This window comes from Monodelphis domestica, chromosome 7 (genome assembly GCF_027887165.1).
Source record: "Monodelphis domestica isolate mMonDom1 chromosome 7, mMonDom1.pri, whole genome shotgun sequence".
NCBI lineage: Eukaryota > Metazoa > Chordata > Mammalia > Didelphimorphia > Didelphidae > Monodelphis > Monodelphis domestica.
In genome coordinates this window covers 65,345,739-65,417,827 of record NC_077233.1, presented here as the reverse complement: position 1 = coordinate 65,417,827, position 72,089 = coordinate 65,345,739, and the positions used below count along the sequence as shown (strand labels likewise).

The 72,089-nt window shown below is 39.0% G+C and overlaps 1 protein-coding gene across 13 annotated transcripts; it reads right to left on the bottom strand.

The window, feature by feature from the left end:
• Positions 1-20,043: 20,043 nt before the first annotated feature.
• Positions 20,044-65,746, bottom strand: HDAC11 (histone deacetylase 11). 13 transcript variants are annotated; one of them, XM_056804780.1, is made up of 11 exons: positions 64,584-64,676; positions 62,436-64,149; positions 61,330-61,478; positions 59,585-59,685; positions 41,816-41,932; positions 40,160-40,202; positions 34,396-34,472; positions 33,536-33,598; positions 32,826-32,922; positions 30,379-30,557; positions 25,669-28,486 (listed from the first exon to the last, which is right to left on the bottom strand). In XM_056804780.1, the coding sequence occupies exons 4-11, from the start codon at positions 59,660-59,662 to the stop codon at positions 28,325-28,327; spliced, it is 816 nt and encodes a 271-aa protein (XP_056660758.1). In that variant the 5' UTR covers positions 59,663-59,685; positions 61,330-61,478; positions 62,436-64,149; positions 64,584-64,676; the 3' UTR covers positions 25,669-28,324. The 13 variants fall into 13 exon arrangements, with proteins under 13 accessions (XP_016280031.2, XP_056660758.1, XP_056660761.1 ...); XM_056804783.1 differs by having other exon boundaries at positions 62,436-62,655; positions 64,584-64,654; XM_056804785.1 differs by lacking the exon at positions 64,584-64,676 and adding an exon at positions 59,955-60,014 and having other exon boundaries at positions 62,436-64,573.
• Between the last annotated feature and the right edge of the window lie 6,343 nt (positions 65,747-72,089).

Sequence of the window (72,089 nt, the reverse complement as noted above, 5' to 3'; positions counted from 1 at the left end):
CAATCCATTCTCCACAAAGCTACCAAAGGGATTTTCCTAAAGCATTAGTCTGACCATCACTGTCTTATTCAGGAAATTCCCATGACTCCTTATAGACTCTAGAACAATTTCATCTTTATATCACTTTTTTAAATGTGATTTTTGCATGTTTTATAATCTACATAAATAGTAATATATTATATAGTTTATAAATAAATACATACTGGGAGGAATGCTCAAAAACTAGTCTCACAAAGGGAGTGTGGGATAAGAAAAGTTTGGAATAACTGCCCTATTCATTTTTATAAGTTTCACATTCATTACCCACAAGTTTAGCTTCCAAGCCACCCAAACCCTCATGACCTGACAAATGGACTGTTGAAATTGTCTCTTAATTGGCCTCTCTGCCTCTAGCTTTTTTTCTCCACAATCCATCCTGCATATACTACCAGATTAATCTTCAAGAAACATTGCTTTCACTTAACTACTCTGGTCAATACAATGATCCAAGACAGTTCCAAAGGACTAATGATGAAAAATGTTATCTATTTGCAGAGAGAAAAAACTGATGAACTCTGGGGGTAGCTCAAAGCATATTGTTTTTCATTTTATTTTTCTTAGTCTTTATTGCAACATAGCTAATATAAAAATATGTTTCGTGTGACTTCAAATATATAATGAATATCATATTGCTTGCCTTCTTAATGGGTGTGCAAGCAAGAGAATTTGGAATTCAAAAAATGAACATAAAAATGTAAACTGAAACAAAAATATATTACAGTAAGCCAAAAAGAAACACTATTTTTATCATATCATCCTAGAATTAAAAACCTTCAATGATTGTTCATTGCCTACAGAATAAGTCTGATCTCTTTGGTGAGGTTTGCAAGACCCTCTTCAATATGACTCAAGCCTAACTTTCTTGATCTGATTGTAGCCCTCCCTCCCCAACTTTGTCCTGGGATCACCATAGTGAATGAATGTGATGCTCTGGGACTGGTGAGTAAATGCTAACCCCTTGCTTTTTTAATTTTTGTGTGTGTGGAAAAGAACAAGTATCAACAATTATTAACAAGCATACATTATTTTCTTCTATTTTTCCAGGATTTTGACTTTGTCATAGTATTTCTTAATGCCTCATAGAGTCATTACCTTCCATTTAGTCAGCTCTGATTTTCAGGGAGTTATTTTCTTGGGCAAGGTTTTATACTTCCTGTTCCAATATGCTATTTCTCTTTTCATATTTCTTCCATAGCTCTCATTTGGTCTTTAAAATCATTTTAATCTCTTTTTAAATTCTTCATTTAACTATTTTAGGAATTCTTCTTAAGATAGTTTGCTTTTAGATGTTTTCAAGTTATTCTTGTCTTCTGTGTTTGTCTTGACTTTTCTGTTACTATAATAGTTTTCAATTGGTAGTATTTTTTGTTTGCTCATTCTTTCAGACTACTTCTTGGCATTGGAGTTCACCTTAGTGCTGAGCTCGCTGAACTTCTACAGGGAATGTCTATCAGGAATTTCTATTCTCTTTGGACATGATGCAATTTCACCTGTCAGACCTTTGGAATCATGTTCCTTTCACTCTGGGATCAGCTAATCAAGAAATGTTTGTTTTTTGGGTTTTTTTTTTAATTCACTAATCAAGTGACAAGAGCAACAGCAACCAGATATCAAGGTGCATCTTCTGATATGAAACTTCCCATTCCCCTAGTTTTGATTCTGGGCTTATAAAAGTTATGATGGACTAGGACTGGGCTGGATTCAAAAATCTTCCCTTATCCCTAGCAATTGGGAGTTGGCTTGGTCAGGACAACAGATGGTGAGACCATCTCATTGGTTTATGTGGAGAATTTCCTTTACCAGTCAGATAAGCAAAATACAGGTATTCTTTTTTTGAGGATCATTATTAATTTTTTTAAAATAACAAATTTCTACATAAGTTTTCCAAAGTTATATGATCCAAATTGTCTCCCTCCTTTCTTCCCTCCCCCCTCCTGGAACTGGCAAGTAATTCAATCTGGGCTATATATGTATTATCACCCAAAACATATTTCCATATCATTTCATTTGGATTTTTTATTTTAATAACAAATTTCCACATACGTTTTCCAAAATCATATGATCCATATTGTCTCCCTCCCCCATCCTACAGCTGACAAGCAATTCAATCTGGGTTATACATGTATTACCACACAAAACATTTCATATTATTCACTTCTGTAAGTGAATAATCTTATAAAATAAAACCCCCCAATATATAACCAAATAAACAAGTGATAAATCATGTTTTCATCTGCATTCCTACTCAAATAGTTCTTTCTCTGGACATAGGTAGCATTCTTTTTCATAAGTTCCTAGAATTGTTCTGGATCATTGTATTGATGTTAGTAGCCAAGTCTATCACATTTGGTCATTCCACAATATTGCTGTTAATGTGTATGGTTTTCCTGGTTCTGTTTATTTCACTCTACATCAGTTCATGAAAGACTTTCTAGTTCTTTCTGAAATCATCCTTTTCACCATTCCTTCTAGCCCAATAGTATTCCATCACCATCATGGACCAAAATTTGTTCAGTCACTTGAAGATCATTTTGTTCTCCAATTGAAGAACAGCTCTTTAGTTTCCAATTCTTTGTACAAGCAGATCCTTTACCATTTTTTAAAATCTTTTTTGGGATACAGACCAGGAGTGGTATTACTGGATCAAAGGGTATGCACAGTTTTATAGTTCTTTGGGCATAATTCCAAATTGCCCTCCAGAATGACTGAATCAATTCACAACTCTACAAACAATGCATTTGGTGTCCCAATTTAACATTTATCATTTTCTTTTACTGTCATATCGACCAATCTGATAGGTGTGAGGTGATACCTCGGATTTCTTTTATTTTTAATTTCTCTAATCAAAAGGGATTTAGGACATCTTTTCATGTGATTATTGATAGCTTTGATTTCCTCACCTCAAAACTGTCTATTCATATCATTTGACCATTTATCAATTGGGGAATGTCATGGATTTTTATAAATTTGACTTAATTCTTTATATATCTGAGAATTGAGATCTTTATCAGAGAAATGTTATGAAAAAATTTTCACACTTTGTGGTTTCCCTTCTAACCTTGCTTGGTTGCATTGGTTTTGTTTGTACAAAATCTTTTTAATATAATCAAAATCATTCATTTTATATCTTGTAATGTTCTCTATCTCTTGTTTAGTCATAAAAGCTTCTCTTCTCCATAAATCTGACTGGTAAACTATTCTATCTATGTTCCTCTAATTTACTTACAATATCACTCTTTATTTTTAAATCAAATACCCATTTTGATTTTATCTTGGTATAGGGCGTGAGATATTGAGCTAAACCTTATTTGTACCATACTCTTTTCCAAATTTCCCAGAAGTTTTTGTCAAATGAGTGCTTATCCCAAAAGTTGGGATCTTTGGGTTTATCAAACACTAAATTGTTGAGGCCATTTGCCCCAATCTATTCTATTGATCCACCCTTCTATTTCTTTGCCATTACCAGATTGTTTTGAAGACTACTACTTTATAGTGCAGTTTTCAGATCTGGTACCACTAGGCCACCATCCTTTACATATATTTCATTAGTTCCCTTTATATTCTTGACCTTTTGTTGTTCCAGATGGATTTTGTTATTATTTTTTCTAGTTTGATAAAATGGTTTTTGGTAGTTTGGTTGGTATGGCACTGAATAATTAATTTAGGTAGCATTGTCATTTTTATTTTATCAGCTCAGCCTACCAATAATCAATTAATGTTTTTCCAGTTGTTTAGTTCTAGTTTTATTTGTGTGAAGTGTTTTGTAATTGTATTGATATAATACCAGTGTTTGTCTTGGCACCTAGATTTCTAAGTATTTCATATTATCTACAGTGATTTTAAATGAAGTTTCTCTTTCTAACTCTTGCTGCTGGGCTGTGTCAGAAATATACAAAAATGCTGATGATTTACGTGGGTTTATTTTGTATCCTGTAACTTTGCTAAAATTATTATTTCAACTAGCTTTTTAGTTGATTTTCTAGGATTCTCTAAGTATACCATTATATCATCCACAAGAGTGATAGTTTAGTTACCTCATTCCTTCAATTTCTTTTTCTTCTCGAATAGCTAAAGCTAGCATTTTTAGTACAATATTAAATAGTGGTGATGGTTTTAAATAAATACTACTTAATATTTTAAGGAAAGGTCCTTTCATTCCTGGGCTTTCTGGTATTGTTGTTTTTTAATAGGAATAGGTGTTGTATTTTGTCAGACTTTTTCTATATCTATTGAGATAATCGTGTGATTTCTGTTAGTTTGATTATTGATGTGATCAATTATGTTGGTATAAATCTCACCTGATTATACTGAATAAGTCTTGGGATATATTGCCGTAGTCTCTTTGCTAGTATTTTATTTAAGATGTTTGCATAAATGTTCATTAAGGAAATTGAATTGTAATTTTCTTTGTTTTTTGTTTTCCTGGCTTAAGTATCAGGAACAGATTTGTATTATAAAAAGAATTTGGTAGGACTCTTTCTTTTCTTATTCTGCCAAATAGTTTGTATAGAATTGGGATTAATTGTTCTTTAAATGTCTGATAGAATTCACTTGTGAATCCATCTGGCCCTGTGGATTTTTAATTGAGGAGTTCATTGACGGCTTATTCAATTTCTTTATCTGAGATTGGATTATTTAAGCAATCAATTTCCTCTTTTGTTAATCTAGGCAATGTATATTTTTGTAAATATTCATCCATTTCACATAGATTATCAGAGTTATTGTTTTATAATTGGGCAAAATAGCTCCTAATGATTGCTTTAATTTCCTCTTCATTGGAAGTGAAATCCTTTTTATTTTTTATACCGGTAATTTGATTCTCTTCTTTCCTTTTTTAAATCAGATTAAATAATGCTCTATTTTATTTGGGTTTTTTTATAGAACCAAATCTTAATCTTACTTATTAGTTCAATAGTTCTTTTACTTTCAATTTTATTCATTTCTCCTTTGATTTTTAGGATTTCCAATTTAGTCTTTAATTAGGGGTTTTTACTTTGTTCTTTTTCTAGTTTTTTTTTTAGTTCTTTGCAATTCACTTACCTGTTATTTCTCTATTTTATTGATATAAGCATTCAAAGATATAAATTTCCCTCCAAGTGCTGCTTTGGCTGAATCTCATCAATTTTGATATGCTGTCTCCTTTTTGTCATTCTCTTTAATTAAATCAGTGATTATGTCTATGATTTGTTCTTTGACCTACCTGTTTTGAATTAGTTTTAGTTTTCAATTAATTTGCCTTATATGTTAAGTACTGATATTACATCATTGTCTATACTACCTTTTAACAAGATGTAATACCCTCATTATCTCTTAATCAGAACTATTTTTGCTTTAGATTTGTCTGAGATCATGATTGCTCCACCTGCTTTATTTTATCTCAGTTGAAACCCAATAGATTAGGCTCCAGCCCCTTATCTTTACTCTTTGTGTGTCCGCCAGCCTCAAATATGTTTCTTTTAAACAAGATGTAGCAAGATTCTGGTTTTTAATCTTTTTAATACACTCTGCTATCCATTTCCCTTTTATGGGTGGGTCCATCCCATTTACATTCACAGTTATGATTATCTTCTGTGTATTCCCCTCCATCTTTTTTACCTCCTTTAATACTGTCCTTTCTCCTTTCATTCTGTCCCTCCAAATCAGTATTTTTCTTTTAATCATTCTTCCTCTACCCCCTCCCTTACATTACTACTCTCCTCACCACCTCCTTTCTTATTCTCCTTCTACTTCTCACTACAGTAAGATAGGGTTATATATCTCAATGAATCTGGCTGTCCTTCCCTCTCTGAGCTAATTCCAATGTGTGAATTTCAATTCACCTATTCAGACCATTCTTTAGAAGATATGATTTAGCTATTTCCTGATCAATAACAATAGAGATACATGGAATAACAGAATCAGGTCTTGGAAACTACATTCTCCACCCTACTCAGTGTAACAAGATTAGGAAGGGCTGCAGCAAACTCAAGATTTAATTATTTGAGAATATGGCCTTCAACAGACGTGCAAAAAAAGGACAGACCTCTGGGAAGTCCTAGGTCAAGCTAGAGTTACTCTTGGCACATGTGAGATGCAGGAAGTGGGGTAGAAAAGAGCCTCTGGAGTTCTCAGGACTTCCTGTGAGGAGGGCTAGAGTGCAGTTCGAGGCTGGTTCTTGGAGTTGGAGGAGCCCTGTGGACTATTTTCCTTCAGATTGGTCACATGAGTGATAAGGACTGATCCCTTTCTCTGCCTTGGCTATCCAAGGCCTTAAAGCCCACTTTGGCTCAGCCTGAGCCAGAGTAGATCTGAGTTAAACCTCTTTCCTTCTCTCCCTTTTCCTTCTCTTTCTCACTCTCCCTCTAATACTTTTCTTCCTCCTGTTGTAATTAAAACACCATAAAAAATTTGGCAGCTGACTTGAGTGTGTCATTTAGGAATTATATAAGTGAATTCCTTGGCGACCTTAAATTAATATATATATATATATATATATATATATATATATATATATATATATATATATATATATATCAGTTTTTTAAAGTGATTTCAATATCACAAATGAGAGTAAGGTTTAACTATTACCTACCACCATCTTCATCCTCATTCTCCCCTCCATTGTAATAGTTTACCCCCATGCCTCTTTATGTGATATAATTTATCCCATTTTACTTCTCTTACCATTTTTCTCAATACAAACCTCTTTTTCACCCCTTGATTTTTTTTCATATCATCCTAAATCACTTACTCTAATACCCTCTGTCGATGTATACTTCTTCTAACTACTATGATAATAATAAAAAAATTTTAAGAGTTACAAATTTCATCTTTCCCATATAGGAATATAAGTAATTCAATCTTATTGAGGTCTCCTACATTTTTTCTTTTTCTTATTTATCTTTATATACTTCTCTTGAATTTTATATTTGGACATCATATTTTTCTGTTTTAAGTCTGGTCTTTTCTTTAGGAATACATGGGAAACTGCTATTTATTAAATGACCATACTTTCCCCTGAAAGAATATAGTCAGTTTTGATAAGTAGGTGATTCTTGGTTGTAAACTCAGTTTCTTGCCTTCTAGAATAGCATATTTCAAGCCTTCTTATCCTTCAGTGTGGAAACTGCCAGATCCTGTATAATCCTGACTGGGGCTCCATGACATTTGAATTCTTTCTGGCTGCTTGCAGTATTTTCTCCTTGGCCTGGGAGCTCCTGAGAGTTGTCATTTGGGAATTTATTGTAGGAGGTGATCTGTGGATTGTTTCCATTTGTATTTTATCCTCTTGTTCAAGAATATAAGGGAAGATTTCTTTGATAATTTATTATAATATGATGTCCAAGTGATTTGTTTTAATCAAGGCTCTCAGGTTGTCCAATAATTTTTAAATTTTCTCTTCTCGATCTATTTTCCAGATCAGTTGTTTTTTCAATGAGATACTTCATATTTTTTCATTCTTTTGATTTTGTTTTATTGTTTCTTGATGTCTCATGAAATTAGTAGCTTCTGTTTGCCCAATTCTAATTTTTTAAAGAATGAATTTCTTTCATGATCTTTTGAGCTTCCTTTGCCAGTTGGTCCATTCACCTTTTCATGGAATTCTTTTCTTCATGCATTCCCCCCTTTTTCCAATTGACCAATTTGCTTAAAAAAAAAAGCTTTAAAAAGCTGTTTTCTTTTTGCATTACTTTCATTTATTTTTCCCATTTTTCTTTCGCCTAATTTGATTTTTTGAGGTTTTTTTTCTTAGTTCTTCCAGCACCTGAGACTAATTGCCATTTTTCTTTGAAGGTTTACATATGGTTGCTTGGATCTCACTGTCCCCTATTGACTAAGTTTTCTATGGTTGTTTCTTTTGCAATTTGCTCATTTTTCCAGTCTCCCCCCCCTCCCTGTGCACTGGGAGTTCTGAAAGCTGTCTGTCTCCTCTGTTGATGGCTTGCAGGGCTCAGCACTCTGGGCTATTTTGCTCTGGGGCTAAAGCTTCACTACAGCACAGGCTTGAAAGGGCCAAACACTATAGATGTGGGGACCTCACTACAGGCTGGTGCCAGGGCTTAGGATTTCAAGGAGTGAGTACTGAGTGATCTGTTGTTCATGGAGGCAGGGTACCAGGATACAGATGTTGGTCTATGCTGAGACTCAGATCCTGGCACAGTAGGGGGACAGGAGGGGGAGATTGGCCAACACACCTCTGTGTGCAGTTTTACTTCTGGTTCCTCCTGATCCCATGAATCTCTCTGCCTACTTTTCAAGTTGTTTCCCACAGGAGAGCCCCATCTCTGTCTTGCTGTTGGTTTTAAACTCCTGTTGTTTTGAGGTACTTTTGAAAAATTGGTTTAGAAGGATTCTCAGAGCAGTTTCAGCTTTTGCTGCTACTAAGTTGCTATCTTGGCTCTTACCCTCAATGTGTAAATATTCTAAAGAGAGTTGCCTAGAGCACTAAGGAGATAGGTGACTTGGCCAGGGTCACAGAGGCAGAGGTCTGTACATCCAAGGTTGTTCTTGAACCTTTTGGATCAAAGGTCAGCTCTTTCTCTATCCACCTCGACAAAATAATCATCATTATCTCTGCCACTTGATACTTATCAGAAAGTTTATTTAATGGTTAGAGTACTGACTCTGGAGTTAAAAGACTCAGGTCCAAATATTAGCTCTACAACTTATGTGTATCACTCTTAGTAGTCAGACCTCTTTAGGATCTTCTTCCCTCTCTAACTAGAGGGCAGAGAAAAGAAGCTCCTGCCCAAGCTTCCATTTAAGAAGGTAACCCTGATCATAAATCTCTTCATTTCCTTGCTTTTCTGAAGACTATACCACTTTGGACTTCATCACACCCCCAATAGGTACCCTCTCCCTTTTTCAACTTTTGTGTGTGTGTGTTGTCTTCCCTATGAAATTACAAACTTCTTGAAAGCCGGGACTATCTTTCTTGCATTTGTATCCCCAGCACTTATCAAGTACCTGGACACATAATAGGCCCTTAATGTTAACTGACTGATTAGATGGTTCCTGGGTCCCTTCTAGAAATTCTAAATTTATGGTCCTCTGTTCCTATATAATTTGCTAAAAGATAATTACACAAGTCATGCAAGGGAACAAAATTAAACCATCCCTCATTAAGAGACTACAGAAATGTCTAACCTGAAACCCAATTACTAATAATCTCTATTTTATAACTCAGAACACCTACCCAAGCCAAGCTGAACAAATTTCTCCCACTTACCTTAAGGTACAGATTTCCAAACAAGTATAGCCATTAGAAGCAAGATAAGTATTCTCTGTTATTTCCTTCTCCAGATTCATACTACTAGGCCTCACCTCCAAAAGCTCTGGGTTTCTCTCCCCTTCCCCAGCAGCCAAATCCCAAGAGGAAGGTACATGGTAAAGACCACTGTTAAGGCAAGTTTCATCAGTGCCAATGGCTGTCTCCAATAACAGGTTCCCACAGCAATCAAGAGGCTCTACAGAGTTGAGCCAGGTTTCTTTTGTATCAAAATATTTGAAGCTGAAAACAATCCATGAATTCCTAAGGATAAGTCACAGCTGAACGTGTGCCAAGAGTGCTAATGGTGGCTTTGAATTCAGAGAAAACATTTTTTTCAAACTATTCTTGGCTTCCTCTGTGTATCCCCTCCACCTCTAGATTCAGATGTGAGTCTATGTCTGAGAGAATTTTTTAGAGGGCATAGTTCATTTATTCATTTCCCACCAAATAATTTACCCCTAGCTTCCTGCCCATTGTGTGTTCACAGGATCATAGCTTTAGAACCAAGCTGGAACCTCAAGATTCATCTTATCCAAGTCCTTCATTTTTCAGATGAAGAACCTGAAGCCTAGAGAATTCAACTGGTCTGCTAATATCATATAGCTAGGAAGTGGTACAGCCAGAATTTGAATAGAGAGATTGCTCTAGGCATGGGGGACAGCTTATGCAAATAAAGAGCAGAAGATTGGACCATAAAGAAATAATAGTAGAATGCAAGGATTGAGAAGGGAGTAGTTGGAAATCAGGCTGGAAATTATGTGTTTTTTATGCCAATTATGAATCAATAGTCAATAAACATTTATTAAGTGCTTACCCTATGTCAGACATTGTTTAGTTCCAGAGATAAAAATTAAAAACAAAAGATAGCCCTGCCTCTCAAGGAGCTTATAATCTAACAGGGGAACATAACACACAAAAAGAAGTTGAAAAATGATGAGGTAGGAAATGGTGGAAAAGTCAGTCAGAGAAATCCCAAAGTAGTTAGTAGAGCCAGGTGAGAAATGAGATTTCTGAGCTGAGCTCTTTCCTTAATTGGAGGTTTGAAGTTTATAGATCCATGCTCCAAACAGAGAGGCAGAATGGAGCGATAAAGTGGAGAATGAAGATTCCTGAGATTATCCCTATAATGCCAGACTGAACAGTTTGAATTCCATGCAATAGCCAAAGAGGAGTCAGTAAAGATTTTGGATTACAGGAAAAACATAACCAGATCTGAATCTTAGGAAGTTATCTCCCTTTGACAGCTATGTGGAGAGTTAATTGGGGAAAAGAGAAACTGAATACAAAAGGACCAGTTAGGCAGCTGTTCAAATGGTCTAAGCAAGAAGCAATAGTGCCCTCGAATAGTGTGATGGGAAGGGGAAGAGAGAGAAAAGGAATAAGTATCTATAGAAAATCTACCACATGCCAATCACTATGCTAAGTGATTTACAAAATATGATTTCCATTAATCTATGCAATACCCCTATGAGGTAGGGGCTGTTATCTCCATTTTAGAGTTGAAGAAATTGGGGTTAAGTGACTTTCTAGTCACATAGCTAGTGTCTGAGGTGCTATTTCAACCCAGGACTAACTCCATACCCTTGCTCTAGTCACTGTGCCCCCTTATTGATGGCTTTGTGACTAGAAAAACAGGGATGAAGTGATGCTGGAGTAGTTGTGGAAGTAGAATCAATAACATTTTATAATTGTTTGGATATTGTCTAAGGATAAAAGAGAGGGGGGCAGGTCAAAAATGGCTCAGGGGTCAATAAATATTTAATAAAAATCTACTATCTTATGCTGTAGTGGATAGAGCATTGGACCTAAAATCATGAAGACCTGAGTCCAAATCTGATCTCAGACCTTGAGCAAGTCACTTAACTTCTGTTTGCCTTCATCTAAAAATGCAGATAATAAACAGCACCTTGAAGGGTTGTTGTGAGGATCAAATGCAGTAATAATTGTAAAGCAGTTAGCACATTGCCTAGCACATATATATTAGTGATGATGGTGGTGGTGTGTAAGGGGAAATTTTAGGGTTGTGACTTAATCTAAATTTAATTGGTCACCAAAGAATATACCAAATAAAATACCCAAGTCAGTTTTAAAATTTTATGGTGGTTTAATTAATATAGAAGGAAGGAATTAAGAAGAAGAGAGAGGGAAAGGATATAGGATTTCTCCTGCCTAGCCTATGCCAGGGGGAGTTCAAAGACTTCCGCCACAAGGTCTTCTCAGAAGATTAGGGGCTTCCTAAGAAGATGGTGTTTTGGAAGGTAAAGGATAAAGGAATCAGCCTAAACTCCAAGAGAGCTCAGAGAGGAAGCCTGACATGATCTAGGTTACTAAGCTTCTCCCAGTATTGTATCAAGGAAGCTCACCGCCAAACCCGGACAATTAGCTGCAACCATGCCAAGATGCCAAGACACCAAGACGCTCAGCATACTGCCACCAGTCACCTCTCCACACAAAGAGACCGGAGAGAGGAAGTCACGCCAAATATATAACTGTTTTTGCATCACTTACTGCATCTCACATGTACCAATGGTAGCTTAAGCTTGACTTAGGACAGCCCAGGAGTCTGTCAGTTGTTTCTGATTTGTCATTTGCTAGCCCATGTCTGTCATAGGCCTTCCTCCTAAATACTTAATCCTTAAGTAAGGGTGTAGATATTCCCGTTTTGTTAGACTAAGTAGGGTGGAGTAAATTCACAGTGATAGTAACAGGCACTACGCTAAACTCTAGAAATACAAAGAAAGGCAAGTCGCAGATTGCACTCACAGTCTAGTGAGGGAAGCAACACATAGACAACTGTGTACAAACAAGATATATACAGGGTAAATTAGAGATAATCAGCAGAAGAAAAGCTCTAGAATTTGGGAAGAGTGGATAAGGTTTATTGTAGAAGATGAAATTTTAGCTGGGACTTAAAGGAAGCCAAGGAGATAGAGATGATGAGGGAAAGAATTCTAGGCATGAGGGACAGTCAAATAAAATGCTCAAAATTGGGAGATGCAGTGTCTTGTATGAGGAATAGCAAAGAGGCCACTTGTGTCCCTTAATTTCAGAGTAGTGAAGATAAGATGTAAGGAGGGGCAGGTTAAAAAGGGACAGAACTGTGGACAGAACTGAGGATTTTCTCTTTGATAAAGAGCCATTAAAGTTTATTGAATAAAGGAATGACATAGCCAGATCTGAACTTTAAGAAGATCACTTTGGCAAAAGAATAAAAGATGGTGGTCCCTCAAAGAAACAGGGAAATTTACAGAAATGAAAGGTTTGTGGTGAATGATAATAACTTTGTTTTGAACATTCTGAGCTTGAAATTCCAATGGGACAGGAAGTTCACGATGCATAACTAGACTTTTGCAAAAAGATTGGGGCTGAAGATACAGATGAGGAAGTCAGGTTCATAGATATAATAATTGAACTCAAGGGAATTGATATGATCCCTTAGAAAGAATGGAGAGGGAAAAGAAGAGGACCTAGGACAAATCTCTCAAAAATGCCTTCATTAAGGGGATAAGAGATGCATAATAATAGAAGAGAAAAAGAGAAATAATTCAGGACAAGATAAAAGGAGAGTCTATCCGGGAAGAGGTGACAAACAGAATCAGAATTTTAAGAGAAGTCAAGTAGGATGAGAAAAGTCCAAGATGTTTAGCAGTTAAGAGATTGTTGGGAGGGCAGTTAGATGACTCAATGAATTGAGGCCGGGAGATAAGAGGTCCTGGGTTCAAATCTGGCCTCAGATACTTCCTGGTTCTTAGACCTTGAGCAAGTCACTAAACCCCCTTTGCTTAGCCCTTACCACTCTTTGACCTTGGAACCAATAAACAGTATTAATTCTAAGATGAAAGGTAAAAGTTTTTTTTTAATTTTTTAAAAAGAGATGGTTGGTAACTTTATGACATCTAAAGCTGGAAGAGATCTCAAAGGTCATCTAGACTAATTCTTTCATTTTTAGAGAAAGAAACTTAGGTCACAGAGCAAAGTCAGGGTTCAAACTTGTGAGAAAGTTCAGAACTCTTTTCACTTGTAGCATGGCAGTTTCCAGTGATTAGGGGTTCAGAAGCCAGATTGCAAGAAACTGGGAAATGAGTTGGTGCTGAAGAAGTAAAAAGGGGAAGGGGAGGGTTTAGACTTCTTGAGACTCTCTTCCCCTGACTAGGGCTTAGAAATTCTAACTGATATCAGCAGAAGTCAGAGTTTTCTCTCTCTTGTTCTCTCTCTCTCTTGTTCTCTCTCTCTCTCTCTCTCTCTCTCTCTCTCTCTCTCTCTCTCTCTCTCGTAAAAATATAAAGTACCATAAATTCCATTTATTTTAGTAATTCATTTTGGAATTTAGAAACTAAATCCCTGGTGACTACGTATGTAAATATTCAGATTCCCATACAACAATTAATTTTAATATATCATTTGGCTGACCACATTGGTTGTGATGAAATATTCTCAATCTTCTTAACTTTCCTAAACTTTTTATTTACTGTGACTATACCTAAGTCAGCTTTTAATATCTTATTTTGATCAGCTGTACAGGTAAGTTCAAATTTGTTTTTTTTCTTCTCCCTCCTTAAATTAGAACACAGCTGTTTTAATCTTAGCAACAGAGCCCTAAGGTCCTAGCTGGGTGAATTGTTTCTAAATCTCCCTTGCCTTAGAGAACAAACAACCCAATTAGCCAACCCACACTGGTGATACTAACTGATTGCGGTCTTAAGTAGCTGTGAGAAAAACCTGGAGAACGAAGCCCTACTAGAGAGAGTGATTGTATTAAGTTTTAGCCTGGTCTTGTTCTGATCTTTTCACACAAAAGAATTAATTGAATTGAAACTTTACAAAGGACCACACCCACACACCTAAAAAATGTGGCTACAGCCAGCACACAACTTAATTAACAACTGGCTTTTCAGTAAAATGACCAAAATTGGACAAATTGTTCTTTGTCTATTTCATAAACCCAGAGAATGCATGGAAGTGGTTATACTCCACCATACTCCTGGTTGGGATTTTAATTTTTGAAGCTGTATTATTGTATCTATTTTCCTTTACGAGAAAACTGGAAAATAACATACATAAGCTAGAGAATCAGATAGGAGACTCATGTCAGTCTCCCCTTGAAAAACCCATTTCCAGGTCAAACCAACCGACTGTTATTTTTACTACTCAACAAAAGACGGAACTAAATACTCAGCTTGAGTTTTAGAGGAAAGTTTGGGGAAGATCATAGCTTTTATAAAAAACAATGAAATCATCCCCTCCCACACCCAACTTACTACTACCCAACTCATCCCCCTCATACTGACCACCTCACCCCCTCCACCCTAACTTCACACCCTGCCCATGCCTCCTACCCCACCCCCTCCACCTTAAGTTCACACCCTGCCCATGCCTCCTGCCCCAACCCCTCTGCATCCTTTCCCCCAGCTACTGTTTCCTTTGCCCCTCCTTCCTACCCTGCCCAATTCATTTCCCATACTGCTCCTACCTTTCATCCTTCTGGCACTATGGGACAACAACCCCAACCCCTCAGTTTACCAACCCCTTCCCTTTCTCATACCAACCCACTGAAAATGGAGCAAGGAGCCTAGAGACAGAAACATGGGAAAATTCAGATAGAAGTTTATTCCCTTTAAGGGAAATTCCAACTTCCAATAAAAATGGGAACTTGGTATCTATAAGACAACATACACCTTTCGGTCCTGAGGATTTAAATAAATTCAAGGAAGACCTTCCCTCATTTGAAGAAGAGCCAATATTAATTATGAAAAGATTGGAGAACATATTCAAAACTTTTGACCCCACTTGGATAGATGTCAAAAATTTATTAGAAAAATTTCTGACACAGAGAAAAATAAAGTCATCTCTTTGGCTAATCAAAAGTGAGTTAAGGGAGCAAATTATTGGCCAACTGAAGATCCACATTGGAACCCCAATTAAATGTTGAACCAAATTATACAAAACTAAACCAGGCCAGAGAAGCATTATTGACAGCCATGAGAGCATGCTCTGATAGACCAGATTCGTGGTCTAAATTTGAAAGCACCAAACAAGAAATAGATGAGACTCCATCTCAGTTTATGGACAGACTTATTGATGTGGGGAACATAGACTTTGATCTATCCAGAGAAAGAGACATTAGACAAATACATAGACAATTCATTAAGAAGTTCAGTGGTAAAAGAATATTTTAAAACTAGCTGCCCGAACTGAGACTCTATGGACCTCGAAGAACTGAGGAGAGTAGCAGTCTACATTTATAAGGGCCATACAAAAAGATGTGAGGAAAACAATAAATCAGTGGAGGACTTACAGAAAGAAATTAAAATGTTAAAAAGAAAACTGGAAAATCATGGAGAAATCATAATCCCTTTACAGGAATCCACAGATAAATCAATAACATACCTTTACTATGGAAAAAGAGGTCATGTAATTATGGTCTGTAGGAACTGGCTATGGGGAAAAAGAAATAATAACAACTTTAGAAATAATAACTATACGAATGACTATGATAATGATCATAGAAATCACAACTTTAGAACTGATAGAAGTAACTATAATGACTTTAGGAATCAAAATTTTAGAAATCAAAATTATAGAAATAGAAATTGCGAAAATGACAATGCTCAAACTGAGACAAAAGAACATACACAACAAAATACCAAACAATATATAAAAAAATGGAACTCATCCATATTATACCCATGGTGAAAATTCCCATCAGCATGGAGAATCCCAGAAAACTACCCGAGTAACTTTTTGACAGTGTGATGGGGGGGGGGGGGGGGGAAGGGCCTTGGAATCAAAGAACGAAACCTTTGATTTTCCAGACCCTGATATATTAATGCCAATTATCCCTATACATTCCCTTCCACATAGTAAGGAACCTTATGTCACCTTAAAGGTGGGGAATTCATAGTAAGATTGTCTTGTGGACACTGGAGCCTGTAGGTCAGTCTTGGTAACCAAACTAGATGCAAAATGTGAATCTATTGGCTCTATAAATGCAATAGGTGTATCAGGAACACCTCAAAAAGTTGCAAAACTTTCTCCTCGCATGGTATGCATGGGACCCCTAACCGTTGGACACTCTTTTCTTTTAATGCCTGGATGTCCCACAAACTTGCTGGTAAGGGATTTACTATGCAAACTACAGGCCACAATAATTTGTGCTCCAGACAACTCTTTATCATTGGAAGTACCTGAGGAATCTTTAAATTTACTCCCTCAAAGAGCCAGGAGGTAAAAGAGCCTCCAAACTTTACAATACTTTCTAGGAATCTGCCAGTGAGAGAAGATATATAGGATAATGGCTTGAAAGGGTAGAAAGATCAATCTAACTCTGTACAGTAGCTGGATCCCTTGATAACCAGGGATTTTCTCTCCCAGCACTGCCCCATTCTTACCAGAGGGTTCTAAGAATGCCCAATGAACACCCAGAATCACTCTCCAGTGAGAACCTCACCCAATCCTGCCTTCTTTCCCAATCAAATCTCCCCTGTCCTATAAACTATGCAAATGACACAAAACCATGAGGTAACAAAGTGAATGTGGAGGCAAGATTCAGTAAGATTTCAATAGCTGAGTAAAATAAGATGAATGTAAAAAGATTAATGAGAATAAAAGGAAACTCCTATTCCGGGTTTCAAAAGCAACTATTGCACAAGTATAGGATGATGGATTTGATCACATTTCATATGAGAAAAAGATCTGTGGGTTTTAGTGGGTTGAGAGCTCAATATGAGTCAACACTTTGACATGGAATGCAACAAAGCTAATGACCTAGTTTCCACTGGGATCCATAGTGTCCAGAATAAGGCAGTCCCACTATATCCTTCTCTAAAGAAAACTTTCAAATTATTGTGTTCAATTATGGATACCACATTTTAGAAAGGTTTTGTTATTTTATAGATAGCTAAAGAGAGAGAGAGAGAGAGAGATTAGAGAGTATACAAAGAACAGCATCCATGGTAATGAGAACCCTAGAAATGTCTTTTTTTTTTTAAACTCTCACCTTCTTAGAATTAATACTAAGTATCAATTCTAAGTACTAAGAATCAATCTTCCAATACTAAGTATCAGTCTTCCAAGACAGAAAAGTAGTAAGGTCTAAGCAATTGGGATTAAGTGACTTGTCCAGGGTCACACAGCAAGGAAGTATCTGAGGCTAGATTTAAACCCAGGTCCTCCCAACTTCGGATCTGGTGCTCTATCCACTGTGCTATCTGGCTGCCTCCCTAGAAAAACATACATGGATTTGGAGGAAGCAACCAATATTTAATTTGGAGAACAGAAGCCTGGGGGATGTGACAGGTGTCTCCAAGTATTTCCATGGTTACTGTGTGGGAGAGAATGGGACTTGATCTGTCTGACCCCAGAGTACAGATGAGTAGAAATTGGAAAAAAAAAAAAAACTATATCTTTGATGCATGTCAGGAAAAAACAAACAACTTCCCAAACACTTTCCCCAAGAGAAAGAGACTTCCTCAAAGAGTAGTCGGCTCTTTTTCCTTGCAGATTTTGGAGAGGAGACTGGATTGTTATTAGTCAAAGAGGAATAGAACGCTTGTTCAAGTAAAGGTTGGATGAGATGAGCTTTAAGGTTCTTTTCAATCCTGAAATTCTGTGTTTATTTTCTTCTGGAGCTGCTTCTCAGTTAATTTCTTCTTTAAAAAGCCATCTTATAAACTAATTCACACTGAAATATTAACAGCTAACAGTTATTCATTGGTCTAGATTTTTTACTGTAGTCCCAAACAAACACAACGTTTTATTCCAAAGGAAGGAATCTTGAACTGTGAAAACATTACACCCTTTTGATGATTTTATAAGACAGAAATCTTTGTGTTCCTGCTGGTAACTGTTTGTTCACTTACATATAAGACTGGCTTTGATCATAGTTAATACATCATTAGCAAAATGTCTTTGGCTATTGTGAACTTTAGATTACTCCACCCTACTTAGTCTAACAAAATCAGGAATGTCTACACCCATACTTAAGGATTAAGTATTTAGGAGGATGGCCTATGACAGACATGTGCTAGCAAATGACAAATCAGAAACAACTTACAGACACCCGGGCTATCCTAAGTTAAGCTGAAGATATCATTGGTACATGTGATATGCAGGAAAGTGATGTAAAACCATCTATATATTTCACGTCACTTCCTCTCTCCGGCCTCTTTCATGATGAAGAGGTGGCTAGTGGCAGCTTGCTGAGCAGGTTGGCATCTTGGCATGGCAGCTTCTATTGTCCAGGTTTAGCGATGAGTTTTCCTTGATACCATACTGGAGGAAGTCTAGTAACCTAGTTCGGTTAGGCTCTTCTCTAAGATCTCTTGGAGTTTAGGCTGATTTTTCTCTCCTTTACCTTCCAAACACTATCCTCTTAGAGAAAGCCTCTAATCTTCAAGGACCTCAAGGTGGAGGACTTTGAACTCACCTGGCACAGGCTGGGCGGGAGAAATCCTATACCTTTTCCCTCTCTCTTCTCCTAGATTTCTTCCCTATATATTGATTAAACCACCATATATTTCCAAACTGACTTGGGTATTTTATTTGGGATATCCCCTGGCTACCAAAAATCAAATTTAGATTAGGTCATGAACCTAATTATCCTTACACTATGGCTGCCCTCAATACCACCACCAATTTCATCATTATCTTCATCATCATACTCCACCATCATTACTGTCAATGACCATGCCAAAATCACCATGGTAACTATCATTGCTTCCACTGCCACTATCACTAACATAGCTGTTACCATCATAATTGTCACTAAGACCATGATCTCACTAAGACCATAACCAACAATGGTTCCATGGAGCCAAGAATAGGAGTTTTGAACTAGGACCAAACACCTAGGAGTTTTGTTATAGTTAAATCTTGAAAGAGAAGTATGAAATCTTTAAAAGGACCTCTTTTATAGTCTACAAAACATTGGCCTCAGAATACCACCAACTACTAAGCTTTAAACCAAGAAAAAATTTTACCCTATTAACCCAGTTACTATTTGCACTGAAATCTCAAAGTTGCAGAAATGCAGATATATCTTTATTAATCAGCCATTATAAGTCAGCAGTTGAAAAAAGTACATCTTTGATCATCCACTCTGGCAAGATGTCAGGGATCATTCACTGTATTACACATTCATTTTTCCAAACAAGGTCTTATTTCTTTCTAACGTTATTTCCAACCTCAAAAGTTTTACATATGGGGGTCTTGAGAGAAGGAAGGAAGGAAGGAAGGAAGGAAGGATGGAAGGAAGGAAGGAAGGAAGGAAGGAAGGAAGGAAGGAATGAAGCAAGCAAGCAAGCAAGCAAGCAAGGAAGGAAGGAAGGAAGCAAGCAAGCAAGCAAGCAAGCAAGCAAGCAAGGAAGCAAGCAAGCAAGGAAGGAAGCAAGGAAGGAAGCAAGGAAGCAAGCAAGGAAGGAAGCAAGGAAGCAAGCAAAGAAGGAAGCAAGGAAGGAAGGAAGCAAGGAAGGAAGCAAGGAAGGAAGCAAGAAGAAAAAAGAAAGAGAAAGAAAGAAAAAAAGTTTTCCATTTGAATGACTTTCGGTACAGTCCAAAGCCTCTTCAACCCAACACCAAATGACTAAACATCAGTAGCCAAATGCCAGCTGTGGTTAGGGTTCTCTTATGCTGAAACTGAAATAAACGAAGGTATCAAATCAATAGGTATCTATGATTAAGCTGGCCTTGACTGTTGAGTCAGTACTAAGATAAGGAACTTTAGATTAAAAAATCTATCTCATAAGACATTTCTTTAAAAAAAAAAAAGAGATAAATTGTTTTTAAATCCTTAAAGAAGGATTGCCTTGAATCATATGTCCATGAAGATTTCACACCTGAAGCAAATTAATTCATGCAATACCATATATATTGGGAGATACTGTACCCATCTCACAATTCATTTTTGTTTTGCAGTACCTTCCTTAAGCCTCCTGATTCTTGGAGTCTCTCTCTAAGCTCTCATTAGACTAAGAATTCTTAAGGCTCTCCAACTCTTTAGCCACAGCTCCAAGAGCTTTACTTCCATTCATCTCCTTCCTGGCTATTTATAACATCTAATAAAACTATGTTTAAATGTCACAAAGTGTCACCAACTGCTACCAACTATCCCATGATCTATTCTACTCTGAACATTCTTGAATTTGGGAATTCCTGTTTGTGTTGAATAAATGAGTTGCCCATACCTGTAAATTCATAATTCCCCTCATGAAGTTTACTTTAAGAAATTTTACTGATGCCTTATTTGTTGGATCAAATTCATTTTAAAACATATTCCTTCCCTATTCCTTATCAACTTTCATTGTAATGAGTATACTTATATAATTCAACTTTAGATATTCCTCCAGGAGAAAATGATGAAAAAGAACTCCACAAATCAGACTAATGGAAATACTGCCCACAAATTATATGCATTATAATCATATGAATAATCATTTGATTAGTGGACTACTCAAACTTTTTCAAATCCACATATAACCTTATAGTTTAAAAAGCACTTTCTCATACATAAGCATCCTTAATGCCCATAAAAGCATTGGAAGGGGAGTCAGAACAGCAGCTATGATCCAGTCTTACAGAGGGGAAAAAAATAAATGAAAACCCAAAGAAGTTCAATGAATAGCTAAAGGTTATAGAGCCAGTAAAGAGCAGAAGCAGCATTTAAAACTGGGTCTTCTTATGTCAAGTCCTATCCCCTTTTCACTACAATGTCACTTCTCATGCTGAAGCAACAAAGAAAAATGCCCGCCCAAATGAGAAAGCTCATGCAGAAGAGCAAGCCCCAAAAGGTATGGTTTCCAGTCATCCAGGCTAGTATTCTACAGTCAGTCAGAAAACATTTATTAAGCACCTGCTAAGTGCCTGGGCAAAAAAAAAAAAGGCCAAAGACAGTGCCTACTCTCAGGAGGAGAGGAGCTCATACTAACCTCTGTCTCCTTGTTTGCTGGCTGTTTTATTGCCTTTTGTCCTTACCTCCACATCAAAGAAATTGGAGCTCTGTTTGGAATCAAGCACACCAAAACCAGAAATAAACTAATGAATGCAAAGGAAGAGAACCTTGTCTCTGTCCCAAGAAGCCTTCAGTTCTCAGAAGCTCAAGAAGGTGATAAAAATGTGACACTAGGAGAAGCAGGAACTGCTGATAGTGAGAGCTCTGATTAGATAAAGACCCCATGGGGCAAAAGCTATGATCCTTGAGGGCTGGATTCCAGCCCTCTCCTTTTTCTCCAGATCCTTTTCTGAAAACAAGTTATTTCTATATCAGCCTGACATTGTGGGGACCCCCCAGACTCAAAGAATACAATAACTTCCCTCATAGGACTTTAATATTGATAGCTTCTTGGCCTCAAGTTTTTGCCCCACCACAGCAACTGCCAAACGCTTGGAATCTTGATCTTTTGTGGGTAAGAGCACTGAGCTCCATTTGCAACAAATTAAAAACATTCACAAACTCATTTAATGAGTAAAACTGTAACTACAGTTTCAATGCTATAGTCAACACAATCATATCTGAACAAACCAAAGTACAACTAATTCATTTTTATGTTCCCAAAGTGACTTTACATCACTAAATAAAACTAAAAGTATACTGCCCATTTCAAGCAGTTCTCAAAAGCTATGATGCTATATTTCCTTTGCCACCCCCTCTGCAACTCATATTAGGGGCAGCCCTCTTCCCTAAGGAAGTCCTGCACTTGGAGTCAGGAGGCATGTGGGGTCAAATCCTATCTCAGACAGTTATTAGTTGTGTGACTCTGCTCATGACCAAACTTTTCTGAACTTCAGTTTCCTCATCTATAAAATGGGAATAATATTAATAGCATGTGGGAGACAGTGTGTTGTAGTAGTTGGAGGTGTTATGGTGTGTTAGTGCCATCTGAACTTACTCATAGTTGCCCAGCCTTGGAGTCAGAAAGACATAGGTTCAAATTGAGTCTCTGACACATACTAGGGTAACCATGGGTAAGGAGAGCTGATGGTTAAATTTTCAGGGTAAGCCTCTACATCGAAATCAGTAGATGCTCTATCAAGCTTGATTTATTGTGGTTTTTAATTGTCTAGACTTAAGAAAGTGATGGATAAAATGTTTATAATTAAGATTAAACTTAAAGTATGCTGTGGGTATTTGTCAGTTCCAGCCCCTCTCCAAGAACCAGTTGTTAAATATTTACCAGTGCACCCCAGATGGAAGGCTAGCCTTGATGTCAAGAAGATTTGGGTTCAAATTCAGTCTCTAATACATACTTGCTATGCCAAGGTGAGTACTGAAAAGTTAACAAAGATGAGTAAGTCACTTAACTTTTCAGTACTCCCAATCAGGTCTCTTAAGTTACAGACAACTTGTAAATTATCATGGAGAGAGAAAATTTCCCCATAGGGAGTTCTCTCCCTGTGATAGAAGTATTAGCTCAAATTTTAAAAAACCACACATTGCATCAGAGTTATATAGATCAAATGAGATAACATATGTAAAGAGTTTTTTAGACTTTCAAACACAAACATCAATTATTATATTTGAAGCTCAAAAAAAATATTGGTTTGAAAGATCCATTGTCCCAAATGAACTTATAGTACTATCTCAGCTCAAACAATGCCTTCTCCTAACTTCCCATTTTTGTTAATGACTCAGTCACTCAGGTTTCAAATGCCAAAACCATATTTTGGCTCTCCTCTTTCCTTCATATCCCACAGACAATCTAGATGATTCCACCACTCCAATATCTCTAAACACCCATTCCAGATTTTCCATTTCCATTGCCAGCATCCTAATTTCCTTACTTCTTATGTTGTCTTTCCTTTGCAAAATTAATATAATGACAATAGCAATGCCAAGAGCTAGCATTTATATATCGCTTTAAGGTTTGCAAAGTTCTGTACAAATATTATTTATTTCATTCTATCCTCACACAATGACCCTAAAAGGTAGCTGCTACTATGATTCCCATTTTTCAGATGAGGAAACTGAGGCAAAGACGAAGTAACACTTGCCTAGGGTCACATAACTAAGAATAAGTATTGGAGACTAGGTCTGAATTCTGGGTCCAGTGCTTAATCCATTAAACCACCTTGCTCGCTGGTAGAATGGTATCGTAGAAATATCACCAGACTTGTAGTCAGAAGATTTGGGCTCAAATCTTATCCCCACTACTTACTACCTGTGTGATTTTGGGAAAGTTGTTTTCCCTCTCTAAGGACTTGAAGGGTTTTCTCCTCTATAACACAGGGGTAGGGAGTATGCAGCTGGACAGAGGACTTAAATCCTACTATCTCTTTTCTTCTAATTCATCCTACAACATAGCCCCTTCCAGATCTCTTTAGAAAATCAAACTTGTCATGTTATTCCCCTACTCAAAAATATTCATGTGCTCCCCACTGCTCACAGGATAATATCTCACAGTCCTTAATGTAGCATTAAAGGTTCTTCATTATTTGGCTTCAGTCTACCTTTTAAGTTGTATTTTCCTCTCCTTTCACATGTCCTTGTACTCACCCATGGGCAGCACCAAACAAACTCTGGGAAACTGTTCTGTCAGCATTTGAGTGTTTCATCCTTCCCTTTGAAGCAGGGGCCAGCTGGACAAATTGTGTATGCCACGAACTCCCAGGTTATGTGAATTCATCTTCCTGCCATGATGACTCATGGCTGACAATAGTGAATTACAAAGGATAGAGTTTGCAGAAAATTTATCATTGGAAACAAATCAAGAATGCCTCTCCCCTCCATGGAACCCCCATCCTAAATTAAGCCATTATTCTCACAGTCAGCCTTTGGCCAGGGCTCGGTTTCTTACCATGAATGGCTCAGATCTTTCAGCTGAGAGTCCCCAGCACCAACGTTGGAGGAGCAGAGAACACACCAGGTCCCATACTGTCTGAACTCTGAGACCTAGACTTCATCTCTCCAAGCAGTTCCCAACCAAAGGCCAGAAAGTCCAAAAGAGCATGCCAAGGAGACATCCTTGAATTGGTTTTACAGCTAGAGTTGGAGGCAGAAGGGATGAAAGGTTATTCTACCATTTGGATTAGTGATGGTAAAGGGAGTGTGGAGAACTTAAATTTATTTAATCCTGTCCAAACCTCTCATTTGAGAGAGGATCTTTAAATGCCCATACAGGAGTAACAGTGGAGACTTTTGAATCGAAAGACCTGGATATGAATTTTGTTTCTACTGCTTCTTAACTATGACTTTGAGCAAGCTACAGAAAAGCATAATATAGTAAAGAGTGAGCCAGAGCTAGAGTGGGGAAATTGGAGGTTCAAATCCTACCCCTTGGCACATTACTTAACCTCGGACTCTCAGTTTAGTTTTCTCATTGGAAAAATGGGAGACAATCATCAATATGGAAAAGATACAGCAAAGGTGTCAAACTTATGGCAAACTGCCCAAGCTGACCAAGAGCAGCCTACACAAGATTAAAATATAATTGGGAAATAGTTAGCAAAATACAAAATAGATAATGTTGATTTGTGGTATTCTAAGTCAACAATTCTAAGTCTCTATTTGAGTCTGACATGACTGAAATATAGGCTCTCCATGGATCATGGAACTGATACAATTTAGACATGGATCTTCTTCTACAAAATGAAAGGCCTGTACCAGACAGTAATCACTCACATTGCTATAGGTTTTTAACATTTACAAGGCCTTCTCCCTACAACCACACAGTAAAGGAGGAAGAGCATTAGCGTCAATGCTCCTGAACTATTTCTAAGGTTTCTTTCATTTTGTAGGATCCAATCCAATGATTTCATGATGCAACTTCAACATGGAACTATCAAACAGCAAACATTCATTCAAACCTATCGCAGTGCTTGGAATTGGTAGGTACTGTGGATACAAAATCAAAAGTGAGACAGTTCCTGTTCTCAAAGAACTTACCTTTATTAGACATAGGATGACATGGCTCAAAGATGGGACCAGGTAGATTAAAAACAAGGTAAATTCCCCTGTTATGGTTATGACAAAGGTGTGCTTCACTGCCATCCTACTCCTGCTATTTTCATGACACCCAGGCAACTTTAAGTGACAGGCATCAATGAAGTGACCCAGCAATCATGTCTAGCATTGACTATAGTGGGTTTTGGAACTACAAAGAGCACTGCTAACTAGGTAGTTTCCCCAGGTGTAGGGCCAAGGGCCAAAAAATGGGCCCAACTGCTACCTCCTTCCTATTCCCTACAGAATTACTCCTCAACCACACAAAGAAGAGGTGGGGGAAGAAGAGATTCTCAAGTTATTTTTCCTCTTTTAGAGAATAGAATGCCCAGGTACCTCAGACATTTCTAGAATAGCAAGATCTAGCTAAAAACTACATGTCCTAAGGGTTAGGAGTCAGGAGGAAAAATCAACACTATTCCCTCCCAAAATAATAAAGCAGCCAAGATTGGTTGAAATTTTTTTTATTGATTTCAAGAAGAACAGAAACAAGTTAATTACAAAGTCAGTTCCCTCCGCCACTCCATCCCCCATCTATGAAAGATAAAATGGCACTAACTTTGCATTTTAGTCTTATATAAATTATCTTATAAAAACAACAAAAATTCTTCAAGTGCTATAGACCTAACAAATCTAGAAAACAAGTTAACAGGTCTCAAAGTGAACTATAAGTGGCCAAAGTAGGGAGTGAGGGGGTAAAGGAGTAAAGGAGGGGGGAATACTAATTGGTCCTCAAGGTTCCTCCTACATTATGAGAAACAGGAGTCTTTCAGCCAAGAGCACCTCTGGCCAGCTGTCCACAAGGGCACCTGCCTATCATCTAGAGCAGAAAGAACTTGAAAGTACATGAAAGTAGCCACATTCTTGTTGTTAAGAATACTACCTTATATTTAAATAGTGCTTTATATTTTCAAAGTGCTTTTTAATATTATTACTATTTCATTTGCTTCTTGAGACACTCCTGCAAGGTAAACAGGGAAGATATTATTATCCTCAGTTGAGAGATGAGGAAACTGAGGCTCAAAGACAAGTAAGTAAGTCACCCAAGATTACATAGTAAGTTAGTGGTAGAGATTTTGAAATTTCTAACTGCGACAGTGACAACAAAATCTTATTTAAGGGCTAGTCCAACTCTCCTTTTACAGAAAAAACTGAAGTCAAGAGAGTAGAAGTGACTTCCAAGATCACATAGTCATTGAAGTGACCTAGCTAGGGCTAGAGCTCAGATCTCTAGATTCACAGGCCAAAGACTTGTGCTCTTTGCTCCCACATAGGCAGCCTCTCAGATCACAGGCACTCTCCTTCATTAAACAATGGGAATTCATTGGGCAAAATCATGCTCAAAAGCTGCCAAAATCAAGCTCTGCAAAAGAGCCTGAAACATGAGTAACTTCCCCAGTGAATGGTTTGAGGAGATAGCTGTGAGTGTCCCCTCAGGGCCATCCTGGCTTCACAGGCTTTGGTCTGAATTGAAGGAAAGTCCCAGGATGATACAACTAAAGCTGGCAAGGGTCTCAGAGGCCAACTAATCCAATTCTTCATTTTGCAATTGAGAAAACAGAGACACTAGTAAGTGATGTGACTTGCCCATCTTTTCTAGAGGCTTCAATGCAATGGCTTCTGAATTATCCTCAAGAACATCTAATTCTAGGAATGTGGGTAAGTCACTTACTTTCTTTGGAACTTGGTTTTTCCATCTGTAAAATGATTGTTAAATTAGATGCTTTCCAAGGGTCCCTTCGAGTTCTGATATTCTTAGTTTTAAGTTTTCTTCTAGTTCTAGTATTTTGTTCTAAGGTTCCTTACATCTCTGTCATTCTGTTCTAAGGTTTGTTCTGCCTCTACTATTCTGTTTTAAGATCTATTCTACCTCTGATGTTCTATGATCTAAGTTCTCTTTTATCCTGAACTTTCTGAGTTTTTGTGATGAAGGGCCAGGCTGGGGAAGTAAACATAGGAAAGGATGCATTTACCAAGATCATTCTGGAGAAAACAGTCTCCTCCATCAGTGAGCTTTTCTCTTCGATAAATGGCCAGTAAATATGTCCAAACCCACTTTATTCACATTTTTCATCAAAAGAGGTGCTAGGACAGAAATTGGAGTAGAAAGAGGAATAAGGAGAGAGGAAATAAGGAGAACCAAAGAAGGAAAGGGAGGAGAAAAGAGGCAAGTAGGTAAAATAGAAAGGGGTTTGGCAAAAGAGGGAAAGAATAGAGAAGAGTTGGTCACTGGTAGGAGAGGGTCTTTTTCCTCTACCAGGGATCTCCTAATTCTCATTTACCCATCACAGAAAACCAGAGCCCTATTTCCCTCTTTATTCTGCCACTGCCTTTCATAACTTCCAAATCATTCCTTACTACTTACTCATGACTCTCTGCCATCTTTACCTTTACTTCAGACATTTGTCCAATTTTCCTATTTCCTCTTATGTATATTTCCAAAGTCTAGGACAGAAGCTTACCCCCAAAGTCACTGCCCATATGAGAACTTGTCAAAGGCTCTACTCTACTCTCTCTCTCTCTCTTGCTCTCTCTCTCTCTCTCTCTCTCTCTCTCTCTCTCTCTTGCTCTCTCTCTCTCTCTCTCTCTCTCTCTCTCTCTCTCTCTCTCTCTCGCTCTCTCTCTCTCTCTCTCTCTCTCTCTCTCTCTCTCTCTCTCTCTCTCTCCCCCTTCTCCATTCCTCCCTCCCCCTCTCCCACCACAGGACAAAAGAGGAGTCAGCTCACACAGAAATAACTTTGGAGGACAAATATTGCTTTCCAGGCAGGGGTTACCCCAGGTTCTTAAGGTTAAGAGATGGAGAAGGAGAAAATGTAAGGTTGGAGTCCCCCTACCCTCCACCAGGGACCCAGATAAGACCAGAGCCAGCCCCAGAATCAATACAAAGATCTGGAGTCAGAGATCTTGGAGAAGTCCTTCCCCCTCTTATTGTCCTTGAAAAAGGTAAAAATAAATTATTTTTACAGAGGCCCAGCTCCAAATTCGTTGTATAGCAGCTAATCCTGATACCAGTCTGAGGTTACTGTTGCCTGATGCTTCTGTTTTTAGAAAATAATTTTCTGGGAGAGGGGTGCCAAAGGCTGCCTTTTAAGTGGTCAGAGTCTTCACAAAATCATGCGAATGAGTCCCATGCTGTACAGGTTGAGGATGGAGTCAGCTATGACCCGTGCTGTCTGTTTCTGGTAACCTCCTGAGGTCACCATGAGGATTGGTACCCCGTATTTTCGGACAGTCCGGAACACCAGTTCATCCCTCATCACAATGCCCTGTAGAAGTATGGGCAGGAGAGGATCTGATATTATTTGGGTAGGGGACTCTTGACTAAAGAGAAGACCCAGAAAGTTTAGACAGATGGGGGAATGCTGGTTTTGGCAATATTTGAGTTATAACTAGGGAGAGGAAGGCCAGATTTCATGAATAGAACCCTAGACCATCAAGGAGATGTCTTTGAAGTCACATTGGCTTAACGCTGAGCCTATTTTCCTCATGTGTAAAAAGAAATTAGCTGACATGGTCTTGATGTTTCCCTGAAATTCTATGTTTTATGATCATATGAGCAAAGGCTCAAATTCCACAGGCTCCAAAAAAATACACCCTCTATTCCAAATTCCCTAGGGACCCAAGGAACTCTTCCCCTTCCAGCATAACATATCCCTTTACTCCCTGGTGATCTCTGTCACTCAGGCCAGAATTCAATTAACCCTCTCACCGAGGAATTCCTACCCCAGGGTCCTCTGTCCTGACTGAGAGTTACCTGTGTCACCCACTACAACATCTAAGTCTGGATCTAGCCACATTTCACTTGATGGCCATCTCCTTAGCAGTCACTATGTTCTCTCCACCCTCACCCTCTTTCAGTTTTGGACCCACCAACAAATCAACTCTGTCATTTCTCCTGGAGAGTGTAAATTTACTCCCCTCTAGCTTCATTCACCATCCCAGTGTTGTTGTTCAATCATTGAAAGTTGTGCCCAACTCTTCATGACACTGGAGAGGTTAACCATTTCCTTCTCCAGCTCATTTTACAGATGAGGAAATTGAGGCAAACAGGGTGACATGACTTTCCTAGGGCCACACAGCTGGTAAGTATGTGAGGTCAGATTCGAGTTCAGAAAGATGAATGTTCCTGAATCCAAACCCAGCACTCCATCCACCATACCCCTACCTGCCTCACCATCCCAGTAACTTGCCAAATCAAAATATCCCTCCCTGGCCCCCTCTCCCCTATATGTGTTGTCTCCCCCATAAGAATATCAGTCAGTCAATAACCAATCAATCGATTAATAGATCAACATTTATTAAGCACTTAATATGTGCTTGTTCTAAGTGTTAGTGATACAAAAAAAAAAGGCAAATAGTCCCTGCCCTCAAGGAACTCATATTTAAGTGGGGGAAACTGCAAATAGCTAAATATAAACAAAATGTTTATAGAGAGAAAGAAAGGTATTCTTAGAGGGAAGGAATGGGAGAGGGAGTCATTTCAGAGGGGAAAGGCTTCTCAGAGAAGGTAGGATCTGAGTTGATTCCTGATGGAGGGTCAGAGAAGCCAAAAGTCAGAGGTGAGGAGAAAGAACATGGATGGAACACAAAATGGGAGAACACATGGGGTGCCATTTGCAAGGAAGAGTCAGTAGGCCAAGACAATGAGGCTGTCAAGTTGCCATGACAGAGAGAAATGGTGTATCAGAAGTCTAGAAAGGTCAGAAAGAGCCAAGTTGTAAATGGCTTTCAATGTCAAACAGAAGATTTAAAATTTGACCCTGCAGGTAGTTGGGAGCCACTGGAGTTTATTGAATGAGGATATTTATTGAATAGACACAGCCATACACACATTCTAGGAAAATCACTCTGGCCACTGAGTAGAGTAGAGATGGACTAGAGCAAGAGGAGATAAGATCCTTAAGTAAGTGATTTTGTATCCTTACCACTTAGTAGAGCACTCAGCTGTTAAGTACTTAATAATTAAGTACTTAATAAAATTTTTTCACCTCTTCATTCATTCATTCCACCCTCCCTAACTTAACCCTCAAACTCCCTGCTATACTTTCCCTTAATCCTCAGGGAAATATTACTGATATGCAGAGACAACCGAGAGTCCTGGAGTTTTCAAATGGCTTTTAAACAGGCCAGAATACTCATCCTAAGATCTAGAACTCACCTCGGGGGAAACAGAGAGTCCTCCCAGAGGGTCACCCACCATAATGTCTGTGCCAGCATTGTATATGACCAAATGAGGCAGCCACTCATCCAGGGCCATCTCCAAGTGCTCTTTCACCTTCTCCAGATATTCTTCATCTTCCGTATTCCAGTCCAACTCAACCATCTGCCTTATGGCACCTGAAAGTCAGGGACAGTTAAAGGGAGTCTTTGGCAGAAGCCAGGAAGATGTGGGTCCAGGACAGTCATTTCCATAGACTGCCTGATGTATTCTGGGAGGAGACTAAAACGAACTAGGGATACATTCCTTTCATCCCATAGGCATCAAAATGCCCAGGTAGGAAAAACTGGTCTCAGGCACCCTTATCCCATCTCAAGTCAAGCCTCTTGGTATCTACAATATGTTCCTTTTCTGGTATATCACCCAATGCCACTGAATCCCAGGTGCCCATGTCACCTTTGCTCTTCTCAGCAAAACTTACCTGCTCCTGTGTCCCATACCTTTGGGGACCTGCTCTCTGCTAGAGGAAAGTATAGAAAAAGATGCCCTAAAGAGACACTATAAAGACAGGTCTGGCTTAAAGGCGGAAAAGAGAGTGCAAAGAGAGATGGCTGGAGCCTAAGGGTTGGAATCCCATTCTGCTATTCAGTAACTGGAAAACTTGGATATCCCCTTACTCTTTAGGGTCTCAAAATCCTCCTCTATAAAATGAGGGGTTGGGATAAAAGATGACTTCTAGGGTTCCCTCCAGCTCTGATATACTCTGGGTGTAAGTAGGAGCATGGGGGAAGCAGTGGGAAGGGAATAAGCATTTATACAGTGCCTACTATATGCCAGATTCTGGGCAAAGAACTTTTTACAACTATTATTTCATTTGATCCTCACAACAACCCTAGCAGGTAGGTGCTATTATTATCCCCATTTTACAGTAAAAAAAAAAACAACACAAAAAGAGATTAAGTGATTTGCAGGGTCATATGGTTATGAAGTATCTGAAGCTGGAATTGAACTCAGGTTTTCCTCACTCTCAACCTAGCATTCTATTTATTGTGCAACCAGCTACTACTTAGCAGGGTGAGAGTCAGTTTAGTATCACAGACAGAATGAACTTGGGGGTTGGAAGACTCCAGTTCAAATCCTTCCTGAGATACTACCTGTGTGACCTAGGACAAGTCACTGGATGTCTGCCTCTGTTTGCCTCAGTTTCCTCATCTGTAAAATGGAGTTAATAGTAACACCTACTTCATAGAGCTGTTGGGAAGATCAAAAGCAATGATACATGTAAAACACTCTGTAACTCTTATAACACAATATCAATGTCCATTGTTATCATTATTGTTGCTGTTATAATATTTGTGTGGCTGGCAGCAGTTTTACCCATTTCATCTTGGTGACAGTGTGAAGTTCAGGTTGGATCATGAACTGAGTGAATGTGAGTGTGTGTGTGTGTGTGTGTGTGTGTGTGTGTGTGTGAGTGTGTGTGTGTGTGTGTGAGTATAAATACAGAGAGAGGCAGCTAGGTAGCACAGTGGGTGGACACTTGAGCCTAGAGTCAGGAAGACCTAAAATCAAGTCCAGCCTCAGACATTTATTGGCTATGTAACCCTGAGCAAGTCCCTTCTCCCTTTGGACCTTCATTTCTATATCAATAAAATAAGAGGATCAAACTAAAGGATCTCTCTTGTCCCTTCAAGTCCCAAATCCTATAGTTTCATAGACGATAAAGCTAATAAGACAGGACCCATCAGCACTATGAATCTGAGCTGTATCAGATGAAATTGCTCCCAGCTTCCTACCCCAAAGAAGGTGCAGGAAAACAGAATATGGCAGGGAAGGAAGCAATACTGGCTCTTCCATTCTCTTCCTCTCTTCAAGGAGTTAGAAAAGATCATAACAGATCCAAGAACTAAGACTGATTAATAAATACAAACTGTCCCCAAAATGTGAACATTCAAATGCCTTAAGACTATTCCTTATCTATGATATGCCCATATATAAATGAAAGAGGAACCATCCAAAGCAGGGGATGGAGAAAAGAGATTTTCTTCTGGGAAATGGACTGAAAAAGACAGTCACCTACAGAAACAATGGGAAACTGCAGCAGTATCAGTCAAGTATTTCATTTACACTATGGGCTAGACAGACTCTAGGGAACCAGATGGGGACCTGAATAGCCCCTCTATTATTATTTCCATGGGAAAATGAATTTGGAGTTCCAAACAATGGACCTACAAATGAGTTGTCACAACCCAAACCAGTTGGGTACATGTGTCTGTGACAGGATGGGAAAGAGGGTGCCTGTATATTTGTGTTTATAAATTTAAAATATACATCTAGGCTTCTTTCCCAAACATATTTTGACATTGCTATCATATCCCAGTGCCATACCACCTAATCCACAGAAAAATAAAATTCCAGAACCACCAGTCTAACAATTTGGCACTTACGTTTAGCAATGCTATCGTATGGGTAAATGTGATAGTTGTAGACATCCATGATGTACACTCGATTGTCATCCAGGAAATCCGTCTCGTGACCATTCCCCTAGGGGAAAAAATACCACTAGTGATCCTTCCACTTGTGAAGACAACAGCAACATGTTAGCAATACCAATGCCAGCTTAAAGAATGCCAAATGTACTCTGTGCCAACTTCACACGGTTATTGTGAGAATCATGAAAAAATGGCTGAAAATGTTTCCCAAACACTAAGGCACTCTACAGAAAGGAACAGCTATCATCACCTTCATGACCATCAATGATATCATTATATTAGGAATAAGAAATGAACCTGCAATTTCATTAGCAGGGGGCACCAGGTAACTCTTTGTACTTTCCAACCTGGTACTGCTTTTGACCGTTGCCAGCAGAGAATGCCACACATTCCCTTATATACAGAGATTTCCAAAAAAGAGTGACTCCAAGCCTTCCCCCATTTCTCATCATGCTCTCTGAGCAGCCTGATGCCCTCTGATTCTGTGTAGGTATGAAGATGTTTGAGTAGATTTGTGTGGAGGAGGGCATTGTGCATAGTATATGCCAATAATGCATGCTGATTTGGAGACAAATTTATGGGGAGACCTGGACTGGTGAAGCTAAACTTGGATTCTGAGGTTTCCTTCCCACAAAGGACAGGGGACCAGAGGACAGGAGACCCACCTGGTGTGCATCCAGGTCGATAATGGTGACTCTGGAAATTCCAGCTACTCGCTCAAATAGAAACTGCTCAGGAGAAAGGAGGGAAAGGGGAAGCAGAGAAATAAATACCCACCAGGCAAACAACTGAGTAGTTGATCATTTAAAATCCCAGGGAGCACAATGAATTCTCTGAACATTACAATGAGGGGCTGCCACATCTTAGTGAGATGTTCTATCAGCCAGTGACTTTCCTTATGAGGCTGTAAGAGGGCAGTTGGGGAAAAGTCCCTCTACTAACAGTCACTGACAGAATTCAAAAGCAAATGTTTCAGACCCTTCATATTTGTGTGGTCATGTATAAATGCTAGCAAGCTACCATGATTATTGTTGTTATGATTCTGACCTACACACACACATGCACTAGAACTCAATGAAGACTCACCTCCTAAATGTGGTGCCCTCTTCAGCCTCCAGCCATAGCCAGTGTAAGAACAAGAGTGTTTTTCACTCAAAGGCATAATAATCTCTTTCCCAAGGGTTATGGTCAAGCCCAGAATTTAAAAGAACTAAGAGTCTATTCTTTCTGGGCTTTTTTCATTCTTCCACATTTTCCTAGGTCTTATCTGGAATGCACTCCATTCTCCTCACAGCCAATTTATGTTCACCACTCCTCAAGGCCAGGCTCACTGATGTGCTGGCCTTTCAGTCTTCAGAGTACTGGGTTCAAGTTATGGTTTGACTGCTGTGACCTCTAGACCTTAGTTCTGACCACTGTTAGACTAAATGACCTCTAAGGTCCCATTTAGCTCCAAGTCCTATAAGCTAGATGGTCCATTTCCCCTTTGTTTTTCACTTAAAAGCATTTTCTCCATAGGTCTTACCTTAATACAGAGGGTAATATCAGCATAGATACAAAATCTTCCTCCTCTGCTACCAGAACAGTGATGGAACCCACCACCTACAGGGAAAGGAAAGCCATTCATTATGTGGTTCTTTTTGGTGTCCCAATCCCTTCTGCCAGACAGCATCCCTCCCTCTCTTACCAGCTCTGACTCCCTAGTACCTTGGCTTTGGATAAGGGCCCTCAAAAATGGTAAGTCTATTCTAGTCACACACTCTTCCAGTCTCCTTATCCATTTTCAAGATCCTCTCCTCACTAAATAGTACTGACAAGCTCCATTGGGCTCTTACTCTAAATGATCTCCAGGAAATTAATGGTCTATAAAGCAGAAAACCTGTGGTCATGGTCAATAGGCTTGATGTAATATAGTGCTCCTAAGTTATTCTAGTCAGTCAACAAACATTTATTAGGCACCTACTATGGCCAGGCACTATGGTCAAGCATTCAATGTCACAAAGAAATGGAAATAATGGTCTCTGCTCTCAAAATCGCATATTCTAAGAGTGGAGAGACAATAGCAAACAGCTATGTACAAACAAGAAACAGATATTAATGGACATATAATGCATATAGCGAGGCAACACATTTTACCTATAGATACAGATATAAACATACAGTACAAATGGGAGGGAAACTCCAAGGAAGAAAAGGCATTAGCAGTCACCAAGCTACAGATGAGGGGAAATCCTCACTTCTGACTGCTCTGCAACACAGACAACCCCATCCAGGCTGGGCTCCTTCTTTCTGCCAGATTTTCTACCTCTAGCCCTTTTCTGCACTATTCCTCACTTGCCCCCCCTCCACAAGTGGCCATTCCTAATTTGCCACATAGCTAACTAGAGAAATTATAAAGTATTAGACCTGGAGGGCCTTCAGAAGCCATGCAGAAATAAGATCACTGATTTAAAGCTAGAAGGAACTTAGAAGCCAACAAGCCCAACCTCTTCCCATTACAAATCAGTAACCTGGTCAAGAGTGATAACTTGCCCAAGGTCACAGAGTCACTCGGATGCTACTCATCCTTCAAAGCCTAACTCTTCTGCATAAGACATTTTCTGACTACCTCCTGAGCTCCCTCTTATTTTCCATCATATACATAGTCTGTGTCATGCAATCCAACACTGACAAAGCTCTTCAAAAGGCAGTGCCTTTGTTTTCTCCATCCCCCATGGCACACTGGAACAAAAAGTTGACCATACAGGAGGTGCTCTGAAAAAAACTACTTAAATGCTCTTCTTCCTAGACTAGCCCCCTACACACACACTCTTCAGTCCAAGCAAATTGTCCTTGTTGATGCTCCTCAAACGGGACACTCCATCTCCCATCATCCTCCATCTCCCTGCCAATGCCTTAGCTGTCCTACAAACCCCAAATTCCCTCCCACCTCATCAACACCTCTTGGAATCCCTGGCCTCCAACTGAATTCCAAGATTCAGCTCAAGCACCACCTTCTAAATAGAACCTTTCTTTATCCCACCTCACCAAAACCACCTTTATCTATTTTGTGTATGTAGATGCTGCATCACTCTGTTAAATGTAAGTCCCCTAAGCAAGGACCATTTTTATCCTCATCTTTGGATCCCTTATGTCCCTAGTAAATAGCACAGGGTCTAGCACATAGTAGGTGCTTAAGGTTTGTGGGCAGATTGGTGAATAGGGCAAAGGGCCCAGTAATTGATATAGTTTGAGTAAGAGAGCCAGGGAAACTGTTGGTGATTGGGGAAGTGCCTCCTCCCTTCTGCATCATCTACCCAATCACTGTGAAGAAGGTGAAGGAGAGGGATTCTCCCCCCCACAAGGGCTGCTGCCATGAATCCTGAATTTCAGGTTTGCGGTCCAAGCTCCCAGGGCCCAATCAGATCAATGATGGGCAGACAAAGTACACCCTCTGGTGGTCTCATTCATCTGCAGCAGCATTGCAAGCCAGTTAACTCAGAGGGCAGCTGTGTCTGCCCAGGAGACCAGAACCAGCTTCAGGAATCAAACCAGCCCTAAATCTTCTCCCCAACTCCACCATCTTCCTTTTCCCAATGAAAATGATAACAATAATGAATACTTCATATTTATATGGTGCTTCCCAGTTTACAAAGAGCACTGACTGTGAGTAGACTTGGATACCATGGAAATATTTACTTTACTTCTCTTTAGGCATCAGTTTCTGTAACTGTAAAATGGGAATATTTACATCATCTACCTCACAGAATTGTCATATGGAAAACAGTCCAGTGAGCTGCTATATAAATTGAGCTCATTATTGATAATAATAATACTCAGAATAACAAAAGACAGCCTACTGTGATCCTGGCTTTAAGGGAAGGATAAAGGATTGAATCATCAAGCTACCACCCTTGGGGGAGAAGGCAGAAAGACATCCAATCTACTTGCCAAGTATTAAAAAGGTATGGATTCAGATAAAAAGGGAGGGAGAGAGAGACTTATATGGACAAGTGGATGGAGCATTTCACATTAAGGTAGAGCTATTCATAAAAGGCAGCTATTTGGTACAATGGATAGGACCTCTGGGTCTGGAGTCAAGAAGACTTGAGTTCAAATCCAGACATAGAGAATAAATATAACTGACCCTGGACAAGTCACTTCATCCTGTTTGCCTCAGTTTCCTCATCTATAAAATGAGCATTTCCTTCAAAAAGGAAATGGCAAACCCCCCTAGGAACTCCAAAAGGGGTCACAAAGAATTAGAACTGCCTGAAAGAATGACTCATCAACAACACTTATTAATTCATTCATCAAATGTTTAGTCAATGTGAGGTATTCACAGAAGGGATACTGATTTGGACTCAGAGGATCCAAGTTCAAATGCAGTATCTTCTCCTTGCTTCCTACATGATCTTGACTAGGAGATGAAGCATCACCTCTCTGGACCCTTAGTTTGTACATCTGTAAATAGGGTGTTAGACTGGATGGTCTCTAAAGTCCAGCTCCAAATCCCATATCCTGGGCAACGCACAAAGCTAGACACTGGGGGAGCTAGATGATTTAGTGGATAGAGTATTGGGCATAGAGTCAAGAAAATCTGAGTTCAAATCCTGCCTGAGATGCTTATTAGCTATGTGATCCTAGGAAAGTCACCTAACTTCTCGTGGTCTCAGTCACCTTTCATATATAACTGGGATAAGGAATCAAATGAGACAGCATATAAAGCACTTTGTAATTCTTAAATCACTATAATCAATTATCATTCTGTTCATAGTTCTCAGACTTGTTACATATAATTAGGAAAATAAGATATCTTTGAATGAAAAAAAAGTTTCAAACAATATTGCAACACGGCCATATCAAACCTAGCTCTGAACTCTACATTTTTCAAAAAATGTTTACATTTGTTCAAAGTTTGGGGTAGTAAAAAGTTCTTTTTGTCCTAAAACATGTTTCCAGTTACTTTAGTAATAAACCTGAGAAACCAAAGAGAAGGTGCCTCTCCTGGACACAAGGGCAGTCAGAGAGAAGCTAATGACGATGCTTGTTTGGGGAAATTCTCTTCCAACCTTGTGGGGGCTCAGAGTCTCCCAAGTAAAGGACATCTAGAAATGTAGTTAGGATTTAACCCTTTATAAGTCTCTGTTATCTGTTGATGACAATAGAACTTTCTCCAAATAGAGTTCCAGTTCTGGAGAAGTAGAAACAAAAGAAGCCTAAAGGACATTCCCTCAAGAGGTGATGTTAATTAATTAGCTTAGCCCGACACCACAATTCATCTTCCTCTGCCAGCTTTTACAATCTGATGAACTCTTGCCAGAGCCACAGTTCAACTCTAATGTCTGAGTAAGAAGGGACAGACATCCCAGATTTCTGGGGAAGAAAATTTCAAACAAGCTGGTAACAACAGATTAGTAGAGCTTCTCTGTGACAAAGACCTGATCCATCAATGATGTTAAAGAAAGAGGCCAATCCAAGGTCCAGAAGAGATCACCAGACCTGCCACCAGCTTTGCAGGCTAGAATGATGGCCTTCATTGGAGAGATCTGATGACAAGGGCTGGCCTTTCCAGCTACAGCTGCTGCCAAGAGCTCCTGCATTGTGGGCTTAATATTTTCAGCATCCCTGGCAACTGCTTTCATCATTCATCCCTCTGAAGTTGATGTGGCTTCCCTTGACTCCCTTAAGTCTCTACTACTCTTCCAGAAGTCAAACAGTCATTAAACATTTATTATATGATTACTTAATATGCCAGGCAATATATTAATACATGCTATAGATAAATGAAAATAATTACTTACATAAAAGATATATATACTACATAAGTAGAAGACCATGACCCCCATAACAGGAGGGGTAGAGGCTGGGAAAGAACTCCTACAAAAATGGAATTTGAGTTGAGTCTTGAAGGAAGCCAGGAGTTTGGGGGTAAGGAGGGAGAATATTCCAGGTATGGGAGGAAAGCCAGTGAAAAGGCATGGAGCCATAAGTATATGTAGGTCATTGTACTGTTCAAGATGAACTGTTCAGGATGCAGAGGGGGAAAAGGTTTAAAAGAAAACTGGAGGGGGCTAGGTTTTTATATATGGATGTATGGATGGATGTATGGATGTCACACATACATATTTTTAAACCCTCACCTTCCATCTTAGAATAAATACTGTATATTGATTGTTTTCAAGGTAAAAAGAATAGTGAGGGCTAGACAATGGGGGTCAAGTGACTTGCCCAGGGTGACACAAAGCTAGGACATGTCTAAGGCCAGATTTGAACCCAGGACCTCCCATTTCTAGACCTGGTGTTTAATCCACTAAGCCACCTAGCTACCCACCCACAAAATTTTATAATTACATTTTATATTTGAACCTGGAACAGGGAACTACTTGAGTTTATTGAATAGGGGTGAAGAGAAGGTAACGTTGTCAAATCCTCCACTTTAGGAAATCACTTTGGCATCTGAGTAAAGGATAGATTAGTGAAACCAGCCTGGAAGCAGGGATGCCAAACAACAGGCTACTATAACTACCAAATGATCCAGTCATAAGGGGATGATGGCTTGGAGCAGGACAGTAGCTCCATGGGTAGAATGAAGGGAACCTATACAAAGAAGCTGTGATGGTAGAAATGACAAGGAATGACATTTGGCAAGAGATGAGCCATGTGGACTGAGTGTAAGTGAGGAGATGAGCATGACACCAAAGGTCCTCGACAGAACAAGAGTGGTTAGTAGACTGGAGAATATTGTGGTTTCAAGTGTGAGAAGAGGAGAGTTTCATCCTCTTTCACTTAACTCTGTGGCAAAGATTTGTGTGTGTGTGTGTGTGTATGTGTCCCTCCTACAAAACAGCTCCATAAATTATACCACATAGGTGGTGGTTCATTCTTCCTACACATGAAGCCAACCCTAGTGACAAGAGTTATTCTTGAGAGTTTGGGGAGCAATACAATCTGTGGGAAATAGCTGCAATGGAAAGAATCCTAAGCTAGAGAGTCAGAGTTTGATTCCTGGATCTGTGATTTTGCCACCTATTTGACCTCCACCTTTCTGGATCTGTTTCTTTAACTATAAAATGAGGTTAGATTTGATCACCTCTAGTATTAGGATTCTGTGGGTTTTGCAAAGGGACGATCCCAACCAGAACCCCAAACTCCAGTTTCTCAAGGGCCCATTTCCTAAAAGCCAGATGGGACTACTCAGGCTGAAGAATGAGGAGAGGGAAAAAGACACATACACACACACACACACACAAACACACACACACGCACAATCTAAGGCTCTTCCAGGATGAATTCCTTGTTGTACTTACCTATATTGATGGCCCAGCCATAATCAACAGCCAGTTTCCCAGCCTTTGGGAATAAGCACAGGGAGAGAATGAATAACAAGGCATTTTACAGTTCTAGAGGAGGCCTGTTCTTCTTTATTCAACAAGCTAAAGGTGGCAATACTCTAAGCCTCTTAGGCAACATTCTTGGTCCATCAGTCATGAGAACAATGGTGCAGGAAGAGAAGAAGAGGGAGCCCTGGATTTGGAATCACAGCACCTGGTTTCTAAATCCAGCTCTGCTACTGATTAGCTGTGAGTTGGGGCAAATCAATTTTGCTCCTGTGAATCTCATTTCCTTTTCTGGTATTGCCTTCTTCGCAGGATTAACTGTGAAGAAAGTACTTTAAAAGTCATGATCTCCTATTTTAAAGGTAAGCTATTCTGATATTTTAAAAGGTTTGGGGTGGGAGGAGAAGAGTAAGCCAGTCAAAAGAAGAAGGCATCATTACTCATTCCCAACCCTTCAAAGAGATAGCAATCAATGCCTGCCCATTAGTATCTGTCTCTCCTGGGCATAGCCACATTCCCTGCTTCCCTGAGGATAAATCTACTTAACTTATCTAATCCTGAGAACTATATACCCTTTTCTGATTCAATTAAATAGCTATTTTTTTAAACCCTTACCTTCTGCCTTGAAATCAGTACTAAGTACTGGTTAGTTAAAGTGTTAGTAAGGTCAAGTGACTTGCCCAGGGTCACATAGCTAGGAAGTCTCTGAAGTCATATTTGAACTTAGGACCTTCCGTCTAATGGTCAGGCTCTCTCTCTGCTAAGCCACCTAGCTGCCCCCTAAATAGCTATCAATTGAAGACTTACTAATACTTGTGCTAGACATCATGAGAAACACAAAGCTATATAAAACCAATCTTGACCCTAATAGAGCTTATAGTCAAGTAAGGGGAGATGAGACATATACATCATCAAAATATAAGGTAGGCTAAAGTAAGTCTAATGAGAGGTATGAAAGGAAAATGTTAGTATTGCACAGAATAGAAAGATTGCATTTGGCTGGGGTGTTATTGAGGTCTGTCATATGAACTAGATTTTGAAGGACATTTAAGATTTTAACAAGATACCCAGGACTGAGCCAGTATATGAACTTGAGGGTCTGGTCTAGGTCAAAGTATTGGTACTGTTATTCCTGTTTTCTTAATATCTCAGGATTTAGAGTCAGGATGAAACTCTGAGATCATGTCATTCAATCCCCTTAAATTCCTGATGAAAAAATGGAAGCTGAGGCCAAAAGTTAGCACAATAGTAACAAAAGACTAGATTTGAACCCAAGTCTTTGGACTCCAAATCCATCACTCTTTCTACTACAATGTTATCTATCCACCACATCTTGATTCTACTACCCAACAGCTGATAAGACCTACTGGTACAACATAGCAGGCGCTGGTGCTGCTTGCCTTCATGCCCCATGGATACATGGCACAGACAGAAAAGGGAGGGAGGACAAGACTCTACACCAGGCATTGTAAGAACAAGGAATATATATCTGGCTCCAACAGGACCTGAGAATGAAAGGGAAAGTCGGGTGACATCTATCCCTTCTTTCTGGAGTCAACTTACTCCTCACCACTGGCCAATCTCCTAGCCAACACAAAAGACAGAGAAGGCATGAGTTCATCTTACCATAATAGTTCCTCCTGTCTGGAACCTTAGAGGTCTTAGAACAGTCCTCTGCACCAGGAAGTTAGGAATAAAGGCAATTGGTAGCATCTCAATGATTTTTGCCACTGAAAAAGAACACTGGGGGAAGAGACACAAAAACAAGGAGTAGTCTCAGTGCTAGATTAAGGCTGGTAGACATTATGGGCTAACTTCTTCTCAGATTCATGCTATTCTCTAGGCTCCCTTCAAGGAGGTTCACAGAGTGCCATTTTCATCATGTCATTCTCCTGTTCAAAGAGCTTCTCTTCTGTGCCTTCCTACTCTCTATACAAATCAAGTCCATACTTCTCAGCTTGGCTGTGACTGAACATTTAAACCTTATCACCTACTATTTCCCCATACATATATACTATGTTCCCACCATTTGGGACCATTTGCCAGTTACTGAATGCAGCATTCATTTCTGCATCTTTGCTCCTAAGATGCCCTTCACCTATACTACTTTATCTTCATACCTCTCTATGTGCCCAGTTCAAATACCGCCTTCTTCAGGGAGCCTTACTTTCTTCCTCCTCTGTTCTCCTATTACATGCTCTATCTCTTCTATGGGGTGAGGGGAGGCATCTATCTAGGTGGTTCAGTAGAGAGAACACTGGGCTTTGAATAAGGAAGACTCATCTTCATGAATTCAAATCTGACCTCAGATATTTACTAGTTGTGTGATCCTGTCCAAGTCACTTAACCCTGTTTGCCTCAGTTCCTCATCTGTAAAATGAGCTAGAAAAGGAAATGTCAAACTACTATAGGATGTGTGCCAAGAAAATCCCAAGCATGACTGAAACTGTACAATTCTATTCTATGCATTCTATTCTATGGAAATTCCGTTTAATTCAGCAAACACTTAGTACAAGGTACTACATAAGACATTAGGGATATGAAAACAGAAAGGAGCGAGTCCTTGCCTTCAAAGAGTTTAATACAAGGGGGAGAATGCAGGGGCGATTAATGGCAGGATAAGATGAAATGTCTGTAGGCATATGAGAGAAGGCAGTGACCAGTGTGAGAATCTAGGAAGTCTTTAGATAACAGGTAGAGAAGGATTCAAAGATGGTTTCTCATATGAATTAACAGAAGTAGGAAGGTGATATGATAGAAGTTGGGGTCCAGTTCTTCTGGAAAACAGTGAGCAAAAGCAAGGAATGATGAGAAATCAATGATGTTAAAGTCATGTTGGAGTCAAATTATGAAAAGTTTTAAATGACATACTAAAAAACTTTTATTTTCTCCTGAAATCATTGAAGGTTTGGAGCAGGGATAAGAATGAAAAAAGGACTGACACTGAAATCAAATCTCTCCCCTTGGACTTGTAAGGGATCTTAGGCACATTACTTAATTACCCACTCCTCAGTTTCCTCACCTGTAAAATAATATGGTTGGACTAGTTAATCCTTTCTTGCTCTAGATCTATGAACTTATTACATGATCAAATCTATGTCTTCAGAAGATAATTAAAACAACTTTGTAAAAGCTGGATTGGAGGTAGAAGGAGTGGAAAACAGAAAGACCAGTTAGGAGGATATAAGGAGAGTCCAAGAGGTTATAATGAGGGGTTAAATTAGGGCAATTTGAGTAGAGACAAAAATACAGATGATAGAAACTGGCAACTGATTCATTAAGATGAATAAAAAAGACTAAGAGTCAAAAAGATGATAAATATGGATGACTGAGAAGATGGTAGTAGAGCCCTCTAATGGAACAAGTGAAGTTTAGAAGAGGGACAGGTTTAGGAGAGTATATGATTAAATTGATTTTGGATATGTTAATTTTGAGACACCAGGGTAACAATCAAGTAAAGATATTGACATTATTTAGTTAATCCCACTACTAACTCTACCAACATACTAACAGAAAAGAAAGTCCAAGAAGTACCAACAACAAAACATTTTAAAAAGAAAAAAAAAGCAGCAGCTAAAGTAGGAAAAACAACATCTAAGAGTGTGGTCAATAGTATAAAAGTACCAGAAACCTGAACTCACTTTTATTCAGATTTGTATTATAATTATTTGAGTACTTGTCTAATCCTCCCCCTTCCCACTGATACTTTTTAAGGGGATAGCCCACATCTTACTCTTTTTTTATATCTTCTCAGTGCTTATCACAAAGTCTTCCACTTAATAGGTATTCAATAAATATTGCTTAAGTTAACCAAAACAAGTACCAGTCACCACACATTTGCCTCTAGCTATCACCTTCCTCAACAGTTCAAAGCCAGTTTCTAATTCTCCATAAAAGAAGCAATATGGCCTTGGGCAAATCATTTCCCTTTGTAGAGCCTCAGTGCATCTGTAAAATGAGTGGTTTAGATTAAATGATTTCTAAGATCCCTCCTGCCCTAAGCCTTATGCTACATGAGCATTAGTCACTCTGTCACCACTGGGAGGCAGTGTGGTAGAATGGAAAGAGCAGTGGATTTACAGTCAAAAAACCTGAGTCTACCTCCTATGAAAGTCACTTAAAACCTGTGCGACCTTAGAGGCAAATTACTGATTGTCTCTGAGTCTCAGTTTCCTTATGTGTAAAATAAAGGTGTTAGAATAAAGTCAGTGACTAGGTGAGACAGCAGATCTCTAGAGTACTAGGCCTGGAATCAGGAAATTTAGTCTTTTCAGTCATGTCCAACTCTTTTTAAACCCACTTGGAATTTTCATGGCTAAGATACTAGTGTATTTGACCACTTTCTTCTCCAGATCATTTTAAAGCTAGAAAACTAAGGCAAACAGGGTTAAGTAACTTGCCCCACTGTCACAAAACTTGTGAGTACCTGAGGTTGGATTTGAACTTTATAAACTCATGAAGATTAGTCTTCCTGATTCTAAAACCAATGCTCTATCCACTACATCACCTTAGCTACCTCTAGAATCAGGAAGACCCAAGTTCAAATCTGGCATCAGATATTTACCGCTATAGATGATTTATCTAAGGTTATACAGCAAAATCAGGGGAAAGGTAATTAAATACTGCCAGTCCCAGCTCCATCCTGTCTATGTCATCATGAGGAACTTATGAAAAGTAGGAGGTAAGGATCCATTCTTACTATAACCCTTCAAAAGGATCTGGACTTCTTCACTGTGAGCACTCCCTCCAATGACACAAATTGCAATCCCTCCACAGTACATAAGACAATCTTCAGAAAGTGCTGTGGTCAAAAACAAATCATCACCTGGTGGTGGATGTTTTGGTAATGAGACTCTCAATACTGCCCTAAGCTGATCCTTAGTCAATAACCATGGGTGATTACCAGGCCTTCCCTCAGACTCTTTCCAATGTGTTGAAACTGCTCAGAGCATTCTCTATGACAACACAGCCTGCTAGAGTTTAGGTCCATCTCTACATCTGGAAAAAGAACCAGAGGGCTTGAGCAGAAGGGCCTGTAATGCTTTCTTAATGGTCACCTCCATTTTCCATGCTCCAGCTTCTTCCCTAAGATGAGCAGGTTTAGATGATCCCATTTCTAAGATGCCCTCTTAAGATATGGAGATTTATAGTCCAAATTATTAGAAGAGTTCATTTGATTATGGATTAAAAGGTGATTATTTTACTTATAAAATCACAGGATTTAGAGTTTAAAAAGCACTTAAGAGATCTCCTAGTCCAACTGTAGAGATAGAATTTCAGAATTTTAAGTTTTGCCTTTTTTCTCTTCCCTACTCCCTGAAGCCTTAGCCTCCCCCTTTCAGACTCCCTTCCTCCCTTCCTGCCCTGTCCTTGGTGTTGCTTTCTTACAAACTCCCCATCTCAGAAACGCCCCCTCCCCTCCCCAAAAATATTGAGAATATTCATACTAGAAGACCCCTAGCTAAGGAAAAAAAAGGTTTTGAAATAAATAGAAGGAAACCATTTCCTACTATATTCTACTTCCAAAGCCTTATTTTGGCATGCAGATAACTCTGGGCTCTCAAACGCTATGCCTATGGAGTATAAATTCTGGGAAGTCCTAATAAGCTGTAGACTCGATGATAATACGGCCCATTTTCTCAAGAACAGTCTTAACTAGGTTTCCAAAGGCATATCAATAGGTCGACTGCATTGTAATGATCTTTCGCTCTCCCCTCTTTCTCCCTCCTCTCTTCTTTTCCTGTGGTTGTGGACAGGACACCCACACCAATAAATATAACAGTTTCTTAAAGAGTTAGAGTAAAAAGAAATACCATTTAGAGTGGTAACACTTAGTGAATACATTATTCCCAAGAGGTCAGCTATGACTTCAAACAGGATAAATTCACAAGTGATAAGAAGATGCATAATACATTAGGAGAGGGAGGAGAGGAATGAGCATTTGGGGGAATCGCCTGAACTCGTGAACTAGACATTAAAGAGAAAAACCAAGTCTTCCCAACATACCATTGGCAAAAAAATGCAGCAATGCCAGAAATTTAATTTAATTGAATAAAACATGAAGCACATAGCACTGTACTAGGAATGACAGAGAAGGGAGATGACAGAATAGAAATACCCTGAATAAGACAAAATCAAGATAGGTTGGTATAATGGAAGTGACATTGCATTTGGAATCCTAGGCACTAGGTTCGAATTTGGTTCTTCTACTTGATCCCTGTAGGGTGTTGGGTAGATCAATTCCTGTTACTGGGACTCAGTTTCCTAGCTGTAAATTGAGTAATTTGGGAACTTTCCCAAGTAAAGTGGGAAATTGAACTAGTTTTCTAAGGTCTCTGTCACCTCTACTCTATGATTTTCTAGGATCTTATCTCTTCTGTGGCCAGGTTTTTCAGAAGGCTGGATCTGGTCTCTGATGGATGGACTGGTCTCAACTGATGAAATACAGAAACCCAGAGAGCCCAGGAGCCAAACTTCCAAATGTATCACTGATAAGCCCTACTGGGAGAATTCAGGATAACCTCTGACTGTCCTCAGGTAATGTCATACACTCAGCCAGTGCTTAAGTGCCTGTCCATAATAGGCACTTAATCAATGCTTTTTTTAAAAAAATCCTTACCTTCTGTCTTAGAATCAATACTGTGTATTGGCTCCAAGGCAGAAGAGTGGTAAGGGCTAGGCAATGGGGGTCAAGTGACTTGCCCAGGGTCACACAGCTTTAATCAATGCTTTTTGATTAACTACTAGAACAGGAAAGAAAGAGATAGCCAGAGGGATTTTCTCTGATATATGTATCTAATCCCTTCAGCTTTGATGTCATCCTCCTTCCCCAAGGCATTCCTCTAAAACTTTAATAAAGCCAATTACCAGTAGAGTGAATGTCTCTCCAAAATGGGGGCAAGGCTGAGTATAGCCTGAAGTATCAGGAGACTGGGATCCAACAATCTAACATTTCTCTTCTATCATAAATCCAAGAAGGGACCCTAGAGTGGAACCAAAGACCACATCCTTAGGGCAAGTAGTTGCAGGAACCTGTGAAAATAAGGATTGACAAAGGTTTCATTTCAGAGTATGTTTGGTTCTTCTCAATTCACAGATATGGTGGTGGTATTTCCATCAAATATAATATAAAAAACCAACACCTTACCCACCTGATACACATATGTGTACATAGCAAAAGTAATGGACAGGAGTAAGAGGAATAAGCAAACTGGCCTTGGTACAAACTTTGGGAGGGGGTAATGGGGTGGGGCAAAGGAGATTAGAGCATAAATTGTTGGGAGTTAGAGGAAGGGATTAAGGATCTCCCTCCAGCTGGCAAAGAGCCTCAGAAACCATTTCATTCAATTTCTTCCTCATTTTACTGATGAGGAAAGTGAGGTCCAAAGATAAGGAAGTGATTTCTTCAAGGATGTGTAGGTACAAAGTGCCAGAGGCAAAATTTGAACCAAGTCCTATAACTCTAGAACCATTGTTTCAGAATCTTTAAAAAAAAAAAGGCAAAACATACTTCTAAGGGTGAGTCTGTCAGCATTATCCTTCCCAGTTTTTCCTCTTAACATTCCTTCTGTTTTACGTCCACAATGTTCTATCTGGCTTCCTAGCGCTAAAACATGTAGGTTCTTTGTTTTTGTCCTTCCTGTGCCAAGGTGGTAATCTTGCCCCTGATGGTGACTGTTTTGCAATTTATGGACAGAAGCAAAGGTGTAGGCCTAAGGCTAAAAAAGTTTTAGGGAAGCTGGGAGTTTGGAGTCTGTACTCAATTCAGCCAACAGGGCTGCAGCTAGACTTTCTAGGTCTTTCAAGGTCTTGAAGGGCTGTCTTGTGGAAGAGAGATCAGGTTTGCACTTGGTCCCAAAGGGCAGACAAGAAGTAAAGGGTGGAAATTACAAAGAGAAAAATTTAGGTTTGATAGAAGGGAAGATTTCCTAAGAGTCAGTTACCCCAATATGGAATAGGCTGTCCTAGGAAGTAGGAAGAGGAAATTAGAGATTTTCAATGCAAAAAGTAGCTGACCATGCATGGTTGAGGAAAATGTTTCCCTAATGGAGATGTTCAAGAAAAGGTGGGATGGGTAATCCATGTGTCAATGTGTCAGGGTTACTGCAGTAAAGATTTTTTTGTTTGGATAAAGGCAAAGCTAAATGTCTATTGGGGTCTGTTTCAAATATTTTGAAATTCTGTTCTGTTAGAATGCTCCAAACAAACTCTGCAAAAGTCACTCATCTAAGGACTGGTTAGTGGAAACTAGGGAACAAGCACAAGCACAAGCCTGCCCTCTTTTCTACACAATAGTTCTTTTGGGACAAGGAAGACCTAGAAAGCCTAGATACCGTTTTGTTAGCTGGTATGGAGTCAAGAAGATTCATCTTCCTATTTAAATTCAAATCTGGTCTCAAAACATTTACAGGCTATGTGACTCCAGGCAAGTCACCTAACCCTTGCTTATTTCAGTTTCCTGATTTGTAAAATAAGCTACAGAAAGAAATGGAAAACCATTCCAGTATCTACCAGAAAAAGCCCAAAAGGGAACACAAGGAGTTGGATATAACTGAAATGACCAAATGAACAAGGATTGCTCATGCCAATGCCTATCCAATACCTTTTTTCTAAAATCACCCTAGAAAAATTCAATGGTCTTAGGACCCCAGGTTTTAGATGATCCAACATTGCCCAGCTATGGCAGGTGGTCAGCTACCTCACATCACAAATCATGTCCCACTTCATTATATTCCAGCCCTACAAAATAATGTAGATAGTGGTTTCGTGGAATGTGCTGTTATGAGTGTCTTTATATCAAAGAAGTCATGTCTCACCAGGACCTGAGATCAAAAGAAATTCTGAAAAAGCCTTGGTCCATGTGAGATCACTTTTACTCTTCCCCACCATCCCTCTCTTATTCTGAGTTTTTACCCTCTCTTTCCTGGGCTGAAGAATACCAAAATTCTAGTTCCTATTTCTCCAACCTGTAGTCCCACATCCAATCACCACAACCAACAGCAAACTCTCCTTACCAACCAAAAGGGCTACAGTATGGTGCTGCCCAAGCCAAATCACCACTATAGGACTATCACCTCACAGGTAAATCCCAATGTCAACTGGGCTTTTATTATTTCTTCTATTATTATTGTTATTAAGGCACTGAATATGACAGCAATTCACATCAAAATCAAAATGACCATGCAGGGAAAAACCCAGGGGAGCAAAATTCTGTTGCTGCCAAGCTGAGACCAATGAGATGAAGAACAGCAACAAAAATTTGCACCACACAAGCATACATACAAGCCAGCTGGATAGCTTGCAGGAGACTGTGACAACAGCTCTACTTACACTCCCCAAAGGGGAGAGGATGGAAAGAATGAAAAGTTTCAATCATGGGGATACTTCTGGAGAGCTCCCCAGTCTGAGTGCTGGCCAAAGAGGGAGAAAAGTAAGAGAAAGAGACATTCAAACATCTGGAAAAGGTGGCAATATGACTTTCCAAATTATTTATTTAATCAAGGAAGTCAGATATGATAACTTGCGGAGAGACAAGGAAACAGGAGCTAAGTCATCTAGCACACATCTTTGAAAGTCACTGCATTTTCTGCATATGGATTCCTAATGAACTTATAAATTAAGCTCTCTCTCTCTCTGCTTGTGCAAATTTTGTTCTCATTCACCTGGCAAGATTTTCTAGCCTTTTTCCATTCTCCTTTCTTTGCACATGGAATTTTTGTCCTGTACAATTTCATCCAAATACCAAGCTGCTAGCTAGAGGGTTACAGGTATCTTTCATGAGCTAAACTTCATTCTCTTGCTTTAATTTTTAATGAGCTTGTGCTGTAGTTGGTGCATATAGAATTCTCACAGTTATTGGCCAAGAATGGAGACTAGTTGCTGCCACCAGGAAACTAGGTGACAGAAACCTGACCTGGCCAGAGCATTACCATGAGACTCTCTTCATTGTCTTAATAATAGTTAGGAAGAGAGAAAAAGTGGATGGGAATCAAGAGATAGTAACTTGCTCTAAGACCTTAGGAAAGCCACTTAACCTCTTTAGGCCAATTTCTCTATTTTTTTTTAAAGGAGAATGGCCCATGCCATGCTTAACTTCTAAGACAGTTGTATTTTGTGGATGGAATTGATGTATAAAAGGATTTTCAAAAAGTCATTTTATATACAAAATTTGGGCCTGAATTCCTATACTTTTTAAAGTAGTATTTTTTAAAACCTTAATGGCCCTGAAACATTTCCATGGAAGGGTATGTGTGTGTGTGTGTGTGTGTGTGTGTGTGTGTGTGTGTGTGTGTGTGTTTGTATGCAGGCTCATACATGAGTTAGGAACATATGGTGGGGGGGGGGTGGAATATATTAAAAGAAATAGGAAAAAAAGCCAAGGAATGGGTAATGATGGGATGATGTAATTCATTGCTTTAGTCTTTTCCCTCAAACCTATGGTGAGTTAGGGTTTCTCTCCCCAGGCTGCTGTCCTCAAATAGTACAGTGAACTCATATCCTGTAAGCAACACTAGCCCCTATCTAAGAACCAGCTAAATCTTAACCATTCATCCTTCTACCTTCACTCCAAAATATATACATATATACCTTCCTCCTAAATAGGAAATGCAACTCAGGTGACTGAGATATCACTGGTTCTTCTTATCTAACCTCTGATGAAAGATTTGACCAAGCCATAAGTCTGTCCACAGCCTAATTAACTTCTGACAATTTATCCCACAATATCTTGATTCTTCCACCACCTAGAGAAAAAATACCTGCCCTCAAATCCTTTAGGACTCTTGGGATACTCTGCCCAATTTGCACTCTAGGGTTGGGTCCCTAGAGTGTGGCAGCTACTTGGGTTATATGGGCTACATTTATAAAACTTCTCATTAACAATCACCTAGGAGATGAAAAGAGCTCTTAGCAAAGACATTTACTAAGATGCCATATTCAGAATAATAGCTACAAAACATTCTCCCCCATTAACCTGGTGGGTGTTGTCTCACCAATGCACACAACATCCATGGGAAGAATCAGCTCAAACTTAAGAGACTAATGGAGGTATGTGTATAGGATGCATACTATAGTAAAGGCAACTCACCAAACTCCAGGTCACAGGGAAGGGAGAGGAGGTATAATCACAGGGAGAGAAGGATCAGGCTTCCACAAGGTTCAGTTTTATTCTGAGCCATGACTCTCTCCAGAGGCCACAGATTTTAAGGGAATCAACTTTTGTGAAACCCAATAAAGTCTCACCCTTTACATGGACTGGGTCCTGGGACAGAAAATCAAATAGAAAGACCCAGTCAACCCTGCTAAAGGATTGAGTGACCATTTCTTCAGCCAGGTAATATACTCAATACAAGTGCTTCACACAGCAGAGTCAATAACTATTCACAGAATTGTTGTTGAAGCCCTCCAGTAAATAGACTACAGTTTGGGAATACAAAGTAAAAATAAAACCCTTTCCCTCACTCTGAGTAGTTCTGTCCTTTCCCTCCCTGAGTGAGGCAGCCCTCCCTTTAAGTGGCATTGCCCAAATACATGCCATGGATTGCTTTCAAATATGTCCAAGGCTCCCTTCCCCATCTTTAAAAAAACTTCCCTCAACCCTATCATCCTTCCAAGCTATCATCTAATATCTCTCCTCCCCCATACTCAGCCAAACTAGAAAAAGTTATTTACATTTGCTGCCTCCACTTTCTTCCTTTCACTCTTTGAGGCTTTGCAAACTGGCTTTCAACCTTATTACTCAACTAAAACTACTCTTCACACATTTACCAATGATCTCTTTGCCAGTATGACTCAATCTTCTTCTTATAGGCCTGTCTGCTCATTTGAGACTACTGACCACTGTCCTCATCCTCTCCTTTCTGGGTTTTCATGAAGACTTTATCTCTTGATTAGCCTATCTGTCTAACTCCTTCTCAATTTCTTTGGCTAGCTAATTATCAGTCTTGTCCCCCTACACCCTCTTTTCTTCTCTTTCTAAATTCTCTTGGTAATGCTTTCAGCTCCCCTGAGTTTAATTATCATTTTTGTTCAGATGACTCACAGGTCTATAAATCTAGCCCCATTCTCTTATACTAGAACTGCAAGCCAGCATTATCAACTGCCTTTTGGATAATTTTTAAGCTGGAGGTTCCAGAGGTATCTCAAACCCAACATGTAAGAAATTTAACTCATTATCTTTTCTCTAATCCCCATCCTTCTTCCAGTTTCTCCAATTTATAACCTTAGCATCATCCCCACTCTCCCTCACCCCGCATATCCAAGCAGTTGCTATATACTTTGCCATTTCTCCTTCCAAAATCTGTCATATCTAACCTCTTTTCTCTACTCACATAGCCATCACTGTAATAATAACAGCAGCAACCACAATAACTACCATTTCTATAGTGCCTGAAGGTTTACAAAAGCACTCTTAAAATATTCTCATTTTGTTCTCACAACTTTGATAGGGAGGTATTAATATTGTCCCCCTTACCCAGAGTAAGAAACTAAGGCAAGCAAATCTTAAGAAGGTCCTCAATGAGACTCATGAAAAAGAACTGTGGAAGTAGAAATGCAGAAGAAAAACATATGATAGATCAAGTGGTTCAATGGGGATATGATTGGGGATGTTGACTTTAAATGATCACTCTATTGCAAATATTAATAATATGGAAATAGGTTTTGAACAATGATACATGTAAAATCCAGTGGAATTGCTCATTGGTTCCAGGATGGGGGAGGGAGGAGGGGAGGGAAAGAACATGAATCATGTAACCATGGAAAAATATTCTAAATTAATTAAATTTTTAAAAATTTAAAAATAAAATAAAATAAATCCCTGTGTTTGCAAAAAAAAGAAAAAGAAAAAGAAGAAAAATGTCCTCAGTACCTCTTGTCTAGGTTCTTGCAAAGGTTTTCTAATTCTTCTCCCCGATTCAAGTCACTCCACACTTCCTCACTCCACATCTATCCATGCCATAGCTGCCAGGAGGATTTTCCTTAAGTGGAACTGAAACCATTTAATATACCTCTAGTCATTAAATGCCTAGTGGTTTCCTATTACCTCTAGAATAAAATATAAACTCCTCTGTTTAACTTTTAAAGCTTTTCACAATCTTGTCCCAATGATCCTACTAACCTCACTGCATATTATTCCCCTTGAAAATTCCAGAATCCAGCAAAACTGAAATTCTCTCTGTTCCAAATTACACGGCCCTCAAACCTTTACCTACCTCCAAACCTGGAATCCAAGCCTTCTTCATCTCTGCCTCATTGAATCTCTCTCTTCTTTCAGGACACAGCTTCAGCACCAACTTCTACATGAAGCCTTTCAACTTCAATAGAAGTTCACTTCCTTCCAAACTATCCTGATTTTATTTTTCTCTTTACATTTATTATGCATATATTTCTTCATGTACTTGCTATCTCCCTCAATGGTTTCTCTTTATCTTTACTCTGCATATATTTCTTTATATACCTGTTGTCTCCAAGAATAGGGAATGTTTCATTCTGTGCATTTGTATCCCCAACACCTAGCACAGAGCCTGGCACAAAGTAGGACATAAATGATATTGCCTGATGAAAAGACCTGAATGTACCCAGAAATAGCTCACCAGCCCCAGATGATAATCTTTGGATTAAGGCAGCAAAACTCCTGGCTGAAGAACAAATATTAAGAGTAGTATACTAAACTATTATTGGCAACTTTGTATTATTAGCAAGCTATTATTAGAAAGTTTGTATAAAGTATTGGCACTTTGACAACAGAATTTCAGATTAGTCCTAACAGAAATCAGGTCCCTAAGGGGATAGACGACAAGGCTAGAATTTTGATACAATTTTTTGCAAAGATCTGGAGCCTTGGATACTCCCCAGTTAGGTAACCTGTACAGGAGGGGAATGGAAGAAGAAGGTAGGAAGCACATAAAGGGAAAAAGAAGAGTTCCTGAAAGACCAATTTTAACTAATTGGTCAAGGGATGAGAAACATTTTTAATCCCTTTTCATTTCTCTCATTTCTCTCCTTTTCTTGGCCTCCTTCCCTTCAATAAAGCAGATCCCATGCTCCCAAATAGACCTTTTAACGACAAGGACCCTGCCTTCTTCCATTGTCTCTCCCTCAAGGTAGAACTATGAACATTCATACATTCATTCAGTAAGGCTTTATTAAGTGTTTACTATACACCAGGAATTAGGCTCAATACTGACGACAGAAAGACAAAAAATAGAGTCTCTGCCCTCAAGAAGTTTACATTTTATCAGCGAAGGAGCACAACCTGGACAAGTCAACAAAAATACATATGAAATATTTTCTAGTGAGCAGAGGGTAACTAGATCCTAGAAAATAGATATTATTCTTGCTGATTGATTTGATGACTTTCAGGAATGTTGCCAAAGTTCCCCTTCTACTGAATCTAACAAGTTAAAATGGTTGATCCTCTCAGAAAAGTCACTCCCACCCACCTAACACATGTGATCACTATTTCCATCTCATTGCTTCATCCTGGACTACTATCAGTGGACTTCAGGAGACTCTTTTCAAAACATAATTTTGGTCAAATTATTATCATTTTTAAAAATACACAAGACTCTCAAATTAGGCAAGATTTGAAATCCACATTGTCTCTGGGTTTTTTTCTCTGTGCCAGGAAAATACAAGTATCATTTTCTAGACTCAAAGAAAAAACAGAAAGAAAGCTTCCCTCTCTACAAAATTCTATTCTAATTTAATTCCTTAACATGGCATGCTGATAGCCCTAGAATATCAAAAGCTATTTCAGGTGAGTGAAAGCTCTGGCACTTTCTCCTATGCTGGGAAATATTTGAAAATAGTCCCCCCAAAGAAGCCTGATGCTCAAGGACAAACATGGCCAAGTAGAGAAGAGTTTTCCCCAATAGCTTGACTAGTAGAACATGAAATCTTTGACCATGGGAACTTTTTTTGTTTTGTTTTAAATTTTTTTTTTAAAAATTTATTTAGTCAATTTAGAACATTATTCCTTAATTATAAGAATATATTTCTTTCCCTCCATCCCCTCCCTCCCCTCCCCTACTCCTTCCCTTAGCCAACGCGCAATTACACTGGGTTTTACATTTGTCATGGGAACTTTTGAAAACAAGCAAAATCCAAAATGGTCTTTGGTCTCATGTGGCCATAAAAGTAAGAGGTAGAAAATGGGGTAAAGAAATAAAAATGTAGCCTAACTGTAGGTAGCCTAGGTTTAGGTAATAAAGAGTTTGAAGAAACTGAAAACATTAAAATCACTAGGACAAGCTTGGTTCAAAACACATACATCCTGAGTCTTATAGGAATGAAATAGAAATGAGATATTGACTAAGTTCAATAAGTTAAAGAATTTTGGAAAGGTGTGTCTGAAACTGCAGTCACTGATAGTCTCCTGGTGAAAATTTTGTCCAGTGACTACCAAATTATCATATTCTTTGCCCTGTAACAAGTCCTAAGTCAAAGACATTCTTAAATAATTGAACTACATCAATATTGACCCTTTTAAAGGAAATTAAATCAACATCAAAGGAACCTTAGGGAGGCAAAGATTTTGTTGTGAAACCAAAGGCTTCAAAAAAAATTCCATAGGATAAATTGGTCACCTCACCTTATGATGTTCAAAATGAGCATAAGCAAGTTATTAATTGATACTTGTGTAATGGCATCTGTTGAAGATGGAGTGGAATTCCCTTAACCAAATTCACATATATGTTGATACTTGATGACTTCTTTGGAAGATGGCAGAAAAGCATGACAGGAAATATTGCCTCTGATTTTAAAAATGAAAGAGGTCAAAGGATTTTAGACTACTCAGGTCTATATGACTGGTCATGGCAAGCAACAAACAATAATACACACAAAAATCAACCTGTATCTTAACAGGAAAATGACTACTCATCTGAAAGTCAAAGCAGAATTAATTGTCTTTACTTAATCAGACCACTGATGAGTTAGAGCAACCATCAAAATCAGCCTTGAGAACAATTGCCTGATCTTTACAAATGAAGCAGATCCCAAAAAAGGAAATTAAAAAAACAAAGATTTTTGCTCAATTATCACCATTTCCTGTAAAAGCTTAGCCAATGTAAAATGATTACCACAGTGAAGAGGCCAAAGGTGCCCAGAAACTCCCTTAGTCAGCAAATATGTGATGCCTTTGCCAAAGTGAAGCACATGGAAGCCAAGTTAGAATACAGACTCATTTGTAAAACAAGGAGGAAGATAATGGAAAATAGCTATCAGTTATCACATTATAAAAAAGCAAAAAGTAATGAAAGCAAAAGCAAATCTTCAAAAGCCCCTAACAGAATTGCATCATCCTGAGAGCAGTTAGAGTAAGAACTGAATGACAAAGAATAGACAGAAAATGGAACAAAACTTTTAATGTTTCTATGATGATTTATTTTCATCATCATCAATTACTTCTTTGGGATCCTAACCTCTCAGCCCCTGACATCACAGGGAACTTGAAATGGCATTTAAAACCACTAAGTTTGGAAGAACAAAAGAAATCTGTGCTAGAGAAAACAATCATGAAAGCCTCAAAGGGTCATTTGACAAGATATCTCAGGGAAAGGAAGAAAATCAAAAAATAATAGAAAAAGTCATGGATACTTATTACCCCAGAAGCTAGCAAAATTACCTTGATAACTACCAACTCATATGGCTACATTTTCACTTTTATAAAAATCACTATGAGAATAATCTACATGTTGAAGATAATCTTTACAAAAATATGAAAAAGGAATTAGCAGATTTTCAGAAGTAATGATATACAAACAACAACAACCAAAAAAACTCCCCCAAGCTTTACAGTTACCCAATTCTCTGAGAGGCAAAGAGAAAAGAAGATATCTGGGGATCTTTTGAATTCATTGATTTACGCACACACATACACAGCCTTAAAGGCTCTCTCATCTAATAAGGAGATTCTAATGTGCATTAAAATCATATAATATTTCTTGGCAAATGTTAATCACCTAGCTAATTCTGTTAAGTGACTGTCTGCTTCTAAAAATCAAGTGAAGTATAAAAAAAGAGAAATGTATAACTGCCAAAGGTATCTGTCCTGACATGAAGGATGGTCCACCTAAGGTTCAAATGGGAGAGGAGAATATTCCTATAGAAGATCAAGTCCATCAGATACAATTGTTTGCAGATTATATTCGACTGGTATACAGCCTCAGAACATTACAAGACTTCCTCAATAGGAGCCATGATTACTCAAAAGAGATAGACTTAATGCATACAAAGAATTAAACAGATGAAAAAAATGTCATTAACTAGAAAATGCCAGTTAGTTCATCGATCTATACATCTGAGAAAAGTATTGCATTAAGACAAAAAAGATGGGTCTAGAACTGAATAAGAAGAAGAAAAGTGACAATAAAGAGATGACTCTGCATGTAATAGATGTTTAACAAACACTTGGTGAGTTGACCTTATGTATAAGAAATGCCATAAGAGATATCTTCCAGAGAATGTATGATTTTAAAGAGTCACACTTGTGGTGATAGTGAAGGGTAATGTGAATCTTAAAATTGCTCAGACTATACCTTAGAAGATTTGGTTAAGCTATTCCCCTATTGTAACAATATAGGTACTTGGTCAGGAATGTATTGAGAACTTTAAAATTACTCCACCCTGCTCAGACAGTGCCTTAGGGGAAGATAAAGTTGTAAACTCCTGAACAATGAAAAGTCCCTAACTCATACTTATAGTAAAGCTAGAACCTTAAGCTAGGTCCATTTTTACTGAGTACCTATAAAGATTAAATTAATCACTAAAAGTTCAAGCAACTTACAAAGGGCAAGCTTAGCAAAGAGATGTGAAATACTCAGAAGATATCATCTAATCAGAGAAGGTGATAACAAAAGAAGAGGTGAACTAAGAATGGACAGTCCTGGGGAACACGTCTACTGTGATTGGTATATGTGAAAATTTAGGGGAGGTAACATAAGAGAAAATTCTCTTTAAAAGGAGCAGCCTCTCTGACCTTAGTGGGAGTTTAGAGTTAGTTTGGAGGAGCGGGGTCTCTGAACTCAGTTCAGGAGTTGAGGATTTCAGTGAAGAACTGGAGTTTTGCTTGGGACAATCTTGTGGTGAGTGATAAAAGACTGACTAGTCTCTCTTAAGGCTCCTACTATTTCCTCTTACTCTTTCTTTCCCTTCCCTTTAATTCCTTCATTTGTATCAATTAAAATCTCCATAAAATCCAGCTGACTTGGGTATTTTTTCATATTTGGGAGTTTTCCCATGGCAACCACTTATTTTTAATATAAAATCAAGACACTAAAATTATCTTTACAGTTTGGCCGAAACCTTTACAGTTTTGGCAATTCACAGTCTTAGAAACCATATTTTTGCGGTTACAGTAACAGATGGACAGACAACCCAAGGACTTCCCTGGTACTTTTGGAATGTAAAAAGACCTAGAGGAAGATCTATTGCATAGTAGAGAAAAATCAAGGAAGGCCCAGAAACCCAGCCCAACTTGGTTATCCTTCCACTTCCTTATCTTTCAATATGCTCCCATAATATATACTGGAAACATCCCTCACACTATCTTCTAATCTAGAGCCTATTGCCACTAACCAGTCCCTGGTACACTTTACTGGACAAAGGTCTCAAACTACTGCAAGGCATGACCAAGCATCTCTGTGTACTACCCATGCCTTATACATAGAAGCACTCCATAACTGAACTAATCTTGTTAACAGGCCTATAGAAACTTTATGGCAGAATATCCAGATTCCTATGTGATAAGAGAAAGAGGGATCAACTGCTCAAAGCGAAAATTAATGGAGGGGTGAAAGGGATAGAAGCTCTCACTTGGGAAGTTTGTCTATTTTGAAGTAAAATAACCTGAGATCTCTTGTCTGACAGTTATGTTTGGTGAATCTACAAGTTACTTCTAAAAGATTATCTATTTAACATGGGTCCCTGCACTGGACTATCCCTTAGAGGGAAGGGAACATTAATGAATACTAGTATAAATTCATCCTTTATTCATCTCCATCTTCAACTGGACTTTGGTTCATTAAGGCTCCTTGGGACCTTTACAAGATCTCATTAGAGAACCTGAAACTAATACCTTCTGTCAACTCAGACCTCAAACAGTGGCTGATAGCATAAAATAGAGGGAAGACAAGAAAATCAACACCTTGTTTATCTTTGACCTCATTTATCCAATATAGCTAAATATGATGTTTCAACATGCTAGACACCCAACGAAAGGACTGCTTCAGATGTAGAGGGCTCCAGGACTCCAAACCATCTCTTATTCTGACTAGAAAACTAATAGGGATACGGGAACGAATGCCAAGAGAGAATATCGAAAATAGCAAGAGTCCCCGTGGTTGGGAACCTATTCCAAGCAGACTTGACCAAGGGAACTCTATTATTCCTTACCTTCAGCTTCCTCAAGTATTGTTCTGTATGTGCCACCTTCAGGTCTTCCTCAGAGACTTCCTGAGCCTCCACAATCATTACATCCGAAAGGAAATTGCCTTCTGAAACCATAAGATAAACCACATCCTTTATATATCTTCTAAAAGACAACCTCAGGGGAAAATAAGCCCTTTCCAGTCTAAAGCCCTCTTGATTATACCTTTTTTTGAGGCTTTCAGACTCTGCTCCCAAGTTAAAATAGCTATTATTATATACACATGAAGTCCAAAGGTCCAGGCTATTCATTCAATTCACTAAGTATTTTTAAGCACCAACTACAAGTGCTGAGTTATTCACTGGAGATACAAGACAAAACTAGACAGGCCCTTACCTTTAAGAAGCTTACATTCTATTATTTTATTTATTTTCAGTTGTTTTCAGTTGTGTCACTCTAGAGCAAATAATAATATGGAAATAGATTTTGATCAATAATAAATATAAAACCCAGTGAAATTGCTCATCAGCTCCAGGAGGGGGAGGGAAGAGGTGAGGGAAAGAACATGAATCATGTAACCATGGGAAAATATTCTAAATTAATTAATTAAAAAAAGAAGAAGAAGCAGCTTACATTCTACCACAGGATACCCTTATACTCAAGGGAAAAAAAAAGGCACTGACAATCTCAGTGCCAGGCAGGACGGTCAAGGGAGGTGGTTATGATATAAGTACTTACTGTGTGCACAGCACTGTACTGGGAGAGATACAAAATTTCTATAACACATTCCCTAAACTTATAGAGTTTATGGTCTTGCAAAAGGTTAAGAACCAACACAGCTAAATAGAGAATTGCAAAACAAGGTGTTGTATAAAATCTGATTAAAAAGACTTTGTTGAGTATAACATTTGAGTTAGGTCTAAATGGGGGGTTACTATTTGAGTGATAATACATGTAAATTTCAGTAAAATTGCTTGTCAACTACAGGAGAGGGGATGGAAGAGGGGAGGGAGACAACATGACTCATATAACCTTGGAAAATGTGTAGATTTGTTAGTGGAATAAAATAAGGAAATTTTTTAAAATAAATAAATAAGAGGTTAAGAAGAAGGACATTCAAGCATAAGAACAGTATTGGCTATTCAACTGGTCAATCAAGAAACATTTATGAACATGTTCTACAATTTACCCAAAAAAGGGTTTCCCCACCTTCAAGAAGCCTACATTCTAAAGGGAAAAACAACAGGATAGGAGACGTGAAGGTGAGAGGAACTATGTAGTACATCAGTAGACTAGCAATGGCGCTCTATACAGTGGGTGCTTTAATAAATGCCATAGTGGAAATATGCTGTTGAGTTATTTTCAGTTGTGTCTGTCTGTTCTTGACCTCATTCAGGATTTTCCTGGCAAAGATACTGAAGTGGTTTGCCAGTTCCTTTTCCAGCTCTTTTCACAGATGAAAAAATTTAGGCAAGCAGGGTTAAAGGAACTGCCCAGCATCATATAGCTAGTAGTTGTCTAAGGGCAGATTTGAACTCAGAAAGATGAGTCTTCAAGACTCCAGACCTGGGGCTCCATAGACTGTTACCACATAGCTATACTGTTGGACAAAATCATATACAAAATATGGGAGGTGGGGGGAAGGTGATTAGTAAAACATGGGGAAGAATGAAAGTAGGTAAAATCAGCTTCACCTGCATTTCCCAGTTTTGCTACAGCATTACTTTGTGCTTGTCTGTGTTTGAGGTCAGAGAGAAAGGTCTACATTTACCTTTCAAGAGATGGACAACTCTCCCCCATTTCTCAACATCAAATGGATGGAGCTTCTCCAAGCCCAAAAATTTGATGTTATATTTTGGAGAGTAGACGATGGGCCAGCAGGTCTCCGACACCTCTCTGTACAGACTGGTGCAATGAGACCTTGAGGCATAAACAGAAAGACAAATGAACAGAATGCCAGCTCAGAACATGCAAAGTCATGAGATCTTAAAGCTGGGGAAGAGGGTACTTCAGAAATCACCCAGTCCAAACCCTTCTCAAACTTTTCATATCTCTAGAAAGCAATCTATCAATTGCTCCACCAAGTCCTGGCAAAAGCATCTTTTAGAACTGGAATCATTCAGAAGAAAGTCAAGATTTCTCAGTTCCAGGGGGCAGCTAGGTAACAACAGTCTTAGATAGAGTACAGGGTTCATCAGGCCTTAAATATTTCCTAGCTGTGTGACTTTGGGTAAGTCACTTAACCCCAATTGCCTAACCCTTACTACTCTTCTGTCTTAGAACTGATACTAAGGCAGAACATAAGGGATCAAAAAAAATTTTTTTCCCAAGTTCCAGAAGACCTCTTGCTTTGGAGGACCATATCCTCCTGCCTCTGCCACTTATACCTGTGTGACCTTTGACCTATCTAAGTCTTAAGTTCCTCATCTGTTAAATGATTTTAGAGTCAATGGCTTCTGAGGTCCCTTTCAGCACAAAACCTATAATTCTATGATACAGCAATTAGAAGGTGTCACAAGAATTGTTATTCCTATTTATTTGGGTTCATGTTTTGGAGTTTGGGTTTTATAAGATTACTCATTTAAAAAGTGAACAATATGGAAATGTTTTACATGATAATACATGTATAACCCTGATCAAAACACCTGCCAGAACTGGAAGGGGGAAGGGAGGGAGAGAGATAAGTTCAATCATATAACTTGGGAAAACTTGTGTGGAAATTTGTTATTACATGTAATTGGTCAAAATAAATAAATGATTGTGTGATGGGAAAAGATTATTATTCCCATTTCACAGATGAACTGAAGTTGAACAAAGTAAAGAAATCTGTCCACAATCCTTCAGCTAGTCTGTGTCTAAGGCAGAATTTGAACCAACCTTTATGATTTGATGATCAGGACCATTTGTGTTGCCAGAACTTATGTTTTCCTGGTATAACCTTCTAGAAGTCGGAGTCACCATTAGGTCTTTGAGACAGCAGGGTAGGGTTTTGTTTAAAATCATCATAAAATAGTAACAATACTACTGCTCTTCCCTCCCTACCCCCTTATTTATCTCACAAAGTTGCTCTGAAGATTATATGGTAGATACGGAGGTCCTTGAGGGAAAAAATTAAAATTTAAAAATTTAAATTATACAAATAAAGAGACATGAACTGTTTATCATACCCTTCTACTATCACCTTTTGATCCCACAAATTCAGGGTTATGCCTGCCTTGACCACTTCAGTAGTTCCAATCGTTATTTTTATTTTAAATTCTTATCTTCCATCTTAGAGTCAATATAATGCATTGGTTCTAGGGCAGGAGAGAAGCAGGAGAGAACAATAGGGGTTAAGTGACTTGCCCAGGGTCACACAGCTAGGAAGTTGCTGAGGTCCAATTCAAACCCAGAACCTCATCTCTAGACCTGACTTTCTCTCAACTGAGCCATTTAGCTGACTCCAGTTCCAACAGTTCTAACAGAAACTAAATACCAAGTCACTATCAACATCTAAGGGCCACAAAATACTTAATGCTAGAAGGAACCTTAAAGGTCATCTACTCCAACCTCCTCATCTCACTGAAGGGAAATATGAAGCCCAGAAGAAGAAAGAGATTTTCCCAAAGTCATACAGTAAATTAAAGGTAGAGCTAGAAGTAGAAATCAGATCTCTTGACTCCTGGTACTGTGTACTTCTCTCTACACCATGCTATGATGTCTGATTGCTTTTTGAGACTAAAAATGGAAATAATTTTTTAGTTTTAAGTTTTGTTTTGTTTTTTTTTATGAGAAAGCTTCAGTATATGCTGTGGGAATGGGGAAGAGAGTACTGAAGATCCAAAGCTTGTTAGCAGGAAGAGTTGGATTTGGAAAACAAAACAAAACTAGATTTAAAACCCTGGCTCCAGGGGGCCTAGAGATGGGAGGTCCTAGGTTCAAACCTGGCCTCAGACACTTCCCAGCTGTGTGACCCTGGGCAAGTCATTTGACCCCCATTGCCTAGCCCTTACCACTCTTCTGCCTTGGAGCCAATACACAGTATTGACTCCAAGATGGAAGGTATGGGTAAAAAAAAAAACCTGGCTCCTGCCAGGTCCCCTGTGACCTTGGGCAAGTTGCCTTCCTTTCTGAGCTTATTTCTTCTTCTTTAAATAAGGAGGGGATGCAGTTGGCTACCTAAATTCTCTTCCAGCTCTAAAGCTATAATCTCTTGCTACCATACTCCTGAGCCAGTGGCCCAGGCTCCAGTGAGAGCCTCACATCATCTTTCCCTGGCCACAGCTACCATATGCTCCCCTTTATCTGGGGCCCAGCATCCCTATCGACCACATATCTTCCCACTCTGACCCCATGTTTGGGTGAGTCATTAGCAGTCATGTCAAAAAAGTCCTGTGAGCCCCAGTGCCAACCTCTGCCATAGGCCACTAGCCCAACCTCCCTGCCCCTTTTGTTTTACATCCCATTTACCAGAGAAGGCAGTGGACTGGGGCTTCATTCCCAGAGTCCCTCACTGCCCATATTAGGCACTTCCTCCTTGGGGAGAGTGGGGGAAATCATGGGAGAGAAGAGGGGTCTTCTGGGCCACTTAAAATTCCCCAGAGTCTCGACCCTGGAGAAAAAAAAATTACAGCCCGCGAGAATTGGGGGAGGGCGTGACGTGACATTACGGAGAGTAGCCCAGAGGATTCAGTGTTTGCACCCCCGCAGCCCACGGACTCGGCGTCCACATACAGGACCAGGGCCTGTCATATAGGTCTTATGGTGATCCCCCAACCCCCCGCCAGCTGTCGGTCCACGTGGTGGTCCCCACTCTTCTCAGGCGCTGAGGCCGATGAGGAGGCGGGGGCATCCACTGGGAATCGAGCTCGCGGCACCCCCACGATTGTGATTTGAAAGGGAGGGGGGGGAAGGGGGCACAAGGTCCGCAACGCCCAGGTGCTATTGGTCAAGTTTACGGGCAAAAGGACGAAAAAGCCTCCCCGCTCGTCCCGAGCCCTCGGGCCACTTCCCTGGACCCAGGGCCTCAGCCCAGGAGCTACTCACATCCCCCCGCCGGACCTGCAGCAGACCCGTCACCTGCTGTGTGAGGCTGGACTTTACACTGGGCCAAAGGAAGGCCGGAGGGGCCGAACGGGGGCGGGGGCAGCGTGGGGTACACGCCCCCTTACGTCACCCTGACCGGGGCTTAGACTAACCCCACGCCCTCCTCTGGGCTGCATCACGGAAGGATGAACGCTCATGTCACGCCCAGAGCAGAGATAAAGCCCCACCTACCCCTGAGGCCCCCACCCCTTCTCAATTTCAGGAGGAAGGGCTACGATGCCAGAGTCCCTTCGGTATGACATCCACAACCTGAGTGGGGCTATGATCTAATCCTCACCACAGACCAGATGCCCAGTAGGGTCCTACTGCCATGAAATCAAAATATTTTCTAGCCCAAGGGAAGCATCAGGGTCTAAAGCTCAGGAAACCTTTCTCTAAAAATGGATCAAAGGATTTGCATCTGGATTTAGTAACTTGTTCTACAGACTGAGAAACTGAGTACTGAAAAAGTGAAGGGCTGGAGCTAGAAAAGCAAGGATTTAAATATCCTTTTTTACTCCAAATCTAGTTTCTGTCATCTTAAACTTGAGTCACAGAATGTTAGAGCTAAAATGGATCTCAAGGGTCATCAGATCTAGATATCTTTTACTTTTTATTTTATTTTGGGATAATTTTTTACATGGGATCATTTTTAACATTCATTTAAAATTTTTTTGAATTCCAAACTTTTTCCTTTCCATCTCCCCTCTTTGAAAAAACAAGCAATTTGGTACAGATTAAAAATGTGCATTCATGCAAAATATATTTCCATATTAAACATGTTGCAACAGAAAACATCCACTGTCCCCCAAAAAGCACAAGTCTAAAAAAAGTAGATCCCTCTTTTTAAAAGATGAAGAAACTATGGATAGATATAAGGGAAAATTAATTGATTGCTCTGTGGTCATCTGGTGAACTTGTGGCTGCAGTTATGTATGGAAAGTTTGTGCCCAGGTTTTCTGACTTCCAGTTCAAAACTTCTTTATATTGCCACTACCCAACCCTGCCCAGGGAAGAACACTGTATTCCTACTCACCTGAGGGCTTTTCTCTTCTATTCTTAGCAGAGGCTTCTGAGATTCAGGAAGAGGGGAGAAAGGAGACTGAATTCCTGATGTTGTTGGTTCCTGATGGTGGGGGAGAGGAGACAAAGCCAAGACACTCATTGTTACAGTAGCCTTAACTGATTGTGAGCACAATCCTTAGGGGGTTGGGAGGAAAGGAATCAGATACAAAGGAGAGAAGAAGTAAAATAGAGGGAGAGCAATCACAGGAGTTAGCTATATGGGAGGAGAGGAAGAGCCAGATCAAGAAAGGGAGGGAACCAAAGGATTTGGCATTTTGAGATAGCAGGTCAATATTTGTATAGCACTAATTAGGCCTATGCCTTGATTTTCCTGAATTTTTTTTTTTGCTTTACCTCTACCTTAATGGCAGCAAGAAAAAAAAAGGAAGAAAGGAAGGAAGGAAGGAAAGAAGGAAGGAAGGAAGGAAGAATTTATTACGTACCTACTTTGTAAGTCAGGCACTGTGCTAAAGAGCTTTATGGATATCTAATTTGATCCTTACAACCACCCAGGGAGGTAAGCAATATTAGTATTTCCACTTTACAGTGAAGAAAACTGAGGCAGACAGAGGCTAAGTGACTTGTCCAGGTCATACAGTGAGTGTCTGAGATCAAATATGAACCCAGGTTTTCTTGATTCTTAGCCTAGGGCTCTATCCATTGCACCACCCAACTACTTCTTATAAAGTGTAGTAGAATGAAAAATCCACTACTGGTTTTAGAATCCAAGGACCTAGGTCTGAATCACAACTCTACCATTTACCACCCATGTGACTATAGTCAAACTTTTTTAAACCTCTCTGGAACTCAGTTCCTCATCTATTAAAAAAAAAAAAAGAACTGGATTAGATGTACTCTGGTTTCTTGGACAAAATGATCTCTATCGTCCTTCAAACCATAACTCTGTGATCTTTCTATAATTCACTCATGGACATATGTTTCTTTTACCTGAATTTCTCTTAAAGTTGACATCTTTTGACTTTCCTAATAGTGCACCTTACCAGATTGTACCCAAGAAATCATATTTTTGCTGATTTTTTCTTAAAACTAGGAATCTGGATATATAATTATAAAGAACTAAAATAGACATTGATGATCATATTCATGAAATTTATCCTGAGACATGGTCCTGGGTTACATGTAGAGCAAAATGGCTTCCTTAGGAAGAGTCCCTTGAAAAAATTCCCTAATTTATTCAATAAGTTTAAAAGGAGGTGAACCTTTTCCTGGGTCTTTTAATTGCATCTTCCTATGGAGGCTGTGGATATGCTCATTTAGAGATTAATGGTTGTCTATTGGAATATATTCCTTGGTACTTCATGGAGATTGAATCTCGCTGGTTAAGGTTGATTTCCTTGACCATTATGGGTAAGAGACACTCATTTTTTGTTGTTCTGGGCCTGTAAGTGGGAGTGGGTGGAGGAAGAAAGATAAAACCTGTATAGGAACTGAGGCAAAGGTATATGGGAATTGTATCTATTCTTATGCAACAGGCCTGAGAGTCCCTGAATTCTATCTATCACTTTAGAAATGAGGAATTTCCTGGACAATGTCCAATTCCTAGAGCCCTGATGGGAACCTATGACACATGTGTCAGCACTGACATGCATAGCCATTGCGGCCTCAAACTGTTAGAATAATTTTAGCATTGTGACTTGAAAATCTAAATTAATTGGTCACCAGGGAAAATCCCAAATAATAAAATCCCCAAGTCAACTAGAAATTATGGTGATTTTAATTAATATAGAGAAAAGGAATTAAGAGGAAGAGAGAGAGGAAAGAGTTAATTTAAACTGCTCCAGCTCAGGCTGAGCCAGGAAGGAGTTAAAGGCCTTGGCCAAAGTGGCCTCCCTGAGCCCAAGGGAAAGCTGTCTGAGGGAGATCCTCCTCAGAATTGACTTTAGCTGCTCATCTAGACCTCCTTTTAAAGAACTTTTCTCTTGTGTCACCTCCTCTAAATTTTCACATCTACCAATCACAGCAGACGCTTTTCTCCAGGACTGCCCATGCTTTAGTTCTCATCTTCTTTGATTAGATTTTTATCAGGACTGTCCACTCTTTAGTTCTCACCTTATCTGGTTATATTATATCTTTTGAACTACTTCACACTTCTTTGTTAAGTTCACCTTTTGTGAGTTACTTGACCTTTTTGTGATTAATTTAACCTTTATAGGTACTTAACACCTTTTTGTATTAGATCTAAAAACAGACTTAGCTTAAAGTTCTAACTTCACTATAAGGTATGAGTTAAGTACCTTCATTTTTAAATCAGGAGTTTACAACTTTATCTTCCCCTAAAGTACTGTCTGAGTAGGGTGGAATAATTTTAAAATTCACAATTCATAGAAATATGGGGACACATGCTGAGAAGGATGTTTCATCCTCGGCTCCTGCATAGCCAGGCCCAGTTGCCAAGGATAAAACATTTGTTGTAGTGTAATGTAGATACTCTGTGCTGGAGGTCTGTAGGCCAAAACAACAGAACTCCGGCACAGAGCATCTAGTTCTGAGACTTCTGGTTAGGCCAAGATCCCATCTTTGACCTCACTTCTAGCAGGCAGAGCAGGGAGCAGCAGAATGCTGCAGGGGACACATCTCTGGGGATCCTGTGATCACCATTACCAGAAACCACATAACCACAGCAACCATCATCCAATCTACTGTTCTGGGGCATCGTGGAATTTCTAATTGACCATCATTACTGAGATATATGAGGGAGAGGCTGGGAGAGACGAGGGTCTATCCTATGGGTGCCACTTAGAGAATCAAGAGGAGTGTCACTATGAACAGGAAATTTGGAGTGCCTTGAACCAATTACCAGACACTTTTAGCACCCTGAAAAATATAGCAATGGCTTTAGTCAAAATTTTTCCCTCTCTGTACTTTTGTGAGACCGTATTCTCAGCGTTAAGTAATATCAAAACCAACAAAAGAAATAGACTGACAGATGAAGTTAGTAGTGCTTGCTTAGGCTTGAAGTGTACAAAATACCAACCTTCAATTGAAGATTTAGACAATGAAATTCAGCAACAAAAAAGTCACTAATAGGTTAAAGAATTCCCCCTCCCCCTCACTTATTTTAGTTCATGTCACCCCACACAAGTTAAATAATATCAAGATCAACAAAAGAAACTGACTGACAGATGAACAAAGAAGTCACTAAGCAGATAAGTTAAATAATTAGTTTTTGATTTATTAAGAACAGTTATACACGGCAAGTATACATTTTTGTTATTTAAACAATATCATGAAATTATGTTTTTTTCTCAAAGTGACATACCACCCAAATTATGCTCAGTTCTTTGGCGAATTTTGACACACCACGCTCAAAACGTTGCCCATCACTGTCCTAGAGTATTTAAGGACTTAATCTTCTTGAGCAAGAAGGGGGATTATTGAGACTTACTGTCCTTGGGTTTTCCTATCTAGCAATCTCAAGTTCTGGAGCTCCAGGATATAACTTTCTAGAGGGAGAAAGGGGAGTTCACTAGAAGCACTTTCTTCTTGTGAAAAATAAGAATATATGAGTAGTCTTTGAATCTGAAGGACAAGCAAGGCACCAGATCCACAATGTAGGGAAACAAAAGACTTAGAATTTACTATCCACTATATTACTGCATGCCACTTAGTCAACAATCATTTTTAAAATATTTTCTATGTACCAGGGTGAGTTATTCAGATATTACTGATCAAATAGGAAGGGAATTCTCTCTCTAACAATCCTAAATTGATTTCCTTCCATGGGAAATTCTCAAAGGTCAGAGGAATATCATAATACTATAATTAAAGGTGGCCTGTTTTTAGTGGTATTAGGAGATTCACCAGTCTTGAGAGGTTAGCCTTCTAGCAACCTTGGATTCAATTCCCTTCAAGGGGATTATAAACCATAGGGTAGTGCTATGATCCAGGGGAATTCAATAGGACTCAGCAGATGGAGGAGAATCCTATCAACTCTTTATGAGTCATAATGTGTCTTCTGGGTTTAAGCTGTGATTTTGGGTTTGGGGGGGAGTTTTTTTGGTGTGGAAGAGGGCAGGGTCACATTTTCTGGAAGGTGAAATAAAGTTTCCATGTACCCAGTATATACATTGCTACCTTGAGTACTTGCATGGGAACAGGAGAACTTTTCACCATTATCTGTAGAGATCTAAACATGAGAATATTGTGAAATTTCCCAAAGATAACTGAGTGGACATTTCGAAGATGCCCCCAAGATTGAACCTGGTCTCTATAAATTCAGAATTTTTGGTGCTGGTGGTCTATGTATTAAATTTAGTAAGGATATCTTGAAGCCATAATGATATTCCCACATGTTTGTTTGAATACTGAGTATCCCAAGAGACTATACATATATATATATACACACATACACATATACACATACACACATACACACGTATATGTACACACTAGAAGAGTTTCTCAAAGGGCAGGGGTAAAATTGTCCAGATTTCACATTGACAATAGTTAATAGTTGATACTTTAAGGCTTGCAATACACTTTATATCTATTCATTCATTTAATATTCCTAACAGCCCTATGGAGTACATTCCTATTTTACAGATTGTCAGATAATTTTAGGGTTGTAACTTTAATCTAGATTTAAATGGTTGCCAAATAAAATACCCAAGTCAGTCTGGAAATTTACAGTAACTTAATTAATATAGAGGGAAGGAATTTAAGGAGGAGGAAAGAGGATATAGGATTTCTCCTACCTAACCTATGCCAGGGGGGAGTTTTAAACTCCCCACCTCTAAGTCTCTGAAGAAGATTAGAGGCTTCTGAGAGGAAAAAGTTGGAAAGTAAAGGAGAAAAATTCAGCCAGAAACTCACCACCAAACTAGACAAAAGCTTGTAGCCACGCTAAGATGTCGAAAGGCTCAGCAAGAAGCTCTCAGCTAACTCTCCACCGCCAATCAGGGAAAGAGAGAGAGAGCCCCTTGAGGGACGAAAAATCTCAAATATATAGACCTTTCATCCTTGTGTCTCCTCCTCTAAATTTTCACATCTACCAATCACATTAAAGGCTTTTTCTCCATGACTGCCCATACTTTTAGTTCTCACCTTCTTTGATTTGATTATATCTTTAGAGTTACTTAACACTTCTTTGTTAAGTTCACCTTTTGTGAATTACTTGACATTTTTGTGATTAATTTAACCTTTATGTTACTTAACACCTTTTTGTATTAGATCTAAAAATAGACTTAGCTTAAAGTTCTAGCTTCACTATAAGGTGAGAACTAAATACCTTCATTGTTCAATCAGGAGATTACAACTTTATCTTCCCCTAGAGTACGGTCTAAGTAGGATGGAGTAGTTTTTAAAGTTCATAAGATTTTCCCAGGGATATGCCAATAAGAAGTTCTGAGGAATTACTTGAACTCAGATATTCCTCATTTCCTAATTGAGCACTCTGTATCCCTACACCAGGAGAAAATAAGTTGTAACAATTGTATCTGTTTGAAAAATAAATGTATAATTATAGGTAGATGCCAGTTTGTTTCTTTTGCTGATTTTTGCTTTGGGAAGGGTGATTTTATGTTGTTTTTTGTTTTTGTTTTGTTTTGTTTTCCTTTTCTTTTCTTTCCATCTTGGAGAAAAGCTTAGAGAATAGCTACTTCATGCCAACCCCCCTATCCGCCCACTTCCACCCCACAGCTCTCTTAATTTTTCTAAAGGCCAGGAAGCACAATTCAATTAAAGATTTCAATGTGTATTAGTTAAAAGCTGACTATGTGCCAGACACTGTTCTAAGTGCTGGGGACAGGAAAACCAGATAGGCTCTGTCCTTAAGAAGCTTATGTCCACCTACTGGACACTTCCTAAAAGCTCTTCCAACAATCCTCACTTGGACTACAGTTTTCGAGAGCAGCTTCACTTTTCATGGCCTGTTTAGGAACAGAGGTCAATGATCTTCAGCAGTTCCTGAGAATAAGTTCCAGGAGAAGAGAGCCAGTCTTCCCTAGGACTGGTTGTGGTAATTGTGAATTTTAAGATTTTTGCCTTCTACATCCCTCTGAATGTCATCTCTATTCCATACCACTTTCTATAGTGTGATCACAGGCAAGTCACTTAATCTTCCTCTCCCTTATTTTCCTCATTTGTAAAGTAAGGACCATAGTAACATCTACCTCCCTGTGTGTTATGAGGATAAAGGGAAATATTTGTAAATCTCTTAGCAAACCTTAAAACATTGTACAAATGCTAGCTATTTATATGATTACTACTAAAGATGACACAAATGATGCATATATGAGGCAGAATTTGAATCCAGGCTCTTAAAGTCCAGTGCTTTATCTACTCTGCCATACTGCCCATAATCAATCAAAAAGTATTATTTTTAAATTTAATTTTTTAATTTTTTTAATTTTTAATTTAAAATTTTTTTAATTTATTTTTTTA

Coding starts and splice junctions, on each gene's coding strand:
- HDAC11 (XM_007500348.3), bottom strand. Junction 40,203..41,815: donor AGACAGGAGGAACTATTATG/GTAAGATGAACT, acceptor TTATTCCCAAAG/GCTGGGAAACTGGCTGTTGA. Junction 33,599..34,395: donor ATATTACCCTCTGTATTAAG/GTAAGACCTATG, acceptor TCTCCTGAGCAG/TTTCTATTTGAGCGAGTAGC.